We start from the raw sequence: 72,089 nt of genomic DNA, 5'->3' as shown, positions 1-72,089 counted from the left end.
AAGTAACTTCAAAGGCTGAAATACCTCCGGCGGTATCACTTGAAAGAGCACTGGTGACCTTGGGGGAGATATTTGGTCAAGAGAAGGCGGTGAAACCCAGTCCAATAAAGTCGGGAGAGAAGGAGGAGAAGCAGAGACAGACTGCAGGCTTGTTTGTCTGGCTTTGCGTGCGATGGAGGGAGGGAAGTAGGCAGTAGCTAGAGGGCCAGGATCAAGGGAGGTTTACTCTGGTGAGAGATTTGAGAGATCTGCTGAGGGTACAAGGGTGAAAGGGAAGGAATCGCAGGGGAGGGAGGATGAAAGGCCAGGAGGCTGGGAACCCAGAGCTGGGGAGCTCTGCCCAGGCCCTAAATCTCTCTGGGGTGTGGTGAGCCCTGGGGACAGGGAAGGCCACAGGAGCTGCCCAGGAATTTTACAGCAGATTAATGCTCTGGTCACGGGTTGAGCTGATGGCTTCCGAGGCCATTGTGAATCTGCTACTTTCCGCAATGATGGAAATGTTCTATATCTTTGCTGTTTGGTGTGGTAGGTGCAAGCCACATAAAGCTAGTGAGTGCTTGAAATGTGGCTAAAAGGACTTAGGAACTGAATTTTTAGTTTTATTGAATTTTTTTAACATCCAATTTTAATTGAGATATAGTTGACAAACAATATCCTGCCCATATTTAAAAGGTACAGTTTAATAATATTTGGTATGTGTATGACACCCATACCTGTGAGACAATCACCACAGTCGAGATAGTGAGCATCTCTCTCAGCTCAGGGTCTCCTCATGTGCCTTTGTAATCTTTTCCTCTCACCCTTTGCAGTTCTTTTTTAAAAAAATATTTCATTTATTTATTTGCCAGAGAGAGAGAGAGAGAGAGAGAGCATAAGGAGGTGGAGCGGCAGAGGGAGAGGGAGAAGCAGGCTCCTCACTGAGCAGGGAACCCAATGTGGGATTTGACCCCAGGACCCTGGGATCATGACCTGGGCAGAAGGCAGACGCTTAACCCACTGAGCCACCCAGACATGCCAGCTCCTTCAACCACCCCCCGCCGCCCCACCACCCCCCGCCGCCCCACCACCCGTGCTGTTTTATCCATCCCCAGGCAACTGCTGACCTGCTTTTAGTCAGTATAGATTAGTTTGAACTCTATATAAGTGGAATTATACAATATTTGTTTTTTGTCTACTTGCTCAGCATAATTATTCAGTGATTCATTCGTGTTATATCAATAGTTCATTCCTTTTTATCACTCAGTAGTATTCCTTTGTATGGATACACTACAATTTTTTTCATCCATTCATCTGTAGATGAACATTGGCTTCTTCAGTTTTGAGGCAATGAAAATCAATTTACTATGTACATCATTATACAAGTCTGTGTGTGGACATATGCTTTCATTTTTCTTACATACATATCTAGGAGTGGAGTGGCTAGAGCATATGGTAGGTATAACTTAACCATGTTATTTAATTAAGAATAATTAAAATTTAAATGACCAAAGGTAGCTAGTAGCTCCCACATTAGGCAGCACAGTTCTAGAAAGTATTTATTACTCCAGTGTTTCTGTACCAGGGAGAGACTTTCACTCCTTCTCTAGTATCAGAATTTATTCATTCACCATTCACTCAGTGAAGATCTACTGAGACCCACTTTGTGCCTCTCATTGTGCTAGACACTAAGGATGGGCTGGGGCAAGGTGGATGTGGACCCTGTCATTGAGGTGCTTACAGTCTAGTGGATTCTGTTTCGTTGGGCTCTGGGTGTGTGAAGTCCACTGAGGAGGAAGAGGAAGAATCCAGTGTGATTGCAAAGTAGAATAGTTCAAGTCTGTTTAGGCTGTTGGGATGACCCCAGGAGGGGTGTGGGATTAAGGTGAAGGGTGAAGCCTCTCCTCTCCTACAGATGGAGCCTGAAATCAGAAGCAAGTACAGGGATCATCATGTTTTTGGAGAATAGGGAGGTAGTTGGTGAATTTGGTGTTTTGGGTAATGGGGGGCGTTAGCTGCTTCAGGGAGGGAGAGGGAGACACATGCTGTGCTAGGACTAATTGTGCCTGTCCTAGGGACAGGCTGGGGGCCCTACAGGGAGTGATCAGCTCATGGGAACTCCCTAGAATCTGAGCCTTCACTGTCACTTTGACGCGATATAAACACATCTCTACTGATGTTTCCCGCTAGAGGAAAACTATTTTTAGGTCCTGAGTTAGTGGGTGTGGGTGTATTGCACCAAGAATCTTCCTAAGAATTTTTAAGTCATTCTGCGCATGACTCACAGTTTCTGCCTGTGGAGGCTTTGCCCAGAAGCAGCCGTGAGCCCAGGATTTCGGTGGAAGGCAGTGGGGCGCAGTAAGATGTCCTCCTTGAACTGATGGCATGATCTGTGCTGGGGTGGTTGTGACTGACTCATTTGGGGAGTAGATCCTGCATCTCCATTGTGTGATGAAGTTATGACTTTGGAGTTGTTTTTAGGGTGTCAGGAAAGCTTCTAGTGAGGCCAGAGAAGCTCAGGACACCAATGTAGGAATGGCAGCTGCAGCCACCATTCAGTGCGCCCCCAGCATGTGCCTGAGACCAGCTAACATTAAGACGCCCCTTTAATAAAAAAAAAAAAAAAAAAAAAGATCCCAAAGAGGTCAAGTAATCAACCTCAGTTCATACTGATGGAACCTGAATGTAAACTTGGGGTCACTTCTGCTCCATTGAGAAAAGGCTGATGGGTATGAAATGACCTGACATAAAATCTCAGATAACAGTTAGTTGCTTTCCATCCTTCAATGAATCCCTAGTGTGAGAGTCTACCTGAGTTATACTAAGTAGATATGTCCAGTAGGAACATTCGTGATTTCTCACGGAGTAGGGAGCCAGGGAAGGAGATGACAATTTATTGACCAGCAAGCATAGTGCTAGACATTTTATGGACACCATAACCGTTCACAGTGATTAAGTTCACAGGGCTGAATTTGAATCCCCACAGGCTGGATCCAAACCTCCTCCTTGCCATCACGCTATGCCACCTCTCAACTTCTCACCAACAAAGCACAGCAGAGAAGAGGCAGAGCATAGCCCCCTTGGGGTCCCTATTTGTAAAAAATGTTAGTAAGCTTCAGGCAGTTCCAGGAGAGTTGGGGTCAGAGTTAAGGTAACCTGTCCATCCAGTTGCACAATTTTTTTTAAAGATTTTATTTATTTATTTGTCAGAGAGAGAGCACACAAGCAGGCTGTGTGGCAGGCAGAGGCAGAGAGAGAAGCAGGCTCCCGCTGAGAAAGGAGCCCAATGCAGAACTCGATCCCAGGATCCTGGGATCATGACCCGTGCCGAAGGCAGAGGCTTAACTGACTGAGCCACCCAGGCATCCCCAGTTGCCCAATTCTTGAGGAAGCAGGCACATTCCTGCCGTGGTCCTCCTCACGTTCACCCCATCCACACAGCTGTGTATGCAGGCAGCCCCTGTGGGTGCTCTGAGAGCATCACGAAATTCTGCATGAGCTCATTCAGGAGGTCCATCCCAGCTCCCATCTTGCCGGAAAGTCTAAGAGTATGGATGCTGGACCAGCCTGCCTGGATTTGAATCCCAGCTCTGCCGCTTATTGGCTGACCTGGGGCAAGTTTCTTCAATTCTCCTTGTCTCAGTTTCCTCACCTGTAAGACCAGGGTAATAAAATAGGGTTGTTTGGTAGGATTCCCGAATACCCGAAAATCTCTTAGAGCAGTGCCTGGCATATACAGTGCTAACATTCAGTCAGTGTTTTATTATTATTATTAGTAGTAGTAGTAGTAGTATTCAGACGGCCAGACTGAGGCTCAACAAATGTCCAATGAGACACGCCTACCAGAGTTGAGGCCAGAATCTTTTTTTCCACCTCTTGCTCCAGTGTGCTCCTATATGCTCGGTGATAACGTTGTAAAGTGAGAATAAAGATTGATTTAAACTCCATCAAGACTTACAAAGGAGTGTGAGCTGTTCCCCAATTTCAAGATGAAAATAGCTGCTGTTCATCTTCTAAAAATAAAGCGTCTTTGTTAGAGGAACAAGCCGTCACCAGCAAGACGGGAACTGACAGGAACTGCTACTACCTCTGGGCTCCTGGAGATGAGCAGGTTCTGGGAATGATGATAACTGCTAGCTGTTAACAGCAATTTAGTTGCAGTTAATTGTGCAATTGTCTGTGGGTGTTTCAGGAGAGGGTCTAATTTCTCTTGTAATCTTAAAACGATACAGAAAATAATCAGAAATTCTTGAATAGCTGTACTGTAATTGTACATATTCTAAGTATAAAGAAACTAAGTCTTTGTTATTGAAAGATGGCCAGTCTGGAACATTTTTTTTTCAGAGGAGCCATTTTATGCTAGGGTTTCAGTTACGTTATGGGAAAGAGATTACAGCATTGATGATAGGGGTTCTTGGGGCTACTTAAGAAATGTCCATACAGAAATAGATATTTAGTAGATGTATACTTTCCAAATGTGGAACATTCACACAGGCCTCTTGCGTCTCCAACACTGGAAATTCAAAGAGAAGACCTAGGTCCCTCCCCCAAGGGGCTTGTGGGTTGATCAGACAGTGGTGGTTCCCACAGCGACCAAATGGGGGAGGTGGGCACAGAGGAGGGGCTCCTAATTCACATAGGGAGGGCAGGAAGGCTTTCTGGAGGAGATGATGCCCAAGGAGATGCCTTAAGGATGAGATGAGTTTTGTGAGGTAAAGAAGTTGGGGAAATGATCTTTCAGATAAAGAAGAGGCAAAGGAGCAGAGGCTAACAAATTTGCCTTGTTCTGGGAGCTGCAAGACCAGCACTGCTCAGTTAGTCAAGTTAAAAAAAAAATATTGGCAGTGCTTTTTTTTTTTTTTTTTTTTTTAGATTTTATTTATTCATGAGAGACAGAGAGAGGCAGATGCAGGGAGCCCGATGTGGGACTCAATCCCAGGACCCTGGGATCATGAGACCTGCCAACTGAGCCTCCCCAGCTGCCCTAGGCAGTGCCTTTGTGAAGAGATTAACTTTTGATGATAATGATGTATTCTCAGCACTTCCACTAGGTAGCTCACTTAATCCTCATAAAAGTCACATGAGGTAGGGACAATTAATATTACTGTTTTGCAGACAGAAACACTGAGGCACAGAAAAGTTCAATAAGTTTTCCCAAAATCTCACTGTTAGGAAGGGAGGGTCAGGATAGAAATCTAAACAGCCTGCTCTGAGTCCATACCTCTGTGTGAGCTCAAAGGGAAAGCATCTCTTTGGTTTGGAGCTTCCTAGTTACTAACCCAGATATCTACTAGATCTTACCCACTCCCAACCCAGATGAGATCAGCTTTACCCCATAATTCCATGGCTTGTGGGAAGTTCACTGACTTCCTGGAAATTTCTGTGAATTACTGGAGGCTTGTGTTTTTGTTGTTTCCCAACATAGAATTTCTTTCTTTTTCTTTTTCTTTCTTTTTTTTTTTTAAAGATTTTATTTATTTATTTGACAGACCGAGATCACTAGGCAGAGAGGCAGGCAGAGAGAGAAAGGAAGGGAAGCAGGTTCCCTGCTGAGCAGAGAGCCCAATGCAGGGCTCGATCCCAGGACCCTGAGATCATGACCTGAGCCGAAGGCAGAGGCTTAACCCACCGAGCCACCCAGGCACCCCTCTTTTTTTTTTTTTTTTTAAGATTTTATTTATTTATTTGACAGACAGAGATCACAAGTAGGCAGAGAGGCAGGCAGAGAGAGGAGGAAGCAGGCTCCCCGCCCATCAGAGAGCCCGATGCGGGGCTCCATCCCAGGACCCTGAGATCATGACCTGAGCCGAAAGCAGAGGCTTTAACCCACTGAGCCACCCAGGCGCCCCCCAACATAGAATTTCTTAAGCTGTTTCTTGGTCATTTCAATCCTGTCTTGGTGACGGTCCATTGGTGGGCACAACCCCTTTTCCTTGATTTATCTACCTTTCCCTCTCCCCAAGCAATGTAAGCACTGACTTAAGATTTGGTGGATGGGGGCGCCTGGGTGGCTCAGTTGGTTGGGTGTCTGCCTTCTGCTCAGGTCATAATTGTGGGGTCCTGGGATCAAGTCCTGTGTTTGGCTCCCTGCTTGGTGGGGAGTCTGCTTCTCCCTCTCCTTCTGCAGTTCCTCCTGCTGTGTGTGCATCTGAGCTCTCTCTTTTTCAAATAAATAAATAAAATCTAAAAAAAAAAAAAGATTTGGGGATGGCTGTGACCAGTGAATCCCCATGTAATGTTGACTATAATGTGAAACAGCCCCCTCCTCCTCATAAACAAGACCAGGTGTGGACACAGAAGTGCACTGTCCTGGGAGCAGGAAGTGGTGGGCTATTGAGGGAAGGCCAGAAGGAGCCCAGCCCCTGTGGCTTGGGTCCCAACACTTCCCCATCATAGCTGTGAGGGTTGAGGAGTGAAGAGATGAAATGCTAGTGAGAACAATATGCTGAGACCTGATTTAGTACCATTCTAGTGCTTCAAAAAACAAGAACTCAGCTAAGAAACAGAGTAAAATTCTGGCTACTTTTTGGCCAAGCATGCATATAAATTGTAAAAAGTTGAGTATTCCTGAACTATTTTACTTACATTATTTTTATACATCTATTATCTAAAACTTGGTTGTGATTTTGACTACAGTAGTCTACACTGGATCCCTTTTGTATCACTTGTTTACTAATTATAACTAATTTTAAGAGTTGTCTGTGGCCTTCTATTTCTGCATTATGACTCTACCTACATGACTTTTGTCAAGGCACTTAACTTCTCCTGGTCTCAGTTTCTTCATTTGTAAGATGATTATAATATTCTTCAAAATACCATCATGAGAATTACCTAATGAAATGCACAGTACAGTGTCTGAAATCTCAAAAAAAATGCTAACACATATTTCCCCCATTAACCAAAAGTTGACTGTGGTTTGGTATGGCTGACACATGGCAGGGTAGGGTAGTAGTTGTGGAAAGGATGGAACTGTCAGTAGAGAAGTGAGCAGTCACCAAATCAGAAAGATTTTGTATATCATTACCAAGAGGGTGGATTTTATCCTACCAGCCAGAGTTTCTCAAGCTATCCCTAATGGGAGTTTGATCTTATATTTGTAGGAGTGAGGGTATGAGCTAAGATGCTCTCCAAAAACATAATATTGTTTCCTTTCCTGTTTAATTTGAAAAATCCTTAGGAATTTTGTATTCTAGTCCATAACATGTTCAGTAGGGAGGAGGTGGTCTTCAAAGATCAATTCCCAAAAAATATGTATCTTATAAAAAATTCCAACCAACTGAACCAACTTTTTGAGATGTCCCAATTTCAATATCATGGTATCTTAAAGATGAGAATGCTTCTCAAACCAGGTATGTATGTATGTATATATATATATATATATATACACACATATATATCTAAACTATATATATATATATATATAGCTAAAATATATAATACTTTGTCTTGGCACTTTAAAAAATATGCTGCACTTTGGAAAATATTCTTACACAAGAAAGCAAAGAGAGGATGAAATGGGCTTGTGTTCAGATAATGCTGAAACTCCACCCAAACTGTAAAGTGATTAAGAGCCTATTGGAACTAGGATTTGCTCATAGCCTTCTCAGGTGACTGTGATTTAATGCACGGAAGTCCAGGAAACTCTCATCTTCACCCCACTTCTTCATGCCCCGACTAGCATCATTGTCTAGAGGCAAATATCCCTGTAATAATTCACACTATCAGCCGGATTCCTCTGGGAAGGAAGTAGAGGAAAGGTAAGAGAGGAAGGTGGGGTAAGATCTGCAATCCTAGGGAAGTCAAGGGAACAGAGGTCTCACTTGCCCTAGGATAGTCCTTGCAGTCATGGGATCTCTAAAAATTTCCAGTAAAGAAAATATCTGGGGCACCACGGTGCTCAGTTGGTTGAGCATCTGCCTTTGGCTCAGGTCATGACTCCAGGGTCTTTTGGGATTGAGCTCCGCATAGGGCTTCCTGCTCACCAAGAAGCCTGCTTTTCCCTCTGCTTCTCCCTCTGCTTCTGTCTGCTGCTCCCCCTGCTTCTGCACTCTTCCTCTTTCTCTCTCTGTCAAATAAATAAAATCTTTTTTAAAAAATCCTACTTTCTTACCAAGAAATAGCTCGATATAGTTTGTAAAAAAACCAACCCCCACACACTTTTTCCATGACATTTTGTTAAAGTGAGGAGAAGTGTGAAAGCAACAACAACAACAAAACCCACACAACAAAACCCCGTAAACCAACATGCAGAAACTGGCAAGTAAAACATAGACAGTAGGAATCTGAAAGTCAAACCAGAATGAATTTTTGAGAAGTTCAGGAAAGGAAACATGGAAGCTATTTGGTAACTTACTAAGTATCATCTCCATATTTACTGGGTAATACCCATAGGCCAAACTTTATAGTTCATGTTCCGTAAAAAAGTCACATGAGAGCCTTAAATCAGAATGCTGCTTAAAAAGACTATTTCATAGCCTCCAGCAATAATAATAGGTCATAGTTGGAATGAATTATAAATGAACATTATTCTGATATAGTAAATAAAACTGAAAGTTTGGCATAAATAAAAGTTTGTAAGGCTTTTACCCCAGCTTAGAATTTATTTTAGCATCTGATGTGGACCAAAAAAATTGACACATTTTAGATAGCTCTAGCTAGATAAGTAATCAAATATCTAACATCTCCATAGTACAACTTATCTAAACTATATTTTATTACTATTTTCAAAAATAGATGTATCTTTCATCTATTTTCATATTTCATAAATATTTCAAAAATAGATGTATCTTTCCCTGACTGGAAAATTGAGAGGACATATTTTAAAAGCCCAATAACCAATTTTCATCTTTTCTTTTTCAAATATTTTATTTGAGAAAGAGCAACAGAGACAGCAACACTGAGCGCAAGTGGGGAGAAGAGGGAGAAACAGTCTCCCCACTGAGCAGGGACCCCAATGTGGGGCTCAATCCCAGGACCCCGGGATCATAACCTGTGCCAAAGACAGACACTTAACCAACTGAGCCAGCCAGGAACTCCCCAATTTTCATCTTATTTAGCAGATAAAATATTTTTTTTTCACTTGTGAGCTCCCAGTTGGCACAAACTACATAAGGTACTCGACATAAATACATTTTAAATTCCGTTTTTTGTCATAACTTAAGTGAAAATTTAAAAATCAAGTAAATAAAACTTTATATTGGAAAGTATTTTTTTAAAGATTGACTCATTTTTGAGAGAGCATGCAGGCATGCAGGATGAGGGCAGGGAAAAGGGCCAGAGAGAAAGGGAGAGAATCCCAAGCTGACTCCCCATGGAGCATGGAGCCAAATGCAGGGCTCAGTCTCACCACCTTGAACTCACAACCTGAGCTGATATCAAGAATTGGATGCTTAACCAACTGAGCCACCCAGGTGCCCCTTGAAAAGTATTCTTAAACGATCCTGGTGTTTGGGGTAGAAAACTGCTTTGCTAGTAAACATTTAGAGCATATGGCACAAAATGTTTGAAATCTTGCTACTCTTTTCCTCTTTCTGCCCCAAACTCCAAGGAGGATATAGAAAAGAAAAAAGGGGAGGGAAAGAACCTTTAGTGGCTCAGGTGACCTTCATATTAGCCAGTCTCAGAAACGTCCAAGCCAGATTGGAAAAGTTTGCTACACCCAAAAGTGATAGCCTTCAAAGAGAACAACAGTGTGTACACCAGGGGCGGACAGACTTCCTATAAATGGTCAGATAGCAAATATGTTATACGTGTCCCAACTCCTCAACTCTGCCATTGAAGAATGAAAGCAGCCACAGACAACACATGATCAAAGGAGCAGAGCTGTGTTTGAACCCCCTACACTGAAATGTAAAGTTCAACTTAATTTTCACATCATATTCTTCTTCTGACTTTTTTTTAGCCATTAAAAACTATAAACACCATTTTGAGCTCCTTGGGCTGCACAAATCAGGCTGCAGGCCAGACTTGGCCCATGAGGCACAGTGCTCAGACCGAGCCCTTGTCTACACTTCCGGAGGGTCAGCAGGTAGCGTGCCCAGACTTCACAAAGGCCCGCACCAACCTTACCGGAGCAGGAGCCTTGCTCTTCCCTTTCTGCCACTATTGCTGGGGCTGCAGGGATATAAAAAATGACAGATAGAAAAAGTTACAGATTCTTTTAATATCTTTTTCTCCTTATCGGGAAGGTTTTTTTCAGGTTTATTTCTTAAACGTCTAAGAGGGCATTACCATTGGAGTTGGTAAAACTAGTTAGGTTATAATCCACTTTCTAATGCTTTTAAAGATTATTATTGTTTTAAGGCCTACTACTACTTAATCAATGAAAAAAAAACAGAGATTTAAGGGGGATTGTATATTTTCATTTTTTAATAAACCACACGGCAAAACAATACTTTATTTAATAAATGTATAGGAAATTACAATTTGAAAATTGCAAATACAGTACATATACATATACTATACTTTGATCTTAAATTACGTGGGCAAACCCCAGCTTCAAAATCTTCCTAAAATCAATCATATGCAAAATACCTGGTTTCTGAAAGGGCAAATGGAAAAGTATATACAATTTCTTAAATTGTGATATGGCTTACTTAATAACATATATATTTTTTTAGAGAAGCAAAAGCTTTCCAAATATACAGTATCTTCCAGGTGCAAAGCTGACATACTACTGGTCATTTCAATTTTGTGTTGCAGTTACATCAGAATATACTTAATTACATTATTATAAATTGACACTGTCATAGATTTAATTGGGAAAGTCTCCATAAATGTTTTCCAGTCTTACAAAAATCAGAAAATGTTTGTTGGTCCTTACAATAGGATTAGAAGAACAGCGTAAACCCTTTGTAAGCGAGAAATCAATTACAGGATGGCCTGAATGCGCATATACAATTCAATACTGAGGAATTCCCCAACGACAATTTCTTCTAATTTGCATGTTCCTGCCAACATCACAAAAATACCCCGATTGGTGAGCTGTAAAATAAATATCATGCCCTGTCTGGCAAGATTCACAAGACAGATCTGTAGTTAGAAATAAAACTTAATCATTTGGAATTGAGACTCACCTCCCCTCAACACAGCACACGGCTAGATGTCACTATTCATTTGTGACTAATACCCAACTGGCTCATGAGCTGAGCTTGATTCAAAGACAAACTGAGCCAAATGAACTAGTCTTGTATCTATTAACATATTCTATAATTTTAAATTTATTATAGGTAGAGTCAACAGCAGAATTGCCTAAAACCTTATGCCAAAGGGGCTCAAATTCTGTAAGAACACACTATTCATTATGGTGAGCCAATTTATATAAATTCATAAAAAGAAAATTAATTTAGGGCACCCAGCGGGCTCAGTCAGTTAAGCAACTCACTCTTGATCTCAAGGTCATGAGTTAATCCCTGCACTGGGCTATTAAAAATTAAAAAAAAAAAGAAAAAAGAAAATAAATTTAGCCAATTGTGCTTGTTTCAGAAGCAAATGACTATATCTTCAAAAGTAATGAGAATGGTTGTTTGAGAAACAAGACCCGGAGTCGTCTTACTAGAAATGATCTTCACTCATGGTTATAGTATAGCCTATTTCTATCATACTTATTCTTTAAAGTTCAGTGTGCAGAGAAATCTAGATCAGGAACAAGCAGCTGTTAAAAAAAAGCATTCTTCCTCACCTAGAAATACATTTATAAGTGATACTTTGTTTCTGAAAGATGGTTTTCCTCGCATTAAAATGAAAGGGAAGCTCGTGTGTCTAATCCCGCCTGTGTCTAGTCTGGGAAAATTCTACTGAAAAGACAAACACTGTCAGTGAGGACACCTGGGTTCAAGAGACAGAACCAGAATACTGAGACTTTTAAGAGCAGGAAAATTCATTTTAGAAAATAGAAATAAAGTACCAAAATTTGTAACAAAAACAGTAAAACAGGAGCTCCTGTGATTTGGCAAACAATACCGATGGGAGCTGAGAGCTGCGAAAATCTGGGCTCACATTACACGAGGCACAGCTAATGGAAAGTGTATGTGCGAATTCCATTTGCTTGTGGTTCGGCATTTCAAAGCCCTCTGAAAGATACTTTATTCAACCCTCTTCCTCACATGAGATTTCTAAGGCAGCATGGTCGTTAATGAAAAATAGGTCTTTCCCTAAAATCAAAATGCTACCTCTGGCCAGAGTTGTGAAACACAGGTTTTATGTATACAAGTTAACTCTAATTATTTGGAAATGTTAATTAAAATAGATCACACTGAAGAACTGCCCAGTGCAAAATTAACCACACTAGGTGTTTATCCACAAATCCTCACCGCTTGTCACAGGACAGTGGAGAACTCTTCCTGTGAGGGCTTGCTGGGGGTATAACTCAGGATTGCAGCTCAACAGGTGAGGGACAGACACAAGGCTCCATATCAGAGGCAGACCATGGTCCCCTGGTCGTACCTGCTAAATTCACATCCTCCTTTGTGGGTTTTGTCAAATTATAAAAAGTGAAATCTATCAATTCTCAGTCCCACAGACCCAGTAAAGTACAAAATCTATAATCCTTGCTACAAAAGACAAAGACAGGAAACTTCATGTGTACCTCACTTTAAATAGAACACAGTCATTGAGATTTACATAAGTTTTCAGTGTTTCCTGCATTTTACACAAGGCTCCTTTTCAGTCCTCAAGTGGATTTTAGACTCTTTTATCAAGTAAATTTTCAAGGACAGGTCGATATGAAAAGTAAAATATACCTACTCAAGACAAAGGGTAGTTTACAAGAAACAAGCTCAGTAGACATAAGAAACAACTACAAATATGTGAAAATCCATTAGCATATAATGATTATTCTTTTCCTTTCTTGTGCTAGGTACCCTAAAGTCCATAAATGCCCAAATGTCCACTGAAGTGCTTCTCATTTATTCTTATTTGCCTTCCCTATTATGAGAATTTGTATTTAAACAGTTTATATACCACCCAAATTTTGAAAAATTCAAATCATTATTTTAAATGGATTCACAGTAAGAATCCCCTAAAGTTAATTTTAAATTGAATTCCATAAACACTTACTGGGTTTTATTAGATACAATTATCCCTCCTCAACCCTTTTTGGGGGGATACCATCAACTCATAATCCTCTCTTAGGTAAATTCAGGTTTTATCTTCGGTTTACTTATAGTGAGGTACTTGGTAGAAAGATGAAATCTGTTTCCTACCCTTCTTTGATATTGTAAGTCACTGGCATGTTTACGTCGGCTTTCAATTCACAACCTGTCTGTTCTACACTGTACGCTACTCTTGGGTCTCTGAGAACCCCAAGAGCCACAGCCATTCTTGGTTAAGAAACTGTCCCTGTGAAAATGGACTCCTAAAGTGCATAAAGATAATTTCAAAACCAACAGTTGCAAAATGGAACGTGAATATTCACAGCTGCCTCTTTAACACAACTGTTACCAATTAGGTTGCATTCCTTTGGAAAGTTTCATGTTTAACCTCCCCATACCACAGACTGAATGTCCACCCCTATTCCTGTGCTTTAAGAAAACACAAATACTAGGTCAAAAACCCTTGACTTTTTTCTTCTTTCGTCTTTTTTTTTTCTCAGAATAATGTCTTCTCCCTTTCTCTTTGGGCATTTCTGCTATGGTATTATTGGAAAATCTCAAAATTATATCTTAGGGTTTCTGGAGTCCCTGGAGAATCCCTAACTCATATAATCAAACAAAAATCTCTCTGGAGGAATGTGGTTAATACACATGTGAAAGATGGGCATTACAAACTGACCCTTAGTCCTCCAGAGTTTTACCCTGAAAGGGCACAAACTGACTGATAAGGAGGCCAGAAGCAAGGTACCAAGCAAACTTTCAGTTCTTGAAAGGACAGAGGATCACTGTTCACATTTTGCAGTCTCCTCCTAGTCTTAAGTAAAGATAATTCCATGAACAATAAAAGTGATTTCAGGAAGACTTAAATCTGACATTCCACACTCCATCCTTACTCCTGTATTTTGTTTTACATGATCATATCATAACTGGAGTTTAAGATGAACTTCTGCCATTCAGAATAGTACTGAAAATATTTCCTAAATAATCCTCATGACAGTGATCACAATATGTAAAGATTTAGTTCTGATCAAGATTGCAAATAACCCAAAATGTTAACTTTGAGATGCAAAACCCCATAACATCTGGCAAAAACTGTTTATAAAGTATAACTATAATAATGACATTAAGTTATTTGTGAAATAAAACATTTCTGAAACATGGGAATACATGCTTATTCCACTCTCTGGAAAACGTCTAGTACTTTCTGAAATATGCTGAGAAATAATTTCTGTAAAAAGAGAGCTGGGTGTCAAATTCCAGAAGCTGGATGTCAAGATTACATAATAAAAAAAATTCAGTTTTCCAGCACTGGCTTGATAAAAAATGGTCTTTAAAAAGGATTTTTAAATGCAAATACTGAATTCTTGATGCTTCCTTTAAGACATGTACTCTGTCATAATTAATGAAGTGTGGTCTTGGATTGTCTTCTTTGAGGTATCTGTAGAGTCACATCTTATTCTATAAATAGTGTTGGAAACATCTTCCTCTGAAAGTCAGGGTGAAGTCTCATTTTACCATTAAACAGAAACTAGCACTGTCCGGCTGGAGTGATTATTCTGAGAGACCCGTGCTTGATATGGACACAGCTGGCAGGGATTCCATTGTCTCATTCAGGTGTGCGCATTTATTGCTCTCAGGTCTGTGACTGCAGGATAAATAAGGCAGTAGTCCCGAAAACGTATAAAGTTAAGGACTGGAACTCTGACAATGGGCACAAGTTCTGTCCACTTCTTGCCTGTAACTCTGAAGCTGAATAGTACATTTATACATGCCAAATGTGTTCAATAATACATGCTTTGCTTTGGACTGTACTTCCTCCCATTTAGATGAACTTCCAGGAACTGCAATGTCAAGAAAATACCATTACTACTCATTGTACATAGTTACAATGACATAGGGGAATAACAAACTCAGCATACAGTGAACCTATTTTTAGTAGTTTGATTTCTCCCCTCTTGAAGCTACTCTGTTAGAGAAGTACACCAGTCTCCAAAGCCAGGATGCCTTTTCATATTTCAATCCCTCCAGTCCAGGTAGAGAAAGAATACTAGACATCAATTAAGAATTTTCCCTTTTTTAAAAAAATAAACCCATATGCACATTACTTTATCTTTTTTTTTTTTTTTAAGATTTTTTTATTTATTTACCTGACAGAGATCACAAGTAGGCAGAGAGGCAGGCAGAGAGAGAGGAGGAAGCAGGCTCCCTGCTGAGCAGAGAGCCCATGCGGGGCTCAATCCTAAGACCCTGGGATCATGACCTGAGCCTAAGGCAGAGGCTTTAACCCACTGAGCCACCCAGGCGCCCCTGCATATTACTTTAATAAATAAAAAGCATCAATCTGTGAAATGACTTTAAGAAATAAAAACAGGTTTTCTTATGTAGAAAAAGGATGGTAAATATTCTTCATGCCTTAATCTGAAGGCAAAAATCAATTTGTAACGTCTCATTTTAGGGGTGACTGGGTGGCTCAGTTGGTTAAGCATTTGACTTTGGCTCATGTCATGTTCCCAGGCTCCCTGCTCAGCAGTCTCCCTCTTCCTCTGCCCCTCTGTGCATTCTCTCTCTCTCTCTCTCTCTCAAATAAATAAAATCTTAAAAAAAAAAAAAAAAGTCTCATCTTAGAGATCAAAAATTATTGCTCTGCTGTTGTTACTGATCTGTCACTCACCTTTTGAAAAGCCTGGTCCCTCCCCTTAAAGCAAATATTTACAGCAGAAAAGTCCTCCTACTTAATTATAAGCACAGATGTTTAATACTAAAGTCCATCAACCCCAGCATTTACTGTCAGCAACATACTTAGCTGTATGTGTACTATGGCAGTCGGTTTTCCTGAAGTGAGAGACCAGATATTTAAATCTTCCACAGAATATACATCTTCTATTTTCATCAAGGCTTCTTTGATATAGTCTATGTTCAAATGGCTTGGTACACCTATTAGTTCAGAATATATCATTTATAAGTAAAGTTTATTTTGGGGAAGAAAGTTATACATTACTGATAGAACTTTTTGTTTTCCCCCAAAGAAACCAAATAGCTTTACCAAATTCACTTTAAATGGACACTTTAAAATATCTTAATACCTTAAGATAAACCATGCACACATAAAGCAAGATATGTATAAGAGGTTAATAATTTTTAGAATGTTCATTCTTGCTAAAAAGAAATATCAAATCTGAATACTTCCTTTAACAAATAAGCTGGGATACACAAAAAAAAGGGAAAAAAGGGAATATCCAATGATGATGAACCTGGTGTGGAGAATTTACACACTCAGTCATAGGATCAGTAAGTAGGGATGTTGAAAATATAACAAAGTAGTAAGTTAAATGGGAATTAAAGAATGAATAAACCACTAAACATAATTATACCAAGAATCAAGAGTTGTATTTCTGTCCTCACTCCACAGTTTATTAGCAGCATTACCTTAAGTAAGCAAGTTATATAACCCCTCTGAAGCTCAATTTCCTTGTTGGTAAGTGGGGATAATGTCCACCCTACCTACCTTTCTTGGCTATTGTAAGGATCAAATGGGTAACAGAGGGAAGAGTACATCAATTCTTATATGTTATATACACATGAAGTGGTTTAACCATAGCCTAATAAGCATCAGTAAAGAGAAAGGAAAAGACATGACTCTTACTCTAGAGTGCCCCCCACCCCCAATCTGATTAAGGGAGGTAAGAAACCCACACTGGGGATATGAAAGTGAGATCTTACCTTCTAGTATTATAACTATTGTGTCCCATATGATACGAAATGTTGTAAAAGCCACAAGTAATGAAAACACGTATGTACAGATGGGATCAGCAATCTTGTATTCTGGCTGAAAGGTAACAGACCAAAATTGTGTGATTAAATATAGACCAACGTAAAACAGACTGTAAAGCAAAACAAGCAATACTCTGTCCCCTGTTCTTTAGTCTTCTATACCAGAACTAAAGAATACCTTAATTTTTGAATACTGCAATTGAGAAACATCTTCACTCTTTCCTAGATTGTCTTAAAAAACAAATTTTTTTTTTTTGCCTTTTCTTCTAAGACCTATTTCCAGAAGTTTAATCATTTGTTCTATTGTTTTCCTCCGTGCCTTCTCTAAATCTTCCACCCAGAACCACACAATATCAGAGCTGGAAGGACTTTTAGCAGCCACATATCTGTCTAAGCCTCTCCACAAAGGAGGAGGGACTTGCTCAAGGTCAAAGCATTAACAGCAGAGCCAAGACTAGAACCCCAGTCTCTGGATTTCTAGTCCAGCGTATATTCCAGTACCTAGCAGTTCAGTGACATGGCTTAAAACTGAGATCTCCAGTGAAGGCAGTCCAGAAGCCAGCTATAGACCAGCTACTCTGTGAAATGATACTATTGTGTTTAGTGCTAGCAAAAGAGCTATACTGATGGCTCAATTAAGCCTACCTAAATGCAAAATGAGTAAGACTGGCTTTGGTATCCAGTATACTGATAAAACACAATTATGTTAATATTCTTAATATTGAAATTAAATATAATTTAAAATAGAAAAAGTAGCAATCATATTACCTTGAATCTTATGATGTATGCAGCTATTAATACACCAACACTCTGTACCAAATCCCCCAAGGCATGTACAAATGCGGCTCTCACTGCCAGGCTGTCCTGCCCATGGTTGTGTCTACACACAGAACCTGTGGTAGGAGAATTTGAAGGCAGGGAATGGGAATGGGAGTGGTGACCAGACTGGTTCAACAGAAAACCCATTCTGTCAAAAATAAAAGAAAACATTATTATTCTTCCTAGTATTGTTGATAAAAGGATTTGTTACAAATCAGACACTAATGAGGCAACATGGAACTCATTCATTTAATATATATATGAGCACCTATTATGTATTAGGTACTGTTCTAGGTATTGGCATCAAAACAGTGAATAAGGGGCACCTGGGTGGCTTGGTGGGTTAAGTCTCAGCCTTCGACTCAGGTCATGATCTCAGGGTCCTGGGACTGAGCCCCACATTGGGCTCTCTGCTCAGCAGGGAGCCTGCTTCCCGCCCCCACCCCCCGCCTGCCTCTCTGCCTACTTGTGATCTCTGTCAAATAAATAAACAAAATCTTAAAAAAATAAAAAAAACAGTGAGTAAGACAGACATATTCCTATCCCCATGGAGCTTATGTTCCAGTAGAGAAGGCAGAGAAGTAAACAGATAAATACATAATATTCTGCCAGGCAATGCAAATGTTTTGAAGGGAAGTAAAGCGCTATGAGGGGATGGAGAGCGCTGGGGGAGTGTAGTCTGTCAGCGGCCTGAGACTTGGATCTGAGCAGAGACTTGGATCAAGTCAGGAAGCAGCATGTGGTGGTGCTCTAGGCAGAAGGAATACCAGGGCAAAGGCTCTTAGATGAAAATGTGCTCTATGTGTTTCAAAAAAGCAGGACAGCCATTGTGGCTAGACTAAAGTGATTAAGAAGGGATGCCTGGGTGGCTCAGTCTGTTAAGCATATGCCTTTGCCTCAGGTCATGATCCCAGGGTCCTGGGACTGAGTCCCACATAGGGCTCCTTGCTCAGCAGGGAGCCTGCTCTCGCCTCTACCTGCTGTTCTCCCTGCTTGTGTGCACTCTCTTGCTCTCTCTGACAAATAAATAAATAAATTTTAAAAATAAATAAACTGAGCAAGAATGCTAAGGTATGAGTTAGAAAGGCACACAGGATTTTGTTTAAAAGGCTGTGGTAAGGATTGATTTTAATAGGAATGGAAGCCAGTAGGGCAGGGATTAGCAAACCACAGTCTGTAAACCATATGTGGCCCGCTGCCTGTTTTTGTAAATAAAGTTTTATTGGGACATAGCAGTGCTCATTTGTTTATGTATTAAATGTGCCTGCTTTTGTTCTCTAACAGTAGAGTTGAGCAGTTGTGACAGAAACTACATGGCTCTCAAAGCCTAAAATAGTTATTATCTGGCCCTTTACAGAAAAGTTTTCTGACTGCTGGTCCAAATAAGTATATAACTTAAAAATGTCATAGCTTTTAGGGAAAAAGTTTGTAGTTTAAAAAAGTCTTGTTGATTATAATAAAAGAAAAAAAACTTTGTCCCACTTAAATTCCAAATCATTTGTCAAACTTCAGTATAACTGAGCAAACTAATGAGGAATTTAGAATTCCATCAATGTTTTACTAATATTTATAAGAAAAATTAATATAACATATAATTTTAAGATACATAAAGATACCACTGCACATTAGTGAATGCATGTACAATAGTCTCTAAGTTCACAGAACTTAAAAATATTAATTTATTAAAAATTAATAAAATATTAATTGAAAACAATATACAGTATATGATACCATAATGGTACATACATATCATCATAAAATTGTCCAAACCCACAGAATGTACAACACCAAGAGAATGGACCCGAATGTAAACTAGGGATATTGTGGGGTAATGTGTTAATGCTGGTTCATCCACTGTAACAAATGTACCACTCTGAGGGAGGACGTTCATACTGGGGGAGGCTATGCATGTGTGAAGGCAGAAGGTATACAGGAAATCTCTGCACCTTCTGCTCAGTTTTGCTGTGAACCTAAAACTATTCTAAAAAATAAAGCTTTTATACTTTTCTTTAAAATAAAAGCTTACATTACATTAACAGCAACTCCAACCGCTGCAGTGATGAGCATTATATCTCCATTTATTTCATATTTCATATGGATAGTTCTTTGGACAGCTTCATACAGGAGGAATCCCATAAGTACATACACCAACAGCACACTAATCATAGCTGATAAAACCTCTGGAGGGAAAAATATAAACAACAAATATATCTGTAGCATGGTTATTACACTTCATACAAACTAAATATTGTACAATCTTTTATTTATATCTTTCCTCCAAAGAGATTAAAAACACTGTATTACTTCTTTCATGTTATTTTCTTTATTTAGAAAGTGTTGAGTAGTTTGCTCTGGATTCTCCACTAATTCATTCTCCCCACTCCACAACTTCCTCCTCATCTCTTTAGGGTCAAACTGTGTATATTTAACAGACCATATACATGGTAAAAAATGAAAAACTGAAAAAAAATTATTGGTAACATGCATGCTCACAGACTAATTTCCCAGTAAAAGAGTACACTTACAAATTAATAATAAAGTGAAGAACCCATAACAAAAATGGATAAAGGACACAAATACTAATATACAGAAAATCAACAGAAACAACCAATTTATCAAAATCAATCACAATACAAGAAATTCAGATAAGAATATGATTATTCTTTGTCCCTTACTAAATTGGTAAATATTAAAAAGTTTGTTAACAGCTATAGTTAGCAAGGATATAATGGTGAAAATGTCACATGGAACTATCTTTTCGGAGAGCAGTTAGTAAAATGAATCAAAAATTTAAATGCCTGTGTTCCTTGATTCTAGGAATCTATTCAATAGAACTCATGATATATATGCAAAGATATACCTATAAGGTTTTTCACTGTAAATTCACTATTATCAAAAAATATCTAGAGACAGCTTATATGTCCACCAAGGAGGAACTTAATGGATAAAATATGATATATCCATATAGTGAAATATCATAAAGCCATTTATGTCAAAAAAAAAAAAGAAAAAATCAGGCAAATTGAAAATCACAAGACAAGAAAGTGTTATATCTAGGAAGTGGGACTAGAGCTTCGGAACTTAGTTTTCATTTTATTCTTTTCAGTAATGTTTGAAATGTTTTAAGTTTTACCAGAAACACATATTACCTTTAGACTAAAGAAAAACAAGGCATGCAAGTATTCATGAATGCACTTTGACCGAGCAATTCTTCTTCTTGGAATGATACACACATTCATGCTAACTGAGCTGCATATGTACAAAATGAGGTATGTTATGAAGCTATTCATGAAGCACTGTATAAAATAGCAAACAATAAAAAAGTGATTAGTAGGGGCCCTATAACACGGAATACTATGCAGCTGTTAAAAAGAGGATATAGGGGCGCCTGGGTGGCTCAGTGGGTTAAGCCTCTGCCTTCGGCTCAGGTCATGATCTCAGGGTCCTGGGATCGAGTCCCGCATCAGGCTCTCTGCTCAGCAGGGAGCCTGCTTCCTCCTCTCTCTCTCTCTGCCTGCCTCTCTGCCTACTTGTGATCTCTGTCTGTCAAATAAATAAATAAAATCTTAAAAAAAAAAAAAAGAGGATATAGCTTTTTATGTTCTGATAAGGAGTAATTTCCAAAATATAGGGTTATGTGAAAAAAGCATGTTACTATATGTGAAAAGAAAAAGGAGCATATATATATATAGATATATATATTATATATATATGATATCTGTACATGCAATCTCTGAAAGGATATACAAAATGCTGATAAAAAACTGGTTATGAAAAAAAAACTGGTTATGAAGAAAATGGCTGACTGGGAGACAGGGATGACTGCACTCTATATGCTTTTATATCATACAAACTTTTACCATGTAAGTATATAGTAGAGATAATCTTATATCTTTTCAAGATAACACAATAGGACAATGAAAAATATTTACATTTTTAAATAATTAACATTATAATATAAAATATATATAATATATATAAAAATATATAATATATATAATATAAAACAACTGTTGACACTCAAAATAATAAAAGCAAGAAAATACTTTTAAAGAAAATTTTTCCTTTAGAGAAACCAGACAGTAATCTCGTTAAAGGTAAAACAATCTGGGAAACTGTTATCTGAGTCAAGTCATTGCTCAAAGGTTCCAGGCAGTTCAAATATATTGAGCTTTGATACATTTTCATTTTGATGCATAAATTACAACACAGAAAAATTATCTAGCAGTTATTAGCTGTTTCCTGAACACATCTCACTAATGTAGCTAAAACTCCAATAAAATCCTGTGCATTAGCAGAACAAACGCTGGCATAAGACAACATACAGCTCCTATTCCAAACCATGGTACACTATTTCTGACATACTAATCGTCCCATTTCAAAAGACGCATACGGCTAAAACTCAGGAAGGACACTCTGAAATACACAAAGCTGTGGAGAAACTACTACATCAAGTGCAGACTCTCAGCAGCTTGAGGACAGGACCAGTTCCATTCCACGTCACACTTACTGTGACATTCAGCAGAGTGGTTGTCATGTAGCACATACTGATGGATGGATTTGCTGAATGAGGTTAGGTAGGTTGAACAAGGGGAGATGATAAAGGCTATACAATTAAGAAGGGTAAGCTAAATGTGAGTGACAGGTTATTTACTAAATCCCAAAAAATAGTAAGTAAATTGGTTAGAAGAGAAGACTTAAGCCAAATACAAGACAGAAAATGCATGGAATTTCTCCTCCTAAGTTATAACTGCTGATGATAAAGAACACATATATTTAAAAAAATAAAATATTTTTAAACTGTGAAGTTCATGTACTAGTGGTAGCTTCATTTTACTCACAAGGTAAGAGAACTTTCTCTTTAAAATTGGTATTTAATAAATACCATTCTGGGGCACCTGGCTGGCTAGCATGCAACCCTTGATCTGGGGGTTGTGAGTTGAAGCCTTACGTTGGGAGTAGAATTTACTTAAAAAAAAAAAAACCAACAAAACCAATTCTTCTTCTCAAACTCTTCCCCTCTACCCTCCCAGAAAAGAGAACTTTAATCATGTGTCAAGGTTGAAGCTACCAATGAGGTCAGATAGTTTTTAAGATGACTTAATCAGGACAACCCGGGTGGCTCAGTGGGTTAAGCCTCTGCCTTCAGCTCAGGTCATGATCTCAGGGTCCTGGGATCGAGTCCCGCATCAAGTTCTCGGCTCAGTGGGGAGCCTGCTTCCCTCTCTCTCTCTCTCTCTCTCTCTGCCTTCCTCTCTGCCTACTTGTGATCTCTCTCTGTCAAAGAAATAAAATCTTGAAAAAAAAAAGATGACTTAATCAAATTATTAATATAAAATTATAAAGCAATACTCTTTACTTATAAAAATTCATGGCTATATAAGTTTATGCCATTAACTTTGTCTTTAAGTTGTGATTATTTATGAAAATCTAAAACCAATAATTAAAAATTCTTTCACAACTCCCTATAATTAAGTTGGTAATACTTTACAGTTTTCCTGGGATAGCCCCAATTTATTAATTATACCACTGTCCTGGCATAATTATTTAAAGAGCCCTACTTCACTCTCAAAAGTGTGCTGGTTTGGATGATAAATGATAACTTACACTAGTAGGTATGCCAGATAAAATGCTGGATATCTAGTTAAATTTGCATTTCAGATGAATAATTTTTTAGTATAAGTATGTCCCATGCAATATTTCAGACATATTGGGAGTCCTGCAAGAATGTGTGTGTGCCCTCCCAGGCCACACACCCAAATCTGGCAACTCCATACCCTAGTGATAATTTTCCTAAACACTTAAAATCACCTTTTAGTGAACTTTCATATAAAGCAAAACCAATGAAATAAAATTATCTTATTTCAAAATAAAGTAAAATGAAAGTCAGACTAAAGCATGAACAGAGATCCTCGGCAGGGAGGATTCCCACACTTAGAAGGCCCACTAGACACCTGCAGCCTGCAGTTTTCCACACCAGTTTTCACCCATGTGAGTAGCATAAAAGGGATCCCAATGTCTACCCACAATTAATAGTAATGGAATTCAGCTGATTCCTAGAAACTGCCAAAGTGACATATTAGGATGCTGATATCAATGATATCCCTTTTCCAGCAATTAATAAGGAATGTGACTCGTGTCTCAACCGCTTGGTGAAAAGCAAAGACATTCGGCTATTATTTTTTATTCTAATCACCTGTCAAAATGTCTTAGCCAGAATACTGATAAATGCAAAAACAGAAAAAATTTATGTATATTTTTAGGCCTGAGATATATAACTGAGAAGTAAAAGGCACAGATAATACTACATAGCTAAAAATCCTAGTAGTAGTAATATGATCATTTATTTTGATAAAAGCTCTTTCACTGTGAATAAATTAAACTGGTGAAATATCATGAATAGGACAAATTAGCATTTATAATTTTTTTCATAGGTTTTGTTTTAAGAGAAGAAGGAAGGGGGTGTGGTGTGGGGAGGGACAGAGCGAGAGAATCTTAAGAAGAATCTACACCCAGTGCAGAGCCTGATACGGGGCTTGATCTCACAACCCTGAGATCATGACCTGAGCTGAAGATCAAGAGTTGCATGCTTAACCAACTGAGCACCCAGGCACCCCTTTCAAAGTATTTTTTAACATGAAAGAATGTAGATAAACACAGGCAAGGTTTTTGCCTCCCAACATTTAAGAGAGGGAAGTTTTCCATCAACAACCAAATTCTGACTTGCTCCAGTCTTCTCATTCTTGCTCTGGCTTAGTCTCTGGTCACATAACATACAAAAAAGTTTTTCAACACAAAGGAGAACACGACAGCATGGATTTTTCATCTTTGAAAGAAGACCCAGAATTTTCACAAATGAAACCCTAGATTTCCATGGAAGTTATGACCCCAGTAACTTTAGATAAACTTGACTAAATGGAAATTTATCATAAATGAGAAACTCTTGAAAGAGATTTTTATGGAAATTCTAGAAAATCTATTATTATAGTAGTTCCAACATATTTTGCTACATTACACACAAATAATTAAGTCACTCCATCTGACTGAACTGGAGCACTGGAGGAGGGAGTAAGATGAGTGAATATGTGTTTTTTTATTATAATATCACTTAGGTCTTTTAATTCATCTGAAATATAAACACATGTTTATGGTCAATGATCTATTAAGACCAAAATATACCCTGATTTCACATACAGAGAATAGGCAGTTTTAGTTTAAATGACTCATAAATGGTAAGAAAAAAAATCAAATGGGGTGCCTGGGTGGCTCAGTGGCTTAAGCCTCTGCCTTCAGCTCGGGTCATGATTTCAGGGTCCTGGGATCGAGTCTCACATCCGGCTCTCTGCTTGGCAGGGAGCCTGCTTCCTCCTCTCTCTCTCTCTCTCTCTCTGCCTGCCTCTCTGCCTGCTTGTGATCTCTCTCTGTCAAATAAATAAAATCTTAAAAAAAAAAAAGAAAAAAATCAAATGGGAGAAAACACAGATGACTGTCAAGTTTTGATAGTACTAGAAAATATGAAAAATGTTTATTGCATATTTTAACACATCTATAAATTTCCAAAACTAGAAGTTTTCAAGGTTCATATGATAAACACTGAGTCCTTCTCTGTCCTCCTGTTACTCTCCATTATAGTACCTTATACTTTGCTTCCTAGCATTTACTCTAATTTGTAATTGTACTGCATTTGTGTACATATTTACTGCCTGTCTCCCCAACCTATAGTATTACTCCTTTAATCAACAGGTAACTATTGAGCACCTATTCAGTGAATGAGTATCACTTTGCTTCAATTACATAAACCACACTCAACCCAAGCATATTGTTTTTCATGAGTGCTGCCTAAATGTACTGGCCTATCATAAGTGTTAACTTTGCTAATGCTAGGATGCCAATAATGAGTATATTTCCTTTAAATTCCATAATGCTTGTCTTTCTGTTGTCTCAAAAAACTATAGCAAACATCTAAAAATAGGTTTCAGAGGTTTAAAAAAATGAATAGGGAAGGAGAGCGGAGACACATTCTCTCCTGTACTTCCTTTTATGTTATTTCTCTTTTCTACCTACTTCCAGTAAAAGATAGGAAGGAAAGAGAAGGAAAATCAGTGGGCTGTGCTGGATTTGCCTAGGATTTCTGAATTCATTTGTATTTCAACTCAGCCACAGACAATCCTACTGCACGCACTTAGGCTAAAGACATCACTTTTTAGTGGCCTACTGTTGCCACCGGAATACCAGGTGGCAGACTGCAAAGCAGACTCTGCAGTTTAGCCTGGTATACCAGTGGCAACAGTAGGTTGCCATGTTTGGATCCTTTCAGTTCCTATTCTAAATAATCTTTTCAATTTTTTTTAAAAGATTCTATTTATTTGACAGAGAGAGACTTAGCAAGAGAGGGAATACAAGCAGGGGGAGTGGGAGAGGGAAAGCAGATTCCCCACTGAGCAAGAAGCCCGATGCAGGGCTTGGTCCTAGGACCGTGGGATCATGAACCTGAGCCAAAGGCAGACGCCTAATGCCTGAGCCACCCAGGCGCCCCTCTAATGCCTTCTCACCGCTCCCTCTACCCCATACCCAAGATGCCCAGCACTCTCAAATTGACTCTTGACTATCCAACATGGAACACCTCACTCATGTCTTCCTTCTGTTTCAGCAAAAACTCCAGTTTCTAGGAGGTATCTATTCTTTTCCAGATGTTTAGTGATATGAATTCTCACTAAGATGTGAATCATTAATTGGCATAACCCTTGTCAGGAGTGGGAGGACGTTGTTAAAATGAATGACTAACCATGGCTGCATGTATGGGGAAAATAAATTTTTTAGCTGAATACTTTCTGTTCCTTTTGCAACAGGGAATGAAATAGCAAATGACACAGAATTAGCTTTATAACTGTATACCTACAGGAGTAGAACCATCATCTAGCCTTGTCTGCCAGGTCTTTGCTGAGTGGAACTACACTCTGCTTATTACAAAAGACTACTGCACTGTCACTTCCCTAACCTAGGCTGATGACTTGCATTACCAAAATGTAAATCCTGCTTTTTTATTTCAAATACAAACAACTCTTACTAAGTCCTTTTACATGATCTCTATCTTTATCTAATCCTTGAAGCTTCTTCAGCCCAAGAACTGGAAGAAAAGCCTTATAAATAAAAGTCAGTTAAGCTCATAATCTACAGAGAAGAATAAAAGTAGAAAGCAAGGGGATTGTACTGTTCTCTTTCGCATAGCAATTCCCCTTTGTCTGGGAAATAGTGCTGTTCCTCTTAAGGATCTGTGGGATTTCTGCTACAGTGTGTTTCATTAAGTTCTAGGTTTTATTAACTTCCAGGGCAAGAGGACATACCCACAGTCAAATAAATCGAGGCACTTAAAAATAGCTCAGATATGGTTTCTAGCCTGCTCTCTCTTTTCCCACAAAAGAGCTGCCACTTAATAAAGAAAAGAAGAACCCGAATGACTTGACACAATCTGGGAGTTCACGGAAGGAAAGGAATGTACTGCCGGACCGGAACAGGCTCTGGGGCAGCCATTTGGTCCTCCCTTTAAATCTAAAACCACCTTTCTCACCTTCACTAAATGATTTGTGTGAAAATAAATTTAGTCACATTTCCAAAAAAGTTACCAAAGGGGCACCTGGGTGGCTCAGTAGCTTAAGCGTCCAGCTCTGGATTTTGGCTCGGGTGGAGAGATTGAGCCCCATGTGGGGCTCCACATGCAGTGGGGAGTCTGCTTGAGATTCCCTCTCCTTCTGCACCTCCCCCCTTTATCTCTCTGGAATAAATAAGTATATCTTAAAAACATATACTACCAAAGACCTGAGTTAAAAAGCACTGCTCTAAAAACTGCTGCTTTATCATCAGGGTGAATCACCTTACTTTTCTCCCACTACCTAGCTGAGACGGTTATGCTCATAGAAGAATTCTGATTAGTGGGGAAGGAAGACATATAATTTTGGGGTGTGTAGCATCTGAGAGATGTGAAAAGTGTGGGCAGAGTGATATACTGGCAGGCAGAAGAGGGAAGGGAAACAAGATTGGAACTAACTTTTATTGGGAATTCATTCTGGGCCAGGTTTACCAGGTCAGGTACTTAGACCTTACCACGTTACGTATTCTTAACAATTCTGCAATGCAAGTATTATCATTCATATTTTACCAAAAAAAACCCCCAAAACCTTGTACTTAGATTAAGTCATCTCTAAAAGGTCATATAGCTAGTAAAACTGCAGATCTCAGATCTGAACCGAAGACAACTTATTCCCAAAACTTTAAAAGTGGAAAGTACCAAAATAAATAGGACTGTTCCTGACTGACATCTGGGGGAAACACTCTCCTGACTAATTTCTTACTTAGTCGAAGGGACCGAGAAGACTGGCTGTTCCACCCCATTATGTTATGAATCAAATAACTTTTTATAGTGTAGTTTGTGAATATGATCACAGTTTCAGAACTACAGATAAATGTTCTCAAGTCCCAGATATTTTAGTCCTCAAATTTCAAAAATATCCCTATTCCTAGTTTGGAAACTGGTTTAATTTACCCTAAACACAAGTGATTGGAGGTTCTTGAGCTATATTAAATGATCTGCTTCACAGTTTTCATGTCCTTATTTACTCAGAATAATAATATTATTATTTATTTACTCAGCCTGAATAAGCAACAATTCAGCTAATAATCTCATATCGTGCACTTATTACTGCCAGACATAAAAAGTTTATTTAATATTATCTGTTTCCATCCCTACTTCATTCATGGTCTAGAACAAGATAGGATTTCATGAAAATAGCTATAAAATGTGATAAATGCTATTAGGCATGTATAAACTGTTAGAAGCAAACAAAAAGGAAATAAATTTAAGGAATGGTACAACTAGTATCTATCATCCACAGACACACACTTCCAGGTGAAGAACTGGGTATACAGTATGCTGCCTTTTGCATAAGAGAGGGTGGCAGGGGACAGGAAAAGGTAAGTAGTACGGTATATATATGTATTCACTTATACTTTCAAAAGGAAATGCTGGAAGGATAGGCCAGAAACAAGTTAAAAATCATTACTAATAAGGAATGGGGTTAGAGGATGGGTTGGAGGGGACAGAATGAAAATAAAGCTTCTCTGAGTAAATCCTTTCTTTTAATAACTCATTTTTTATTTTTGCAACGTAAGTTTTACATATTTACAAAACAGATCAACAAAGAAAAAAATTAACTCCTGTCCTAACCTCCTCCCCACAACCCACAATGTCAAAATAAAATTCAACAACAGTAACATCAGAAGTTTCTTAGGGAGATTCTTTCTGCAGTGTTTTTTAGGACCTGAATCCCCAAGTCTTGGTATTAGAGGTTCACAGAGCTTGAAAAGAATACTCATGGAGCAGTATATTCTCTGGAACACAAGACAGCCCCTGCTGTGGTTTACAGCTTTATTCAATTCTACATATCCTTGCTGTCTCTCTAATCCTCCCCAAAGAGCAGAATAAGTGAAATAAGTTCTGTATCTGCAAAATCCTCATAAAATTTTGCAATACAAAGAAGAAAATGAAGATCCCATAAGGCCCTTCTAGTGTAAAGGTTTAAGTCCCTCCCTAGCTTTGGGAAATACTCACCTACCTATATTAGTAACTCTCTTCCTTTTTAAGATAATTTTTAAAAATTTAGATAAAATTCACCCACACAGAATTCACCAGTTTAATAATTTTAAAGTGCACCACCGATGAGTGGGTTTCAGTGCACAAGGTTACGCCACAATCACCTCTAATTCCAGAACATGCTCATCACACCAAAGGGAAGCCTATACGCAGTCACTCCCTTTTATTTTATTTTTTTTTTATATTTTCCTGAGGTTCTTAATAAGCACAATCTTTGGACCTCCTAAATTGTTCTTTTATAAAAATTTTAAACTTTTCCCCCTGTTTTTATCTTTTTGTTCTATATATCCTAAGACTTCGATTATATTTTCTAGTCTGTGTACTGAAATTTTTTTTTTAATTTTAGCAGTAACATTTCAAAGACCTTTTTCTTATATGCTTCTTTTTCAAAATATTTTACTGTCTTATTATTCTGAGTATATTAATAAGATGATTTAAAACATTTGCTTCTGCTTCTAAAGTCACCTCCCTTTCCTCTAGGACTAATTTTTCTGTTTTTCTTATTGCTAAAAGGTCGTTGGTTGTCCATTTACATTTAGGGCAGAAGGACAGGGAAACGGTTCTTTGCAAAAAGGAAATGCTGGAAGGATAAGCCATAAACTAATTAAAATGGTTACTAATAAGGGGTGCAAGGCAGGGCAGACTAAAACAAATGTATTACTTTGGAGGAGGGGAACCACACATTGCGGGTAGAGAACCCTGAATTCTAATATGAAAAATACTTATTTTGGAACATCAGCTTCCACACTACAAGCCTCAGCTGTCCCCAGACATTTTGTTCAAGATCTTTCAAGAACTATATGGTATTTTGCATGGGGGAAAATGCAGGCTACCTGAGTGGGGATAGGAAGGTAGGAACAGAGTGGACAAGTGTGAACAGTTTCCCACTTACAGTCATTCAATTAACTGTCCTTGTTTTCAGCCCCAGTTCTCACTATTGCTCATCTCTATCCCTGAGTCTTCTATGGAGAAGTGTGGGGCTGCCAGCTCCTGGCTCAGTGTGCACTGGGCTGTAGCTTCCTGGCTTGTTTCTTCCTTTACCCCCCTCCCATCTATCTTCTAACTTCCAGAAAGGTGTTTATTGGTGACTTGCTTCTTTCTGCTGTTTTTATTTGAATGAACTCTCAGAAGAGATAAGACAAATGCTGGTATCTAATCCATAATTGTAAACTTTGTACTTTTAAGGAAAAAGGAATATTTTACTTTCTACAGAAACTTGCAGAGATAAACAGGAACAGTCAGTCCTATTTTCTCTCTTTTCACAGTGCTTGTTGTGTATGAAGAAATGAAGTGACTAGATAAAGTATTTCTTTGATATTTAATAGGATTTTCATGATTATGTGTTCTTATTATATGTAGGACTTTCTATGTTCTGTTATTGAATGTTTCTTTGGTGGGGGGTAGAATTCTACTACTTTCATTAGTGGTCCAAGGGGTCTATAACCTAAAAGGTTAAGAGCTGCAGGACAAAATGAAACACACTCTTTTAAAGAGTGGTGGAAGGTAAAACCCCCATTCCTTGATGCTATGTTTGAGTGTTAGATCTTAAATTGAAGGTGTTTAAATCACAAGAAATTAAAGTTTGAAAGTAATCTTGAATTTGTTCAAAAAGCCCAACGCAATCAGGTAAGAAATGACTGTACAGTATGTTGGTAAGCAGCGGGTGCACTGTGAAGTGGGAAAAAATCACAGACACACCTCAGGGCATTAGCTCTCTGGTACAGCAAGCATCTGAGAGTGCTGAAGGTGGAGTGCCAGAGAATGTCCCAATCTGATGATCTGGATAGCTACTTGAGATAGAGCCTTTCAGGCACCATGGAGTTTTACATAGAAGGCCCAGTGACTAAATTTTAGAAGATCTAGATGCTGAGTTATTATGAGGCTAAAAAGTAACCAAGAAGGGGAGGAACTTACTGATATATTAGCCAAGAAGGTCAGTGTCTCTACAAAATTAAACTGCAAGTTGTTAATTCTGGATCTTTAAGACAGGTTTGACTAAAGCTACCTAAGTGTCAACTTCTGGATTCTAATCAAATGACATCTGAACATATAGCATTTCACATACTAGTTCAAGTAAATTGTTTCATACATATTTTTAAAATAAGTCAAAAAAAATCTAAAACACAGTAACAGAGAAAGAGGTATATGGATAACAATGTATGATTTTAACCTCTCAAATATTAATATTTATTCAAAATAGGAAAATAAAAACGTGTACATTGTTAAAGAAAAAAAATTAATGACACTTGTCAACACATGGTAAAGAAGACTTTATTCAAGAGGGGAAGCTATGAAGAAAGGTACAGGATCAGTGCAATAGAACTCTGCAGTGGGTGGGGAGAGACTGGGTTCAGCTCTGAATACTCTATGGGCAAGTCAGTGGATGGAAAATTACTAAGAGGAAACATAAGGGTTGAGGGGGATTCTGGCTAAACTGACCTAAGAGAATTTTCACTAGAGACAGGCCAGTGCAATGAGATATCACCTGTGAGATGACCTACCAGATACTGAGAGTGGGGGTTCTGTTCAACTCACTTAGCAGGGTTCTTGCTAAAACAGGATTATTTAAGGAAGTGCACAGATGGGCTCAGGAGGTTTAATTTCCTGACTAAACTTTGGTCAAGCAAAGAATCCTTATCAGCATTTACAGAATTATGATGATACAATGGCAGCAATGAAGCTTAGCCACACAGTATATGTGAAACATATAGTACTGCTTAAGATCTGGGCTATGTAGCTTTGGTTGGAATACCCAAAGTGTGGAGAAAGAAGCTAATACACATTAGCATAAACCCAGGTGGTTTTGCCTAGTTGAATAAACTATAAGGTAAACTTTTTTCTGTTAACATCTTCAGGAAATAGGGAACAACAGTTAGTGATTACTGTATTATTGGGTGTGTGTAAACTGTTTAGCTGACTAGACTGAATGTAGCCTGGAGTATATGTATCTGAATAAATCTTGTTTATCTATTTTCATCTGCTTTATTCAAATAGGTTATCACCAGAAAGACTTCAGTTACTCAGAGGCTAGTTACAGTTCATTGTGGTTTTACTATGAAATCTTATAAACCGAAAGAAACTCCCAATTACCTACCTAAGCGGTGGAATCCAAAAGTGAATCTTTTGGTTGGTGATTTTGAAGAGAGCCACAAAGCAAGCAAGGTCAGTATGATAGCACTTAGGTCAGTTAACATATGAAGCGCATCTGTCATGATTGCTAGGCTGTTTGCAATGTATCCACCTTGGGGTAAAGATGAGAGGGAAGAAGGAATAAGTTAAAATAACGAATAATTAGAATAATGTTTAAAATAATAAACATAAGCAAACCCAAAATATGTAACATCCTACAAAACATCAGCTTTTAACTAAATCTTTATCCTATTATAATTAAATCAAGATATCCTGAAATTTTATACCAAACATTAAATATGTGTGTATTTTTGTGGTGAAGATGTCCATTTCTATAAACAGATTCTCTGAAGAGTTGATGACCTTAAAAAAATTAAGAACTGGGGCACCTGGGTGGCTCAGCTGATTAACTGTCTGCCTTCAGCTCAGGACATGATCTCAGGGTCCTGGGATCAAGACCCATGTCGGGTTCCCTGCTCAGCGAGTAATCTGCTTCTCCCTCTCCCTCTGCTGCCTTCCCTGCTTGAGCTCATGCTCTCTCTCTCTCTCTCTCTCAAATAAATAAATAAAATCTTGAAAAAAAATTAAGGACCATTAAACTGGGCTCTAACACATAGAAATTTTGTTTTAGCACTGCAGCTTTTACTCAACCTACTAATCCTACTATTAGTGAAATTAATGACCATAATATCTAAATATTACAAGAAGGCTGAAGGTAGATACTTGTTTGTGAAGCTTTGACCACAAAATTAAACTGAAGAAATTTTTTAAATATACATGACGGGGTGGTTGGGTTATGGACATTGGGGAGGGTATGTACTATGGTGAGTGCTATAAAGTGTGTAAACCTGTTGATTCACAGACCTGTACCACTGGGGCTAATACATTATGTGTTAATAAAAAATTAAAAAATTATTTAAAAAATGTACATTAGTTCAAAATGAAGGATAAAGATTAACAGATTCCCTTGGGTACAGACAGCAGTGTCTCAGAGAGATTAAAGGTGGTATTTAGAATAAAATTTTTAATGTTGATTTTCCAGGCATTATATGTATATATAAAATATAAAATTCATTTTGTGTGTGTGTGTATATATGTGTGTATATATATATGTATGTCATTCTACTATTGGTTAACCAATTGTCCTAGCACCATTCATTGAATAAGCTTTTTATAACAAAACTTTATGTGTATCAGAATCCCGTGGTTAAACACACCAGATTGCTTGCCCCACTCCCAGAATTTCTTTCCTTTTTTTTTTTTTAAGATTTTATTTATTTGACAGAGAGAGCGATCACAAATAGGCAGAGAGAAGGGGGAAGCAGGCTCCCTGCTATGCAGAGAGCTCGATGCGGCGCTCGATCCGAGGACCCTGAGATCATGACCTGAGCTGAAGGCAGAGGCTTAACCCACTGAGCCACCCAGGTCCCCCACTCCCAGAATTTCTAATTCCAGAGGGCTGGATGAGGCCTGAGAATTTCCTTTTTTTTTTTTTTTTAAGGAGAATTTCCATTTTTAACATGTTCCCAAGGTGATGTGGATGCTTCTGGTCTTGGTAATTTTGAGCATCACTGTTACAATTAACTTCCTGACCAGGGTATTATGACACATAAGTGTGCTGAGCTATTGTTCCCCTCTTTAATGGCATGATGTGCAGAGGCAAGAGCAGCAGGAGACCAAGCTGGTGATCTTATAATCACATCCATTTACTCCAGTGTGCTCTATACAAATACCACTTTTTTTTTTTTTTTTAAATGTATTCCCTTGACATTAAAGAGCTGGAAATCACTGAGAAAAATGTAAGTTGGTGGCTAATAACATGGGGTTTTGGACTCTCTGAGACCCTCTTAGAAAGTTACTTAATACTTTTGAGCCTCAGTTTCCTTATCTATAAAATAAAGATAACACCTTAAAGCTATACTGTCCAGTAAGTTTCTGAGATGATGGAAATATTTTATCTGTGCTGTCCAGAAGAACCACTAGTCACAGTAGCTTTTCAGCATTTGAAATATGAATAAGGCAACTGAGGGATTTATTCAATTTTAGTTAACCTAAATTTAAAGAGCCATGTGTTGATAATCATAAGCAAAAAATAGCAGAGTAAGGACCTCTGAAAATCATCTCCTCTATGGAAGTAATGAGAACCTAGGAAAAATGGTCCAAATCAACTTTTTTAGAACTCTGGAAATTAACCAGAGGCTGTTATAGGTAGTATTCACTCAAGGAAAACAATTGAATCTTCATCAGAACAGTGAACATTCTGTAGCCTTGCACCCATCACCCTCTCTCCTGCTCTGTGGTTGACCTGAAAATCAACAAGCAACAACCATAGTGAAAACTAGCCTGGCAGCCACTGCAAGGTATAAAATGTGGTTAGAGCTCCTTACAAGCCCCATTCACAAAGAACTATCATTATTTGATCTGCCTGGTACTTCCCTGGAAAATCATACAAGTAAGGCTGTTTTGACGTGACTTGGGGATCTGCCTTAGGCAAACCCTAAGAAATGTTTGTCAAAAAACAATCAGAGGGAATCGTTTAACACTGCAGCTGCCTGAAGCAATAGATAACAATGTGCTCCCTGTATTCTGAAATTTCACAATGATGTACCTCAGTATGGCTTTATTTTCACCTAGTTTGCTGGGTTTTTGTTTACTCCTTACCTGGAAAGGTAAACCCTTCAGTTCTGGGGAAATTTCTTAAACTATATTGTCGACAATTTCTTTTCTCCTGTTTTCTCAATTTCCCAAATTCCTATTACCTGGAGTTTAGATTGATATGCTGATTTTCTTGTGTTTTTTCTCCTATTATCTATTTCTATTGTTTTGCTCTACTCTGAGAGATTACCTTATTTCATCTTACAACTTTTTTATGGAGTTCAAATTGTTTTTTGTTTTTATTGTTCAAAAGTTCTTTATTTTGAATTTCTTTTTTAAAACAGCTTATTCTTGTAGATACATATCTCTTATTTCTGTGGATACTAACTATGTAATTATTGTATCTGTTTAACTTGTTTCCTTATTTTAGTCTTCCTCTTCACCCACATTTCTAGGGGTACCAGGTGCAAACAATTCTGGGCCTACTTAGGATTCTGAAGTGCAGTAGTTCTCAGTATGGTCCCTGGTATCAGCATCCCTTGTGAACTTAGAAATCCAAATCCTCGGGCCCTATCCCAGACTTACTTAATTAGAAGCTCTCACCCAACAATGTGTGTTTTAATAAATTCTCTAGGTGTTTCTGATGAATTAGTGTAAACTGGGTTGATTCTTGGCATTCCCCAACTACTTGCTTAGGAGGGGGCTTTCTTGGGTCTATTAAGTCAGTTATTTCTTTTATCTATCTCCTTTCTAGTTTGCCAAATTTATGTTATTATTTCCTCTCCAGTTTTCCCCATCTATGCAGACATACATACACATACACAGACACAGATGTGGATGGATATATGGCTATAAACATATATACATTTAGAAATCCCTTTATTGTAGTTTGAGAGGCTTCAGGAAAAAGTACATTTAGATATAGGAGTTCATTTGCCATCATTATCAGGAAGTCTGTTTGCATTCATTCTTCAAGCTTTTTCACTCCCAATAAAAATGCAATTGTTAATCAATAACTATTACTAAATCCAAAGGATAGTCCAGTTCTCATCTCATTAGACCTATCAGCAGCTTTAACTTATTTATTTCCACTTGGAAATACTTTAATTTCTTAGATTCTGGAATACCTGTTTGTTTTTTGCCTGACTTCTAAAGTTGGAGTTCCTCAAAACAGACTCTTTAGATGTTTTTTTCCATTCCGATAGCACTACACACTGTATCTCTTAACTTGACCTTTCTTTTGAACTATAGACTCATATCTAAAGCTCACAAGACATGTTTACTGGCTATTTTATGTACATGTGATAATGAACATGTCGAAAACAACCCTTGAGCCCTTGCCTAAATCCTGCTTTGTATTTTCTCCCTGCCTAATAAATGATATGCATTTCCATACACTCAGTTTCTTAGGTGAGAAACTTCAGAATCAACCCCCACATCTAAGCCAATAGTCAATTTTGTTAATGTTACCTCTAGAATATTTCTCAGTCAGTACATTTTTCTCCATCCACATCAGTCCAAGCCATGATTTCTTGTCTAGACCTCTGCAATAGTTTACTTGCCTCCATTCTTGCACCCTCCAATCCCTCTCCACAAAAGGCCCAGAATAATCTTTTAAAAAGGTAAATCCCATCATATCACTCTCCACTTAAAAGCCTTCATTGGCTATTCATTGTACTTAGACTTAAAAACTATACTCATAATATGGTCTATCAGAATTGGCTGATCTGGTTGTCTGAGCTCTTTCCCTCTTACTTATTATTATATTCCAGTGAAACTTAACTTCTTTTTAGGTCCTTTTAAAGAACTGAAGATTTTTAGGACCTTTGCACATGCTGTTCTCTTCACTTGGAAAACTCCTCCACTCCTCTACTTGAGTAACTCTTACCTTTTGGTTTAATTGCACCTGGCTCACACATAAACTATGTCCCACTAGTTACTCTATCTTATAGTACCTTGTTCTTTTGTTTCATAACACTTAAGGCCATATGGATTTTAAATGTATTTGTCTATATGCTTAACATCTGTGCCCTCCATTAAACTAAGTGCTTCAGGCAGTAGATTTCATAATAGTTTTGTCTGCAATTATATAGCCCAAATACTTTAAATATAGTGCCTGGCATAGAGCAAGTACACAAAAAATACTTGCTGAATGAAAGGAAGAAAAGAATGGACCTGTCTGAAGTCTCAAAACAAGTTAGTGGCAAAGCCAAGATTCAAAATCAAGTCTTCCCTTTCAGATCTTTAAATTATTTCATTTTTAAAATTACTCCATACTTTCTACATAAGATGCCTTTTTTCTAAGTGCTTTTGATACACTTTAATATATGCTCTACTATATACAATTTAATTCTATGTAACATCCTGAATATTTATTAATGCTTATCCTATTAGCATTTTGTTTAAAAGATTTTATTTATTTATTTGACACAGAGAGAGAGAGAGAGAGAGAGAGAGACAGGGAAGGCAGGAACACAAGCAGGGGGAGCAGGAGAGGGAGAAGCAGGCCTTCAGCTGAGCAGGGAGCCCAGTGGGATGTGATATGGGGGCTGGATCTCAGGACCCTGGAATCATGACCTGAGGTGAAAGCAGAGGCTTAAAGACTTAAAGCACTTCTGTATTATTTAACAAAAGATTTTTATCTTTGAAAATAAAATCAATATTTTAAATAAAATACTTAGTGTGGCTTTCACAAAACAACATTTACCAAATAAGAGATTTCAAAAATGGTATGTCAGGATAATTTTATCTTAATAATTTTTTCTTAGGTAAAATAAATTAATTTTAAGGGGGAAAATTGTGATTAATATGATTTTTAACTTCAAATACAAAATATTAACTTCAAGAATTACCAAGTCTGGGGCACCTGGGTGACTCAGTCAGCCATTGTGGGATGGAGATGCCAAGGGTAGGGCTCCCTGCTCACCAGGGAGTCTGCTTCTCTTCCTCTCCCTCTGCTCCCTCCTACTTCATGTATGTGCACATGCTTTCTTTCTCTCAAATAAATAAATAAATCTTAAAAAAAAAAAAAGAATCACTAAGTCTGACTGACTCAATATTCTAGCTGTGTGAATTTGAGCAAGGCATTGAATCTTAGTCTGTAGAGGCTATGTCTTACCTGACCACAATTTCATGCCTGCCTTTTACTTTCTTTATAGCTTAAGCATTTAGAATTCTCTATCACAATAAAAATTAATTCAACAAAAGTTTATTGACGGTCTATTCTGTTCCTTGGAATGTAGCTTTTATTTTAGTGGAAGAAGACAGATATCAAACAAGTGAATATACAAACAAGATGATTTCAAGATGCTGAGGGCTTTTAAAGTTGGGGAGAGAATAGGGGAGATGAGATACTTCAGTCCGTCAGAAAAGGTCTCTCAGAGGTATCTTTTGGGGTAAGATATGAATGTCAAGAAACCAGCCAAGAGAATATTTGGGAAAAGGCACTCCAGGTTAAGCAGTGTTTTTCAAACTGCAGGCCCTGATCTACTTGTGGAACACAAAATCAATTAAGTGGGTTGGGGCCGTACCGAAAAAATACTAGAATGCATCACAAGAAATCAGACTTTTGTCTTAGTTATACATATATTTGCCCATGTATGTATGTGTGTGTACATCCATCCATACATATGTATGTATGCATGCCTACCCGGGTCACAATGTTTAGTGTAGTTTTTACTATAATTAGGTCAAGAAAATTTGAAAGCCACTGAGGTGGAGGAACCAGCCAGTTTGAAGGCCTCATGGACTGGAGAGCTTTGTGAGTCATAGGGAGAAAGAAAGCCAGCATGGCGGAAGTGCGCACTGGGGAGGAGAGGTATAAAATGAGGTAGGAAATGTATATAATTTTCCTACATATAACCTCTGGCCAGTATCTTATTCTGGACTGCCACCTCTGTTCTCTAATGGTTCATCATTAAGAAACAACAAGGCAGAATTATCTCCCTGCTTTAATGTCACTTTGTAAACTGTTATTAAAAGAAGTTAGCAGTTACACTAATATGACTGTGAAATTAACCTCTAAGAATGTATTTAGAGTGACAATGTATTACTTGAATAATTAAAAAGTGAAAAGTTCATGAACCCTGGGGGAGCCCTCTGGTTCTTTTCAGATTCTTACTATAATGAAAAACTTTTAAAGTCAGTTAGTAGTATTTAATTTTGCAAATCTTTTGGATGTAAATGCAAAAAGAAATAGTATGAAGAGACCACTTAAGTCAAATGTAGAGAAAAAAGTAAGCAGCTGGAGACTGTGGATGTGGCTCTTCCACTAACCAGCTAAGTGTCCTCCCAACTTATTTAACTTTCTGGGCCCTCAGATTCCTTATGTGTGAAAAAGAAGGAAGAGCAGATGTTCAGTAAGGTCACTTCACACTGTAAAATTTTATGGTTCTACGCTTAGATCATTTACTGTTTTAAACGATGCAAAAACTAACCTGGTTGTTTTATCAGAACTTTTTAAAGAAGAAGTTACATGATAAACAGTGAAGCTAATGTCCTTAACTTTACAGTCGGTGTCACAGTGTTTGGAGAACCAGATGAAAAAGTCCAAGTTATCTCTGAAAGTTTCTGTCTTACTTAGGTTGACCTGCACTTTGGAACTGTGTGGATTCCTCCTATCACGGGATCAGTATCTCGATAAATAACAAACTTCCCGAAAAGAAAGTTTAAACCTCAAATCATGTGTAACTAAAGCTGGACAACAACCCTCGGGACAAGGTAAATGAAAAGTGAGTTGGCAACACAACTCACCTACAAGTTCTCCAATCATGAAAAGCAAGTAAAGAACGGCAGCAATGGTCAATCTGGTTTTCACCTTTCTCTGCTTCAGTAACTCTCGCTGTCTGCTGCAGTTGTCACAGGGGTCCACCTTCAGACTCAGCTGACTGTTGGTCAAAGGTAAGTCCTGGTCCAGTAAGGAATCGTCGTCGGCCTGCAGGGCCGGGTGCGCCCCGTTAACAGGCCTTTCTGGGATTTCAGAACCATCGTCGGCCACCACAACTCGGAGTTTGTTAAACCGAGGAAGCCCCTCGTCCCCCACCTCGTCCGAGAAGTCGAAGGCGCTGGTGTCATTTAGAAACAGCGGCGCGTCGTCCTTCCGTAGCAGAGATTTGAGGCGCTTCCACGCGCCGAATCCGGCCATGGCAGAGGCTGAGCGGCCGCCGCACGGAACGGCTCGGTGCAGGCGGCCGGCCGGCGGCTCCCGCGGCCCCTACTTCACCGGAGCGCCAGTTCCCGATGGCACTGCCGCGCGTCCCTCCCCATGCTGTGGAAAACGAAACACGTTATAAATTAAAGGCGCCCCAACACTGCCCCCAAGTTCCGAAGCCCCGGGCGGCGGGGGCGCAGTCTGGCCGGGAGGCTCCGGGGCTCCGCGAGGGGGCGGCGCGTCTACCTGGGGCGCTGCCGCGGGGCCGCCGCTCATCTCCCCGCCCCCGGCCGGCTCGGCGGGGCCGACTCGCACAGCTCGGGTCGGGGCCGCGCGGGGAGCGGCGCAGTCCTCGTGCCGGCCGCGCCCGCAGCTCCAGGCCGGCTACCCGGGTCTGACAGGTTCGGGGCCGGGTGCCGGGGGCCACCGCCTCTCCCCGCCCTGCGCGAGGCCGCGCGCGTGCGCCGGAGCGGCCGCAGGCGAGGAGCGCGAAGGAGGGGTCGGCAGGAGCACACGCAGGCCCGCTGCGCAGGGCTGCGGCGCCCGCGAGGGGAGGGGCAGGGGCGCGCGCGCCGCAGCCCCCGCCCGTCCCTCCAGTCCCGGCAGCGGAGCCCCGCGCGCCTGCTTCTGCCCGAGGGGCACTCACAGGGATGCCCCTGTCTCCCGCGCAGCCTTGCCACCTCCCCAGGCGGAGAAGCAGGAGCGGATGAAGGGGGGCCTGCGGACCAAGTGGGTAGATTCGAATGGTCCCGCCCGCCCGGGGCTGGGCGTTGCTGCCGGAGCTCGCTCGCTCCACCCGAGGAGGGCCTCTGGAATCTTGGGTCAGGACCTCGGTTGCGGATCCGCAGCAGAAAACGATTTTAGCGCATTCTTGACAAGTGAGAAACCAACCGGCTTTCTCTCCTCGAGTTGCTGCTTCTCTGGCAAGTTGGCAAAATTTGCTGCACCGTCAAGTCAACTTCGAGAGGGCAAGGCCCTCTCAAGGTCGTCAGCAATTCCAACTCCTTTGTATTTACGATTGCTTTTCATCAGATATGTGTTGTCCTGTGTGTGTTCGCTGCCATGTTCCTTTCCCCTCCATTTATAACATGGACTAAACCCAAGCACAAAATCTAGTAGGGGTTTCCGTGTTGGCCTTTGGTTCTATTAACAACAACAAATTTAGAAGAACTGAGTTCTGAGTAGTAGTTGCTCATTTAGATCTAAGCTGTAATGGTGAAATGGAATGGCAATAAGCCTCCCCACTCCTCTTCTCCCTTGAAGTCTTAAGAGATTCTTAATCCAGATTCCTTGGATAGTTTTAGGGGCTTCTGGAGGCCTTAAACTCATGTGCAAAATATTGTGGCTTATATGTATTTTCTTGAATTAAGTCCCTTAGCTTTTATCATATTCTCAAAAGGGTTTAAGACTCAAATTTTAAGATTTAAAACAGCAACACTGTCGGGGGAACTCATAGAGGAAGTCCCTAGCTAACACTTGGAGTTGAATTGTAGTTACCCTGTGTTAATAGATGTTGTATTTTGACAGTAGTCTACATGGATTACCAAGTTTCAGGTTACAGAATACACAATAAAAAGTCACATGGAGCATCCTTTTCCTCTGAAGATTCAGACGGTACTGTAGAATCTTGCATCCCACGGGTGCCAGAGCATCAAATGTTTTTGGACTCCCCAGCAATCCTTCAGTCTTGAATGCGCCCCATACTCCTACAGAGCTGCAGCCATGGGAGTCAGATCAGGAAACCTGGATGAGAGATGCCATGGTTCCCAAGACCAAGGAGGGCAGCCTTGCCTAGGATATTCAATAACCAGAGAGCTCAGGTCATTATCAGCTGAAGGGACAGTGCTTACTAAGCCTTGCTTTCCTAACCCCAAATATCTTAATCCATCCAACTCAGGAGTAAATTATTTTTATTTTTCATTTCAGTTTGTTTCATTGGCTGAAATTCTGCTAATGAGAAATACACATAAAGCAAATATGTCAGGAATGTGATTGCTCTTTATTATAAATTGTTCAAATAAAATTCCATTCAAGGAAAGGGGATAGACGTTTTCAAGAAAAGTTGAGGCAGAACATGGATTGTTTTGGATACTTACGGCAAGCTTTGTTGGGAAGGGCTGCAGTTCTGCCTCCCAATTTATTTTTACTATTTTATATCACTGGATGTCTAAACAAAGTGATAGGAGATAAAAAACTGGATAGTGGTTTTAATGTATATCCACAAATTCTGATACTCGTCCGATCCAGAAATAGAGCTTAATCTCCCTCCCACCAAATGTGAGCTTCTCTTAATGAATACCATGTGGCCTAGAATGAATAGAATATGACAATAGTGACAATGTATGACTTAAAAGACTAGGTCATAAAAGGCACTGCAGCTACCTGCTTGTTCTCTCTTGGATCAGCTGTGCTGAGGAAGTCAGGGTTACCATGTCACAGGGAACTCAGCAGCCCCAAAGAAAAGCCCAGGTGATAAGAAATGGAGAGCTCCTGCCAAGAGCCATGTGAATGAGCCACATTGGAAGTAGATCCACCAGCCCCAGTTAAACCTTCAGATTGTAGCCCAGGAGATGTTGACTGAAACCCCAGAGAGATCCTGAACAGAACCAGCCAACTAAGCTGCTCCCAGATGACCCACAGAGACTGTGAGATATTATTTATTGTTTTAATATAGTAAGTTTAGGGATAATTTGTTACAGAGCAATAGAAAACTAATACACTCAATCTCAACTTGCCTCTGTACCAGGAAAGACACTTTTTATTTTATCCCATGGGCCCTTGTTCCTAGGCTTGGCCTTGAGCTAGTGGCATGATTTCTAGCATTGAACTTTAAAATGGGCTGAATAGACTTCTGTGAATAGTCTTGGCATGTAACCACCATTTGCAACCTTATTTCTATGTATTCAAAGTTTATGACAATAGACAAATGAACTTTTGAAACATAATCATTTATAATCTGGTCCTGCCTACAATTCAGCTATTGCTCAGCATGCCATTCTTTTATGAGACTTCATAGTTCTTTCCAGTACGGAGAACTTTTCTGCATGAGCAAATAGATAAAGTTGCTAACCATTTGTCCCGTCTCTTAACCAGGTAACTCATAATACACAAATTGTTTAGGTAATAGTAGATGTCTGACGTTTAAAAGACACTTACCTCTGGCAGTCAACTAGAGTAGCCCCACAATATCCCATGTCAAAACCTGTTTTCTGGCCCAGACATTTTTCAGAACAAATGACAAGGCTGAAAATAATACCATATCTAACATTTACTTGAGGCTTTTTTATGTGCCAAGCACCTCTGCAAGAGACCTGATTTATATCGGCTCATTTAATCCTTAGACCATCACTATGAGGAAGTTAATGATTCAAAGCACGGGTCTTGAAGTCTGACTGCATGTGTGTGCGTGCTGGTTTCACCTTTTGGTCCTATAATCTCTGGCAAACCATTTAAGCAATTTGTGCTTCAATTTTTTTTACCTATAAAAGGGGCTTGATGAGAGTACCCACTTCCCAGGGCTATGGTAAGGATTCAGTGAGATCATGCACGTAAAGCATGTAAAACAGCATATACAGAAATGCCTGGGTGGCTCAGTCAGTTTGCTTTCAGCTCAGGTCATGATCCCAGGGTCCTGGGATGGAGTCCTGCATCTGGCTCCCTGCTCAGCAGGGAACCTGCTTCTCCCTCTCCCTCTGCCTGCCGCTCTCCCTGCTTGTGCTCACTCGCTCTCTCACTCTCTCTCTCTCTGACAAATAAATAAATAAAATATTTTTTTAAAAAACAACATAACATATATGGTTCCTGGCACATAGTAAGTGATCCATCAATGCCAACTATTAATATTTTTAAAGTAGAGGGACACCTGGGTGGCTCAGTTGAGTAAGTATCTGCCTTTGGCTCAAGTCATGATCCCAGAGAACCTGCTTCTTCCCCCTCCTCCCCACTCATGCTCTCAACCATTAGCCTACATTATCCTCTCAGTCTGTTTCCACACACAAATGGAATGATCTACGGAAATGTACTTAGACTCCTTGAAGTACTCTAGAAGAAATTCCCATTCCACACACCAAAGATTTGCCATCACCTCCAGACTTCAGCATCACCCTGTAAAATCCTTCTTGGAAAGGAAGGGGGAGGGAGTGGAAAAGTTTTCAAAAATGGAAATATGAGAGGGTGGTGCCTGGGTGGCTCAGTCAGTTAAGGATCTGCCTTCTGCTCAGGTCATGATCCCAGAGTCCCAGGATCAAGCTCTGTGTTGGTTGGGGGGTGGGGGTGGGGGAAAAAAAAAATCTCTGCTCAGCGGGGAGCCTGCCTCTCTCTACCCCTCCTTCCTGCTCTGCTCGCGCGCGCGCGCGCGCGCGCTCTCTCTCTCTCTCTCTCTCTCTCCTTCTCAAATTAAATCTTTAAAAAAAATTTTTTTTAATGAAAATATGGGAAAAGTTGCCACTTAACTGACAGGCTCAAATGTTGCATATTCTTCTTCCTGAGAACTCCTTTCGCCATTGGAATAGGTGCTTGTAGGAGATTCTCAAAGGATGTTTTTGGAATGTGACTCCTCATCTTTTTCAGGAGGGGATGAAAGCTGTAAGCCTCATATGGACAAGGGTTGGTGATGTGACATACAACTACAGGGAGTCTAATAATCTCTTCTTTTTGTGGATTGCTCTGGTAACAGAGAAGCTGGAGATTCTGTTTAACCCCTCTTCCAAGGGGAGGGGAAGAACACAGAGTAGTTAAGAGAATTGTCCAAGGAGAGGGAAGTTTCCTTCTTGGACAAACGTAAAGGAGAGGGCCAAGTCAATGTATCCCACCAGGCAAACCAACATGTGAGCCAAAACCTACGCTAAACAAGTTCATTGTTTTCACACCTTTGTTTTTATCTTCCCTTAGTTTTGGAAGTAAATGCACCTGTGAATTTCTCTGACCGTGTCTGGCTAAAACTAGAGGGAATAGATGCTGGGACAGGTTGAAGACATAAGCACACCAGCCCTGGAGCCTGGAGGTGGCCGCGAAGCTCCCGGAGCTTGATGGTGTGAGGGTGGAAGGCTGACTTTGGATGTGCTTTGGGAATCCTTCCTCAGACAAGAGAAGCTTCTTCGGCTTCTCTAATTTTGCCATCCTTTCACTATGATCCCTCGCAGCATACTGTTTCAGGACTCACTTTCTGTCTGCAAAGTGGAAAATAGTACTTGTCCTACCTATTTCCTAGAACACTGTAAGAATCCAGTGAGATTTTGCATGTGAAAACATTCCCTTACTTTACCTACTTTACAGCTCTTAAAGGCCAGGCCATCTGAACCAAAATGCAAAACGTGGGTACAGACAAATGCTGATTGTTAAGAAGCCTCCACTGGTATCTGTCCCTTCCTAGGAGAGTGAAACTCCAGAAACTCCTTGGTTTGTGAAGGGCATATTATGACTGTTAGATCTCTGGATCACAACCACACGCATTACTGTTACTATTACTTCATTTGTATCCTAAGTTGTTTTTGTGTCCAGGGCACCTAACATTGTGCTCAGAGCAGAAGCCTTGTAAATTCATGTGGATTTATATGCAAAAATGTTTTAATCATAGAGAGTTCATTCATAACTTTAAATCCACTCAAACATTCTTATTTCTTGAAGCTGGTCTATAGTTTCTAAGAAATTCTTAGTGGTGAGCTTAGTCTGTCTCATACTGATCGGGAGATGATTAATACACTAATACTCAGTTTATATTTATACAAGACTTATTTCAAAGAACACTATAATGTTTATGAATTAAAACTAAGACAGAGAAGCAACTGCAGACAAGTGACTCTTCTGTGGCCTCTAACAACTGGTGGCTTTAAACAATGAAGGCCATTGTGTAAGAGCTCCCTCCTAGGGTTATTGTGAGGATTAATTAGATTAAAATCTGCAAAGTGTTTTGAGTTTTTCCCAGAACTCCTTTATAAATAAAGATGGCATTATTATTTTTTTTAAGTATCCTTATATGGGTCCTCCCAGAATCAAATGTAGCAAATTCACCCGCTATTTAACTCCCTGTATTCCTTGAAGCAAAAAACCCCATGACTAAGCCAACCTAGATGATCCTCTAATGGTTTTAAACGGACTGTGGGAGCACACATGGATGAGCAGATTTTAGTACCCTAATCCCAAAGATTTTGGTGTATGATTTACATGATACAATAATGCCTCCTAATCATGATGCCACATGGTAATTAGATATAAATTACTATAATTATCACAGCTGTTTAATACTGACCCACAAAGTTTTACCCTCCTTTTTGTGATTTATATTTTACTAACTCACATTCTGCTCACTTACAGATGGGGTTTAAGGCAGCCTTCCCTTTAGTAGGTCTTCCTCACCTCCAAACTCTGGAAATGATGAGGGTTTTTCCTACTAGGTACTGTCTAATCTTTCTTGTATGCACAGAAACACATAGACACCGATGAAAGACAGGAGTCTTAACGACCAACTCTCTAGCAGCTGATGATGTCGTTTTGGAACGGAGGTAAGGTCTAGAGCCGACTGCCAAGAAGGAATTTTTTTTTCCAAGAAATTATTCTTGAGACATCTTTGGTGCAAAAGAAGTGATTTTATTGGGATGCCTGGTGCCTCAGTTGGTTAAGCGTCTGCCTTTGGCTGGGGTCATGATCTCAGGGGTCGGGGATCAAGGCCCCCCCCACCCCAGATCTGGCTGCCTGCTCAGATTTTGCAGTTTCAGAGCTTATTTCTCCCTCTCCCTCTGCAGCTCCCCCTGCTTGTGCTCTCTCTCACATACAGTCCTTCTCTCAAATAAATAAAATGAAAATTTTAAAAAGTGATTAAAAAAAAAAAAAAGATTTCATCGGAGAGACAGAGAGACAGAGAGCATGCGCAGGACAGTGAGGGACGGAGGGAGAAGCTGACTCCCCACTGAGCAGGGAGCCGGATGCAGAACTCAATCCTCTGGGATCATTACCTGAGCCAAAGGCCATCCCTTAGCCAACCAAGCCACCCATGGACCCTAGAAGTGATTTTATTAAAGCACGGGGACGGAAACCTTGGCAGAAAGAGGGAGGGGCTGCTGCCGCTGCTGCCTGGTACCCTGGGATTGTGATTATATATTTTGGGATTGGGAGAGGTAAAAGTGAGGAGGTGTCCAAAAGGACTTTCATATGCTAAAGAAGACTGAAGGGATACCGGAAGCCTTGCTATTGTCACATTAAGGTTGTTTTCCCCGTCTAGCAAGGCGTTAACAGTTGGGAGGCTCCTGGAGGAACGGTGTACTCTCCCTTCCTCAAGTATTTGCCAATGGGCTGCAGGTTCTGAGGACATTTAATTGTACCTACATTTCCTTCTGCCTTTGTTTCCCCCATCTCTGAGGTTCCTTGGGAACCCCTTCTGCTGTGTCTCCAGATCTGTGCTCTTAATCCTGTTCCCACTGACTCACCCAGCCCCTGCTCTTCCCTTCCCTGACCCAGAAGGAGCTCTCTGAATATTGAGTGGTGGGTGTGGGGCCACCCAGTTGGGTGGAAGCTGGAGGTCTGGGCTGTGAAAGAATTCACCCATGGCAGAACAGAGGAGATAAAAGTTCATTGAATACAAATGGGCAGGACAGCAAAGGAGAGACTGTCTGCCCAGGGGGGCTGTGGTATGGGGCTGTAGTTAAGGGGGGGAAGGTGAGGAGGTGTGGGAACAGATAGAATTCTCCTTAAGTCAGCCAGGGTTTATGGCTGTTTGGAGGTGGGTCCCCTGATGGGCCTGTTTGCATTCAGCCTGGTGGTCCCTGTGGGCCCTTTTACCTGACTTAGGTTTCCACTGCTCAAGCCTGTTGCCTAAAAGTGGACTTTACAGTGGGCTTATGGTAGCAGAAACAGTGGAGCCGGCCCAGGTGGAGTCTGGGGAAGAGCAGGACAAGAAGCCCATTGTAAATGAGAAACCCATCTGGCAGGTGACCAACTGTCCCAGTTTACTTGAGATGGAAGGGATTCCCAAGACCTGCGACTTTTGGTGTACTGGGATGAGTGTACCTTGTGGCAAGAATAAATTCTGTAACTGTGATATTGCTGGGCAGGGAGAGCATCTTCCCTGGGAAGGATACCTTGTTCCTTTTGGGCTCAACGGCACACTGGGCTGGTTGTTCTCCAGAATTCTCTGGGTGTGATTCCCGTCACAGTGAAATGGAAGAGGTCAAAGGTGTCCAAGAGGGAGGCCAGCCACAGCCAGGTAGAGGCCCCAAGACACCAGGACCTGTTAGAGCCATGGAAGCCCCAAATCAGTTTGTAGCTTTGCAGGTATGGAAATGATGCCTGAGGATGAGGCTGGGGAAATCAGTGTATACCCAACTGCCCCCAGAGACTGACAAAATTACTGTGAGGTTGATTACTTAATTCTCCTGGGGCTACAACTCCCTTATTGCCCTGGATGTCCTCTTCACAAAACCAATGAATATGAGAAACTAAGTTACCTTACAGCTAGAACAAAGGTGACTGCGGATCTTAATGACATTATTTATAGGCCTCATGGCCTCTCCTGGCCTTTTGTGCTCCTGGTTCCCTGCTGGGATGTTCTTCTTCATTCTTGGTATCTGGCTAAATGCTGTCTAGCTTTCAAACCCCATAGATTCTGCCCAGTTTCCCTCCTCCTTTCCCTCCTCCCTCCTCCCTCCCCCCCTTCCCTTCTTTCTTTGTTTCCTTCCTGTCTGCCTTCCACAAATATTGAGTGTTTATCATATGCCAGTTACTAAAGTAGGCACTGGAACTATAGAATTAAATAGACAAAGTCTAGATGATAACCCATCCCAGATTAGTCCTGTATACACAGCACAAATTCTAATTCTTTATTATTAATTTTCCCCAGATTACATATAGACTGTTGATATCTGATGTGGTTTGGGGATAGAGGTAAGATTTGGTGGGGTGGGGTCCGGAGCCAATGACGGAGAAAGAACTCTTGAGATGTCTTTGGTGCAAAAGGTGATTTTATTAAAGCACAGGGGCAGAAAAAGCTGCTGCTTGGGGTTGTGAGGGGTGGCTGATTATGTACTTGGGAGTTGGAAGAGGTAATGAAAAAAGCAGATGTCCAACAGGACTTTCAAATGCTAAAGACGACCCACAGGATACTGGAGGCCTTGCCCTTGTCAAGTTAAGGTTGTTTTCCCTCTAGCAAGGCATTAACGTGAAGATAGCTGGAAGCTTTCTTGTTGGAACACTACACTGCCTGCTCCTAGGATCTGTCAGGGCCACAGTTTACAAAGACATTTAATTGTGTCTACATTTCCTTATTCATAGAGATGCTTTGTTCTTGTAAATTGCTAAGACTTTTGTAAGCAAAGGAAGACTCAACTCTTGTAGGATTGTGATCTCTATAAATTAACTATTTGTTTTTCCTTTCCCTAGCTTTAGGGAAGCCAGGTGTATCTGAGGAATGTCACATATATGGGGGTGGGAGCAGAGTTGTGGGGTGTCAGCTTCTGCTTTGTCCTTGGCTTGCCTCTATTCCCTCATCAATATCTATACGTAATTTCTAAGTGAAAGTGAAAAATAAAAAGCTTTCTTCTTAGTTGAATTTCAGTTTAGTCTTTCTGAAATCATTCCCCAGGCCCCCATCTGGTGAAGTCTTCAGATAACCAGCTCGAGCCATTGTGTTGATTTTTATCATCTAGGGCAGGAAGTTCACTTAATATTACTGTTGCTGCCTTTAGTCCTCCCAGTTGTGCTGACTTCTGAGTTGTGACCTCATAGCTCAGAGCCCTGTCTTCATTTTATAAATAGTTAGGATATTTTTATCCCAAAGTGCATTACTTTGCACTTGTTCCCACTAAAGCTCATTTGTCAGTTGTCTGACCACATGGTCAGATTTACAGGCTCTTCTGACTAGCCCAGGGATTGGCAAACTTCTTCTATAAAGGACCAGATAATAAATAATTTCAGCTTTGCAGCACACCTTGGTGCTGGTCACATTTGTTCAACTCTGCTCTTGTGAAAGCAGCCACAGATGATAACAAATGAATGAGTATGACTTTAATTATGGGTGCTGAAATGTGAATTTCATACGCTTTTCACATGTCATAAAATATTGGTTGTCTTTTCCTTTAAAAATAAAATCGTTTACAAATATAGAAACCATTCTTAGCTCTAGGTTTGTCCAGAAATAGGCACAGGCTGATACGGCTTGTGGGCTGTAGTTTGCTGACCCTGATCTAACCCATCACTAGATAGAAGTGTTGTTAGAGATTTTACTGCTCGCTGCCTCCTCCTGATCACATATACATATCTTAGAGAGCCCCTTGCTAGCAAAGATGCTTGAGGAGTCCGTCTCTTTACTTGGGTCCATCAATCTCTGCTTCCCAAGGTACTATTAAGGCAGCAACGTTTGGACATTCCAACTGTCTTCATACAGGTGGAATGTAGCTGGGGTCCCAGAACCCACTAGAGTGGTCTGTTTGGGGCTGCCCAAGTGTGCCAGTGGCTTTTGTTTAAATACCTTGGACTTTACATAATAGAAATCTGATTGCATGCCCACACTTCCCCACACCCTCAGTTCAGCCCCTCTGAGCTGTAGCCACACTGAAGTTGCATTGTTTGGGGGCTTGGACCATAGTTATGATAGGCAATAGTCTTAAATGGAATGCTTTTCTTCACCACTCCTTTACCTCATTAGTTCTAGATGAAGTCTAGAACCACTCTTCCCCATGGCACCCATCCCATCCCAAGTCTAGACACGTCCATGACGTGTCTTCATGTCTCACTTTGTAATTTTATCTTCATTAGTGGCACTATTTGACTAGTGGCTGCTTCCAACTCTCTTATTAAACTCTGCTTTATGAGACTTGGGTGGGGGGGGGTCTTATCTCCTGCACCTGACTCTGTGCCTGGCACATAGTAGGTGCTTAGTAAGCATCTGTAGAACAGAGGAACCAGAGCCACAGCAGACCTTAGCTTATTAGGCGGGCACTGTTCTTCATAACAGGCCCCTTCCCTTACTAGCAGAGAGAACTTGAATTACAAGATCTCCTTGAGCTTCAGTTTCCTTCTCTGTAAAATGGAAACAACAGTTACCATCAGTGGGTTGTGGTGATATAAATGAGATAATGTGACTGGCACCTGGCTTGCTTTGGTTACTATTAGATTAATGGGCCCCTTCCCCACTTCCGCTCATGGATGTCAACCCCACAGTTGTCTGATGCCTCTACGTCAGATCCCCTCAGCGCACAGGACTCCACCTTCCTGAGGACGACCGCACTGTTTCCTTTGAGAAATCCAGAATTAGAAATGTGACTACTATGGCCGCCATACATCAGAGGCCTTTCCAGCATCTGTCACTGGGGCCCTGTAGTTCCCTCCCCTGGCTGGAATCAGGAGGCTCCACCCATTGTTTTTGTTTCTGAGCTTAATTCCTCATTGCCTCACAAAACATTCCAGTTTTCCGGGACTTTTATTTCAGGCTTTCCTTTGGAAATCTGTCCAAGGTTTTCTTTTCTTTTTAAAAAGATTTTATTTATTTGACAGACAGAGATCACAAGCAGGCAGAGAGAGGAGAAAGCAGGCTCCCTGCTAAGCAGAGAACCCCATGTGAGGCTCGATTCCAGGACCCTGGGATCATGACCTGAGCCAAAGGCAGAGGCTTTAACCCACTGAGCTACCCAGGCGCCCCTGTCCAAGGTTTTCTTAAGGTGTTCAGATAGATAGTATTAAGCAGTTCTCTTTTACCTACATGTGATTTACTTCCTCGGAAATTAAGTAAATTAATTTAGTAAGTTTTCCCTTTAAAGATACCATTTTGTCTGGTGCGCCTGGGTGGCCCAGTCAGTTGTCTGCCTTCTGCTCAGATCATGATCCCAGGGTCTTGGGATGGAGCCCCGTGTTGGGCTCACTGTTCGGCAGGGAGTCTGCTTCTCCCTCTGCTCCTCCTCCCACTCGTTCTCTCTCTCTCTCTCTCTCAAATTTAAAAAAAAGAGAGATACCATTTTGCCATCCTTCTCTTAAGTTAATTTTAAGTATTTAGCTTGCCTATTTCACAAGTAAACCATAACTTCCTGGGTTCTCTCCAGAGATTTCTTAATGATAATAAATATTTTCATATAGTAAAAATTATAATATTTTTAGCCCAGTATGTATCAAGCACTGTGCTAAGACCCTTAATTAAATATGTTCTTTAATTTAACCTTATAACAACCTTGTATAGTAGATACGATTATCCACATTTTATACATGGGATAGATGAAATTTTTTAAATACTTTGTTCAAAGTCACACAACTAGAAGATGGTGGATCCAGTCAAGGCTTGCATTCAGGTTTGTCACAGCCCAGTGCCCATCATCTTTCCATTCTGACATTTTCTTCCCTTCTTATGCTTAGTGGTTGTTAGTGGTCCTGGGGGGGGGCATGTGTATCACATTCCCACTTTTCTAACCTCCTGGGGGGCAGCCGGCTATCATGACTGGTACCATTTTGGCAAATGATCCCTCAATGTCATAGTAAAGTTCTATCTGAACTCATGTAGGTTTTAAAGTTGTACCCTTTCACTTAAAACCATCTGTCTGTCCATCCATCCATCCATTCATCCACCCATCTATCCAACCAATATTTCTTAACAGGCTATCTTAGTCTGTTTGGGCTGCTATACCAAAATACCACAGGCTGGGTGGCATATCAACAGCAGAAATCTACTTCTCACAGTTCCAGAGACTTGGATGTCCAAGATCAAGGCATTAGCAGGGTCATGTTCTGGTGAGGACCCTCTTCCTGGGTCATAGCCAGTACATTTTCACTGTGTCCTCACAGAGTGGGAAAGGGGAGGGAGCTCTGTGGGATGTCCTTTGTAAGAACAAGAATCCTGTTCATGAAGGCCCCACCCTCATGACCTAATCACCTCCCAAAGGCTCCATCTTCTACCACCATCACACTGGGCATTAGGATTCCAACATGTGAATTTTGGGAGGACACAAACATTCAGATCATGGCAGAGGTTGTATACCAGACTCAGTGCTATGTGCTGAACATGTCTTAGGCTGAAGAAATGGGTCCCTCGTGTTTAAAATGTGTCCCTAGCAGGGCGCCTGGGTGGCTCAGTGGGTTAAGCCTCTGCCTTTGGCTCAGGTCATGATCTCAAGGTCCTGGGATCGAGCCCCGCATCGGGCTCTCTGCTCCGCGGAGAGCCCGTTTCCTCCTCTCTCTCTCTGCCTGCCTCTCTGCCTACTTGTGATCTCTAACTGTCAAATAAATAAATAAAATCTTAAAAAAAAAAAAACAAATAAAATGTGTCCCTAGCATTTAAAATTAAGACATGGGGGAGTTAATGGAAGAGGCACTTGGGGAGGAGGGTGTGGAGATAGGAAAGGTGGAAAGAAAGGATAAGAAAGAGAAGTCACTGACTTGGGGGCCCACAGGTCAGGAGGAGGCCATTGGATATAATGAGGAAGTCAAGAGAAGATGAACGAGAGAGATTCTTATACACCAACTTAGAAGTGGTGAGCCGCCTCATGACATGAGCCCCTGACATGACATACTGTCTCTGTTGGTGTGCCTTATGGTTTTCAGTTCCCTTTCCAACAGCCAGTACTTTCCTAGCTTTCTGATGTTCCTGTTTATTTTTTCCTGCGCCGGCAGAGAGGACACCTTTGCACTGTGTTCTCTGTAGCATCCCCATTTATCTTGAAAGCCTACCAGAATTGCTGCAGTGACTGGCTGTTTTACTGTATGGAAGGGGTTCACTTCATTTTCCCCTTAGTTGTGTGTGTGTGTGTGTGTGTGTGTGTGTATGCATAATGGGTGCATGTGTACACAAAAGAGAAGTAAGGGGACCTGGACTGTTGTAGTTCAGTCCTTACAGTCCAGTTCAAACAGAAGGATCCTAGTGACCTGGATCACGGTGGCATTCACCTCAGTGGTTAGTTCACTGTGCATCAGAGTCAGAAGCTTGATTTTGTTGGCACCCTAAGAAAATAGTCATTTCCCATTAACTTGGCTCACAGAAACTAATAAATACAAAACAGACTATTGAGGGTATATGGGAAAGTGTACGTATGTTCTAGAGATCCATACTGAAGTGAGTGGGGATGCAATGACCTGGGTCTATTATTTGCTTTAAACTATTTTAGTTTTTCAAAATGCAAGAAAGTGAAGCAAGTGTGGGAAAATCTTGATAATGATTGAATCTGGGTAATGGGTATTTTATACTATTTGTATGTTATATACTCATTACTATATCTCTACTTCTGTGTGTTTGGAATTTTTCTTAATATAAAAATTAAACATATAGGGGCACCTGGGTGGCTCAGTGGGTTAGAGCCTCTGCCTTCGGCTCAGGTCATGATCCCAGGGTCCTGGGATCGAGCCCTGCACTGGGCTCTCTGCTCAGCCGGGAGCCTGCTTCCCCCTCTCTCTCTGCCTGCCTCTTTGCCTACTTGTGATCTCTGTCTGTCAAATAAGTAAATAAATAAATAAATAAATAAATAAATCTTTAAAAAATTAAACATATAAAGAAAATGACGGTAATTTCCAGAAAGAAATTAAAAATCAGGTTACCTTGGTGTTCAAGTTACCTTACCAGGAATACAACGTGGAAAGCTAATTCAACCTAAGACTACTGGGTCACCCAAGACGGTGACCTATTCTTGTCTACAGCTAGGAGCTCATTCTCCCCTTCTGCTCTTCTACCTCAGGATCTAGTTCTAGGTTCTGTCTCAGAGACTAAGGCATCTGATTCTGACATCCACGGGCTTCTCCCGTCCTACTCCCTGTCCTGGGTCAGACACTTAAATCCTGCTCCAGACTGAGTAGGTTGGTGCCTCTGTTGTGACCGCCACTGGCAACAGGCATCTGGTTCTCCTACTTCCAGCTTCTTGTTTTGCTTTAGGACTTCTCATTCCTGGGATACATGAGAGACCCTGCTTACTCAAGTGCTGGTTCAGCTTCCACTCCTGCTGACACCCCCATTCTATCAGATCTTATAGGGGCTTGAAACCTGTGAAGCAGCAAGGCATGGCGCGCTGAGGATTCCTGACCTTGCTGCCTTATCTGTCGGCCCACTTTCTGCCTTGTTTGCCCGGCACCCACCCCCAGAAAGGACACAGATGGCTAAAGGGAAAGGTGCTGAGGATACCTCTGTGTTTTACAAATCGTGTTCAAGGGCATGATTTATTTAATTCAATCCTCATTCAGATCTGTGAGATAGTTATCATTCCTATTTGAAGAGATAGGAAACTAGGACACTGCAAGGTGAGGTCATGTGTTTATAGCCATAGAGTTAACTAGCAGTTCCCTGATGGGAACTTAGGTATTCCTGGCCCCTGGAGGAGTTTATCTGTATCTAAATCCAAGTTATTACTAAACTAGTATAATTCCCCAATTAAACTATTATTTGTAGTAACCAAGTTGTGTTACCACAAATGATGAGTCATTATTAGAGCAGGCTAAAGTTGTTCAATAGCGAAATGCCATATTTCCTTTTCATCTGTGTGTTACAAATTTATTTTTTTCTAAGATTTTGTTTATTTATTTGCCAGAGAGAGAGAGACAGACAAATGGACAGCACAAGCAGGCAGAGCAGCAGGCAGAGGGAGAAGCAGGCACCCCACTGAGAGGGGAGCCCAATGTAGGACTTGATCCCAGGACCTGAGCCAAAGGCAGATGTTTAACAGACTGAGCCACCCAGGGACCCCTGCATTTGCTAATTTAAACAAGACATTCCTAATTTTTCATTATGAGGAGTTGATAAATAATATCTATAGTTGGTAAGTCAAGCAAAAGGTGTGTAAATGTATCACATACAGTTTCAGTGGTAATTGAGAGTAGAACTTAAAACAGAAACTTGATGGAACCTGAGTAATGGGTGTGGCAGAGATGTGGTTGGTGGGGATGGGAGGAGGGAGACTTTTTATTTCTCATTTTAGACATGTCTATACCATTTGAATTTTTTTGGGTGGGGTGGATGTGAGTGGATTGGGGGCGGGGAGGGCAGAGGGAGAGGGAGAGAATCTTAAGCAGATTCTGTGCTGAGTATGGAGCCCAAGGTGGGGTTCGGTGTCACAGCCCTGAGATCATGACCTGAGCCAAAATTAGGAGTTGGATGATTAACCAACAGCCACCCAGGTGCCCCAATACAGTCTGAATTTTTAAAAATATGGGTAAGTTTTACTTCTATAAATTAAAAAAGTCATTTAAAAGTAGAAAAAAAGAAATGAAATAGAATGAAAAGTGTCCCCTCGATGAGTGATTTTTAAGTAGTTATAGGTAATACTTGGCAGCCAATAGGAAAAAAAAAAGAGGTTCACCTATACAGATCTTAAGTAGAAAAGGCAGATGGCAGCATGTTATGGTTAAGAAAATACCTAAGCATAAATATATTGTGTACAGGTGTATGTGCACATCAAACTAGGAGGACACATATCAAAGTGACCCCAAAGTGTAAGGATGAGGGGTGGGGAGGAGAGAAGGATTGTGATAGGATTACCTCTCTTCACTTCTGGTCACGGTTTGGTTTTTTTCAAGGGGCAAGTATTGAACATGAACATGAATGGACTATTTTGCACCTTCAAAGCTACAGTGGTTCTGACTACTCCCTCTTTTCCTTTTGTCAAAAGAGAGCCGAGTGTATTTGCACTGTGTTATATATGAGGGTCAGGATCTTACACTGACTTGTGGTGAGGAAATTCACTGTTCCTTAATATTGTTAGAAAAGGGGAAGTCTATGAATGGAATCATTCCACTCTCATGTGTTAACGTCACAACAGAGCTGACCAAGTCTGATTCATGTTTCTTTTTGTGTTGTTAGATTTCCTTCCTTTGCTTTTTTTTGACCAAGGTTGTGTGGGATTTAAATCTCCAAATTCAGTGTCTTGTGATTGTAACAAGGTATCCACCCCACACTTTGGAGTCCTGGACTTGGGGTTCTTGACTAAGCCTGATACTTGATTGAATCCTTTTGGCAAGGAGAAGCCAGGTTAAGACATGAGCAGTATGTCTGTGCAGTCCCAGAGGCAGCCTCCACAGAGGAGCAGAGGGAAATAGAAGATACAGTAACTAGTGTAGAGAAAGCTGAAGAAGCAACATTAAAAACAAGGTGTCCTCACCTGGGACAAAAGCATCGAGGTTCAGATTTCTTAAGGAAACAATTGTAAAAAGGGAAAAAATATCTTGATTCTGGGGATTATAACATGGTTAAAGCAAAAATGAATCAAGGTTTTGAGTTCAAGTCCCATACTGGGCATGGAGCCTACCACACACGCACACAACAACAACAACAACAACAATAAAAATGAAGAACAAACAGCTTCCCACTGTAGTTCTAGATAAGACAGAAGTCACTGGTGACCACATTCCCCACTCCATAGGACCTTCCTCAGCAGAAACCGTCCCTTGTGGCTAGCAAGTGGCTGGCTGATTAAAATAGCTGAACTGCATGAGTCTTCTAATTCCCATTATTTCTCCTTAATATGTTACTTCTCTGCTCTTTATTTCCTTTCACTCACTAAGTCATTTGAGAATGACAGCTTTGCAGGTAGCGGTAGTGTGTGCTGCTATTGTAAGGGAATATACATGTGCAGAATTTTGATTAGTTTTAACAGTGCACTGATAAAGAGAACATGTTAGAGCAACATAAAGTAATCTACTTGAAAATGATTGTATATATTACCTAACTCCTAGTGTAGGACTGATTGAACAAGTTAAAAACAAGTTTTAAAATTGTAATCTTTTGGCTTTCTTTAATTCATCTTAATTATAGCTTTGTATGTTACTCTTATTTAATATAACCTCTATTGTATTGATTTCTTCTGTATTTTCCTTTTGGATTTCACAAAACAGAAATTTAAGACAACCAGATGGAAGGAAGGTCACATTCTTCCAACAAAAATAGATGGGGCTCTGATAGATTTGTTTCTTTGTGCTTGAACTTGAATGGCCCTAAATGTGTTTCAACTTTAACATTAGAATTTTACTTGGGCAACATATGCTCATTCTGCTATAACTTACATGACTCTCGTGCTTAACTAAAGCTCCCTTTGAGGCCAGTATTCTTATTCCATTCCATAGTGTCAGAATATCTTTTGTTGAAGATGTGAAGGAAGTACGCATGTGCATTGACTGTTGAATTCAGTTTTGTGCCATTTTTGTAAATGCAGTAGTTTTGCACACAAAATAATCCTTTTGACGATTCTTTTCTTGTATTTTATTTTACTGTGGAAAGAACAGTTAACATAAGATTTACCCTCCTACCAAATTTTTAAGTGTTGATATATTATTGTTAACTGCAGGTACAATGTTGTAAAGTTGGCCTCTACAACTTACTAAGATTTTTTAAAATTAACTAATTAATTACTGAAAGATTGTATTTATTTATTTGACAGAGACAAAGCAAAAAATGGAACACAAGCAAGGGGGAATGGGAGAGGGAGAATTAGGCTTCCCACTGAGCAGGGAGCTCGATGTGGGGCTCGATCCCAGGACCCTGGGATCATGACCTGAACCAAAGGCAGACGCTTAACAACTTAGCCACTCAGGTGCCCCCATTTTGTTTATTTTCAGTAACTTAATTTCAAGGGTCTTGCTAACATTTAGAATTTTGAAAGATAAAGTTCACTGGTTTGTCAACGCTAAAGCTATACAGTATCTATATGTAAAACAAAAGAAAACCTTGAATTATACATTTGGGTCTTAAAAAGAGGGCTGTTAGAGATAGCATAGAGCCACTGGTGTGTATTCTCTGAGATCAGTCAAGTGCTTCTACCATTCATTAGATCATTCATTCAGTCATTTATGTAATCAATTTGTGCTAGATATTGGTAACCCAAAATAAATGAGACAGATTCACTTCTTTAAGCCATGATATGTATAATTATGAATTTACCTGGGTGACCATGGGCAAACTCTCTTTGGATACTCCATTTGTAAAATGAAGGCAACATCACTGTAATATTCACTACTAGGCTTCCAGTGGAACCTAAATGAGATTAACCATACCATGTAACATAGTGTCCATCGTATATTAAGTGCTCAATAAATATCAGTTTGCCCCCCCCCTTTTTTTTTAAGCTTACTCACCTATCTTGGTAGTTAAGTTGTTAAAGACAAAAATTTCCAAGGAGGGATCCTTAGTTTAACTCTTCCCCCATATAGCATGAGAACTTTCCTTGCTGTCATCTTCCTGAGGGCTTTCCATGCATTGGGGCTACTGATTGACAACATTCTCCACAAAAAGAATTTTGTTAACATTCATAGATAATCCATAATTTCTTTTAGGTAAATACCTAACAGTAGAATTTCTGGGTTATGGGATAGATATATGTATAAGTTGATAAGAAACTGCCAGTTTTCCAAAGAGCTTATACCATTTTATACCTCCATTAGGAGAGTATGAGAAGTTACTGCTAATCCTCACCAACATGTGGTATTGTCAGTTTTTTTCATTTAATTTTGATGAATTCTAATTTATTTCTTTTTCTTTTTCTTTCTTTTTTTTTTTTTTGCTTGTGTTTTTGGTGTGATAGCTAAGAAATTATTGCCTGGGGTGCCTGGGTGGCTTTGTTGGTTAAGCATCTGCCTTTGGCTCAGGTCATGATCCAGAGTCTTGGGATCCAGTCCCACACCAGGCTCCTTTCTCAGCGGGCAGCCTGCTTTTCCCTCTGCTTGCCTCTCCCCTTGCTTGTGCTCACTCACTCTCTTTCTCTCTGATTAAAAAAAAAAAAAAAAATTAAAAGAAACTATTGCCTAATCCAAAGTTACAAATATTTAGACTCCTTTTTCCTCCTAGGAGTTTTATAGCTTTAGCTTTTACATATAAATCTATAATCCACTTTGAGTTAATTTTTGTGTACTGTGTGAAGGAAAGGTTCAAACTGATTCTTTTGCATATGGATATCCAGATGTCCCAGAATCATTTGTTGAAAAGGCTATTCTCTTTTCATTGAATTGTCTTGGTCATTTTGTAGAAAAACAATTGACCACAAATGTATGGGTTTATTTCTGGACTCTCAGTTCTATTCCATTGATTTATATGCGTACCCTTGTGCATCATTTCATTGGAATAATTCATTGTAGTTCTAACTTGCACTTAATATGTATTTTCCTGATGGCTAATAATTGCCCTGAAAAGTTTCCCCTTGCTCATTCCAGTTGAACCCTTTCCTTATCCCCTAGAATTAACCATTGCTTTGATAAGTTTATATCATAGATCCATACTTCCTGTTCTAGAACTTTATGTAAAAGGAATCACATAATATATGTTGTTTAGCATAGGCTTCTTTCATTAAACATGATGTTTTTGATGTGCACCTGGGTGGTTCAGTCAGTTAAACGTCTGCCTTGGTCTCATCATGATCTCAGGGTCCTGGGATGGAGCCCCATATGATCGGGTCCCATATCTGCCTCCCTGCTCAGTAGGGAGTCTGTGGTTTCCTCTCCCTCTGCTGCTCCCCCTGCTTGTGCTCTCTTGCTTGCGTGCTCTCTCTCTCTCAAATGAATACAAGTTACATTTCTCATCCAATTGCGAATTCCTTTAATATTTGGTACAATTTTAAGTCAGTCCAGTTTGGGATATCTGACTTTTTGTTTATTCCTCTTTTTTGTCATGCCCATGTAGTTGCCTTTTTAAAGTCCCTTGACGATTGTACTATAGTCAAAGGTGATTTTCTTTCTTTCAAAGCTTATATACATTGCTATCTTTTTACTAACTTGCTTATTTAAGTTTATTTATCCAAACAACCTACTTGAGGTTATATTCTTGCTATTAAGTTATTCAAATATGTACCTAGTTTCTGGAAACTTGGCAAACTTCTGGAAACTTGGAATTATTCATGGTGTTTAGGGAAACACATTAGATATAGAAGGAACTCAATTCCCTCTCTCCTCTGTTTTCTTCCTCCCTTCCACCCTCCCTCCATCCCTCCCTTTTTTCCTTTCCTTCTTTTTCAGAAACATTTGACTTTGCAGATGAATCTGGAAGCATTAGCTGCAAAGGTATGCACGAACCTCTCTTGTTACACGAAAGATTAGAAATGCGCAAAGTAGCAAAAGTGAGGAATAAGTGAGGAATAACTTCTATGCAGTCTGCAGAGACTGTCTTCCATTAGAAGGTCAGTGCTCCCTCTCCACCCCTATTGCTGCCAATAATTAAAGCTGCCACGGAAGAGTGAGTTCGCGGCGCAGTGTCCCTACCCTTCTTATCTTTCTTCACTTTGAACTCAGTGTCCTCTGGCTCCTGTCTTTTTTGGCCTTTTATTTTCCCTGAATATACCCTGCCTTGGGTAGAATTATCAGCTACTATGTCAGCCCTCCCTTTGCTGTTCCTCCTCTTCCTTCCTTGCCTCTCCTAGCCCCCAGACCCCAGTCAGAAAAACAACCAATAGGCGATACCTATTAAGACCTTTATTGCACAGAATTAGCTTTCAGGACTGTGGTAGCTGACAGGGAACACTGGTAGGGCAAGACTGAGACTCCTGCCAGCAACTAAAATGTACAGAGAAATTTCTTCCTCTTCAGAGAAACCTCAGTTCTTCTCTTAAAACCCTTTAACTGACTGAATCAAGCCCACTCAGATCATCTAGAATAATCTCTCTTATTTACCTGAAATCTACTGATTATGGATTTAATTCATATCTACAAAGCGCCTTCACTGTAACGCCTAAATTAGTGTTTGATTGTGTAACTGGGGAAACCATTGTCTAACCAAGTCACCGTATAAAACTGACCACCACACCCTATTGCTTTTAAATACTGGTTTAATTGGTAACTAAAATGTTAACTGATGGAACTTGCCAGGGCTATTTTCATTTTATGAAGAAATCTTCAAGAACCATAGGAGTAAAACAATAATAAAATAAAAATAGCTAAGTATCTGTGAAGTGAAGTTGGTCAGTCAAAAGGCCAGGACTGCCCACAGGTACACTCACTGCTTCTCAATGTCGCACACCTGCCCTTCCATTTCCTGGTGTATGAACTATTTCAGATCTTTTCTTTTATCTCCACATTTTTCTCCACCTCCTCACCCACAGACCGACCCCAAGCCTCTCCCCAGCACCTCGGAGTTTCCTTCCATGAACATATCTTGATATCTACACCTCACATACCTACATTTGGGCTTCCCCTATACCCACAGCTCTGTGCACATATTTATAGACCATACTTTTCTCTCATGTTTAATCTGTCCCCTATACAGTTATAGGAGCTTTATAAAGGTTTAAGAGTCCTATAAATTATAGGAGTCTTTGTAATTTGAAGACCCAATTATTCATTCATTCATCCATCGTATTTATCTGGGGCATTGGCAGGTAACACATCTAAAAGAAACAGACTCAATCCCTAGGCCGAAGGACATTGGCCTCTAGTGCAGAGGACAGAATGAAACAATCCCAGAACAGAGGAAAGAGCAGTTATTCTGACTGAGAGATTCTGGGAAAACCTCATGGGGCCTTTCAGCTGGGATTTGAAGATTTTTGATGGATGGAGGAAGTATATTTCAGGGTGAGTGAGCTATATGAGAAAAGGCAAGGAGGCCTTAAGGTGCAGTAATGATTCAGAGCACGCTTGTGGGTTGGAGAATCACATTGGGAGCACAAGGTTATTACTTTTAGCTAAGTGAGGCGGAAGCCTACTGATAATTAGGAGAAGATAATAAGGCTTAGGACAGACTTAGAAGAGGTAATTGAAAAAGTAGAAGAAGGTCAGAGAATATAATATCTCCAAAAAATCAAAGATAAAAGATATAGATTATGTTGTTTCTCTAGGGAGAGACTTAATGACTTACAACCCAGGGTCCAGGCTTCTGATAGTCTACTCCTTTCCAGATCCTTTGGCTAGAGAGAGAACAGGCTTTTCTTGGGGGCATTTCCTTTTTTTCTTTTCTATGCCCATTGGCACAGGTTCCTCCAGCACTCAGTCTATGGTATTTTTTAAAAGATTTTAATCAACTTATCAAGACATAATTTTAAGATTTTAATTAATTTACTTAATTTTTAAAGATTTTTAAAATTTATTTATTTGAGAGAAAGAGAGAAGCAGACTCCCCACTAAGCAGGGAACCCAATATGGGGCTTGATCTCATAACCTTGAGCTCATAACCTGAGCAGAAATCAAGAGTTGGGTGCTTAATCAACTGAGCCACCAGGTGCCCCTATTGAGGTATAATTGACATGCAATATAGTATACTCATTTTCATACAGTTCTATGGATTTTGGAAAATTATATACTGATGTATCATCACAAACAAGATATAGAATTTTTCATCATCAAAATTTTTTTGTTTAATATGTTAATATGACCCAAATAATGTATAGATTCAATGTGACATCTATCAAAATTTCAACATTCTTTAAAAAGAGTTACTTATTTGAGAGAGAGAGAGAGAGAGAGAGCGTGTACACGCATGCCAGAAGGGGGAGGAGCAGAGGGTGAGGGAGAATCTCCTGTGAACCTCCCAACCAGCGGACTGACTTGGGGGCTCGATCTCACAACTCTGAGATCATGACCTCAGCCAAAATCAAGAGTCAGATGCTCAACTCACTGAGCCACCCAGGTGGCCCAACATTTCAACATTTTTTGCAGGTAGAGAAAAATCTATCCTAAAATTCATACGGAACCCCAACGACATTAATTAGGCAAAACAATCCTGCAGAAGAATAAATTTGGAGGTCTCACAATTCCCAATTTCAAAATTTACTACAAAGCTATAGTGATCTAAACTAGATTCTGGCATAAAGACAGACATATGTAATAATGGAATAGGATAGAGTAGGGAGCCCATAAATAAGCCCTTGTATATATGGCCAAATAACTTTCAAGGACATCAAGATCATACAATGGAGAAAGGGCAGTCTTTTTAACAAGCAGTACTGGGAAAACTGGATATCCAAATGCAAAAAAAAAAAAAAAAAAAAAAATTGGACCTTTATTTTATACCATATACAGAAATCAAGTCAATATGGATCAAAGACCTAAATGTAGGGGTGCCTGAGTGACTCAGTTGGTTAAGTGTCTGCCTTTATCTCAGGTCATGATCCTGGAGTCCTAGGAAAGAGTCTGCTTCTCCCTCTCCTTCTCCCTCTGCCCCTCCCTGCTTGTATTCTCTCTCTCTCTCTCTCTCTCTCTCAGTCTCTCTTTCTCGCTCATTCTCTCTCTCATATAAATAAATAATATATATTTTTAAAAAGACTTAACTGTAAGAGCTTAAACTATAAAACTCATAAATAAAAACATAGGGGGAAAACTTCATGATATTGGATTTATGAGTGATTTCTTGAATATGACACCAACAGCACAGGCAACAAAAGAAAGTAAGTTCTACTTTCTCAAAATTTAAAACTTTTGTGCATCAGAGCACACTATCAACAGAGTGAAAAAGCAACCCATGGTGCATAAACAATGAATTCTGGAACACTGAAAAGAAATAATAAATAAATAAATAAATAAATAAATAAATTTTTAAAAAGAAAAGAAAAAGCAACCCATGGAATGGGAGAAAATATTTACAAATTATATCTGATAAGGGATTGATACCCAGAATATATAAAGAACTCCTATGGCTCAAGAACAACCAGAAAAAACAAACTGATTAAAAATTGGATAAAGGACTTGGATACGCATTTCTCTGGAGATCTGCAAGTAGCTTATAAAGCAAATGAAAAGATGCTCAACATCATTGATCATTAGGTAAATTCAAACAAAAAACACAATGAAATACCACTTCACATACATTAGGAAGGCTTATTATCAAAAACCCAGGAAAGAGGGGCACCTGGGTGGCTCAGTGAGTGGGTTAAGCCTCCACCTTCAGCTCAGGTCATGATCTCAGGGTCCTGGGATTGAGCCCTCATCGCGCGCTCTGCTCAGCAGGGAACCTGCTTCCCCCTCTCTCTCTGCCTGCCTTTCTGCCTACTTGTGATCTCTCTCTCTGTGTCAAATAAATAAATAAAATCTTTAACAACAACAAAAACAGAAAGCAAGTGTTGGCAAGGATGTGGAGAAATTGGAACCCTTGTGCATTAGTGGTGAGAATGTAAAATGGAGCAGGACTTGTGGAAAATGTTATGGCAATTCCTCAAAATGTTAAACTTAAAATTACCATATGCTCCAGCTATTCCACTTCTGAGTATATACCCAAAAGAAGTGAAAGCAGGAACTTCAACAAATATTTGTACACCCATGATCATAGCAGCATTATTCACATAGCCAAAAGGTGGAAGCAAACTGAGTGCCCATCATCAGATGAGTAGATAAAAAAAATGTGGAATACACATGCAATGGGATATTATTTAGCCTTAAAAGTGAAGGAAATTCTGATATGTGCTACAACAATGACAGACTTTAAAGACATTATGCTAAGTGAAATAGGCCAATCACAAGTGGACAAATATTGTATGATTCTACATGTATAAGGTACATGGGGTAGTCAAATTCATAGAGACAGAAAGTAGAATGGTAGTTATTAAGGGCTGGGAGGGGGAGGGAGAGCTAGTTGCTTTTTTCTTTTTCTTTTTTTTTATAGGTTTTATTTGTTTATTTGACAGAGAGAGAGTACAAGCAGAGGAACAGCAGGGAGAGGGAGAAGCAAGCTTCCCACCGAGCAGAGAGCCCAGTGTGGGGCTCCATCCCAGGACTCTGGGCTCATGACTGCAGCCAAAGGCAGACGCTCAACCTACTGAGCCACCCAGGTGCCCTGAGAGTTAGTATTTAATGGGTATGGAATTTCAGTTGGGGAAGATGAAGATGGTGATGGTTGTAAAACCATGTGAACGTACTTAATGCACACTCACAAACAGCACCTGGGTATCTCAGTTGGTTAAGTGTCTGGCTCTTGATTTCGGCTCATGTGGTGATCTCAAGGCTGTGTGATCAAGCACTGCATCGGATTCCATGTTCAACATGGAATCTGCTTGAACCTCACCCTCTGCCCCTCCTCCCAGCTGTTTCTCTCAAATAAATAAATAAATAAATAAATAAAACCTTTAAAATAAAAAAAAAATAGTTCAAAGGGTAAATTTTATGTTATATGTATTTTGCCATAATTAAAAAAGAAAAATAAAAGCCAGAAGTTTCCTCATACCTCTGATTAGCCAGCCCCCTTCCCCTCAGGGCCATGCAACCACTTTTCTGCTTTCTATCACTATGGGTTAGTTCTGCCAGTTCTACAGCTTATTGTAAATGGGATCATAGAAAATGAACTCTTTTGTGTTCATATGCTTTTGTTCAGCATAATGAATTTAAGATTTTTCCTTGTGTGTACCAGTAATTTTATCCTTTCTCTGTTGCTAGGATTCCACTGTGTGAATAGACCAGTTTGTTTATTTGTTCTTTTCTGGTGGATATTTGGGTTAGTTCCAGCTTTGGGGTATGCCTCATTTTAAGAAATATGCATAACTTTTATAACAATTAGGGCTACCAGTTTTTTTAATTAATTAGCACGAGAGTGGGGGAGGAAGAAGAGAGATGGGGAAAGGGAAATGAATGAATTATGGAGGGGACATTTGACATCCCCTAGTTCCATTAATAAATCTAGCCTTTAAATTTGGTTAATACAGAGAATATAGTATAAGTAGGAGGGACAACAGTTTCCCCTAAGTCTTTTCTGTGAGTCTGTCTTCCCATTCTCTGTCTTCTTTTCCCCTTAAATAGAAGGGAAAACACAGCTTCTCTAGAAGTTTTGGACAAATAATAATTTGAGAGAAAAGCCTTAAGAGATGAGGTGTCTAGTTACTTGGAATTATTATTGGCTGTGTCAGTCCTGAGTTTGTTTCTTATTTCTGACACAAATCAGACATGTGAATCTCACTGTATGGCCAAAGTGACTTTGAAGAAGTTCTTACTGAGGGAGGAGAGGCCATCGAGAGGGAACTGGACCTCAGTCAGCTGGCAGCATCTAGTGATAATGCCAATAATTTGCTCTGGTTCTCTATCTTCCCCTCAGTCTCTTCCTTCTCTTTCCCACTCAGCAGCTATCTTGTGGGGCTCTCTAGGACATAGAAATGAGGCTAACACTCAAGCGGTGACAGAGTTATAGCTACAGGGAACCCTATGTCCCTGTGTGAGAGAGATAGAAATAGACTTTTTTTCTATATTGCCTGAGCCAATATTACCTTGGTCTTTGTTACAGCAATTGAATATGTACCCTAGCTAATATAAATCCTACCACAGGCAAGAGACGGAGCTAGACCATGAATGTCTAAAGATGACTGAAACTACTTGATCGAACAAATCCTGAGAGAGTTCACAAATTAGGGAGAAAGAAAGATATAAATTCACTAACCATAATACAGGGAAGACTATGGTAATTGCTTCATTGGAGGTATAAACAAAGCCTGGTGGAAGAGATTAATTCTGATAGTAGCATTAAGAAAGATTTCTTAAATAGAGAGATAGGCAATATGCGATTTGGACGATGAATTCTGGTAAATGGAGAAGGCTAAATAGAGCATCCCAGTCAGAAAGAAGAGTATGTGTATCTAGAAAATAACCAGTGGAAAAGGCAGGCTATCAGTGAGTGTAGAAGGACAAGAACCCAATTAGGTAGGGACCAGATTGTGATGGTGCTTGAATGTTGTATTAAAGAATTTTGTTATGGGTTGCCTGGCTGGCTCCATCAGGAGAGCATGTGATGCTTGATCTTGGGCTTGTGGGTTCAAGCCCCCATGTTGGGTGTAAAGATTACTTAAATAAGTGAACAAGTAAAAACTTTTAAAAAAGGAATTTTGTTTTGGATGTGTTGAATTTGAGGTGAGATGGAAGGAATGGCCAGCAGTGGATTCTTTCACTTCCTGACAGGTATTGTTTCTGAAAGTGCGCTCCAATAAGCCTCCTGCATACAAATTTGTCCCTCAGAATCTATTTCCTAGACAGTCCCATCCACAGCAGTGCCCAAGCTGTCCTAGCAACGAGGCCCACTGGCTGGCCAGCAAGGAGGATCCCATCAGTGGTGGTAGGTGGAGTTTGGATAGTGCCTGGCATGCCACAGCTGTGCAGTTATTAGAACTGTCACTATAGCGAAAAATTTCACCGATAACCCAGATTCACTGACAACTGGGATAGGGCTCCAGTGGAAGGGACATGAGGCATAATAACTCCGTTCTTTGAGATGTTTGAGAAAAGTAGTACTTACAAGGACTATGGAATTAAATGGTGTTTGCTGTCTGCTACTAAAGCATTGGAGGAAAAAAAACAAACAATGAAATACGGAGGGCAATTAACCTCCAATTCAAGGTGGAATGCGAAGCCTGAGGGCCTTCTTGGCAGCATATAAGCAGACTCTCAAATCCCACAGCCAGATGGAAGCAAAAGTTGAAGATTGAGCCCAGGACTTTATAAATAGGAGCAAAACTCCATAGAAGAGTGAATTCTCAGCCATGCCAAGTCTGTTACCCCAAGGTTAGGGTCATGAATGGGAAGGAGTGGGACCATGAAACTGGAGATGGGGTATCTCATCTGGATTGATGAACTTAAAAATCTGGAATCCTTGGATTCCCCTGGACCCTCTGGGCCTGAGGAAGGGACCCTTTCCTCCCTGTGAAAGGCCACTTACCATCCTCTACTTGAAGATGATGTATAGGCCATTACCTTATTAGACAACATGAACATCAATCCCTATCCTGCCTTCTAGCCATCAGACTAATTGCTGGGGTCAAGTAACAACATAGCCTCGCACATGCCATAGCTGCTCAGGGAGGAAATGGACCACATGCCAAGGAGCTGCAGCGTCTAGCCAGCATGTATTGGCAGGAGCTGGGAGAGTATACATGGGACTGGATTCGAAGGACATTCAGTTAATGGGGGTGAGATAAAAAGTTGGATAAAGAGGGGTGCCTGGGTGGCTCAGTGGGTTAAAGCCTCTGCCTTCAGCTCAGGTCATGATCTCAGGGTCCTGGGATTGAGCCCCGGCATCGGGCTCTCTGCTCAGCAGGGAGCCTGCTTCCCTTCCTCTCTCTCTGGCTGCCTCTGCCTACCTGTGATCTCTGTCTGTCAAATAAATAAATAAAATCTTAAAAAAAAAGTTGGATAAAGAAGAATTTATGGTTACGAGAGCATTCTCTCTAACAGGATTTAACACTCTGGGGAACAGTGTTAATTTGCTGCAGGAATGGTTTTTGAGGAAGCTTTGGAAAAGTGAAATAGAAAATTCAGACTGCTTTGGGAGACAGTAAAGGATTAAAAGTCTCAGAGATATGTGTACTCTAGAGTGGATGTATTAGATAAGTCTGAAAAAGCCATTTGCTGACTATGTTCTGCAGAAGAATCCATTTTCTAAAATGATAAAGAATGTGCTGGTAAAAATGGCACCAGAATCATTGAGAAACTCCGTGGTGACTATCTTCTGCAGGCTGGGGCTTCAGCAGTAAGCTCTGGCATCATAAGACTTTGCTATCTGATATCCATGGGGATGATGGGATCTGAAAGTAACAGAGGCCAAGTGGTAAGACTAAAATTATCAGAAGCAAAGTGGGTACAGTTATCATAAAGGAAAGGGCGGAGTGGCTCTCAGAGGAGTCTAACACGTAGTGAGTTATGAAGATGGTTAAGAGATATGTGTCTAGGGACACCTCGGTGGCTCGGTGGGTTAAAGCCTCTGTCTTCAGCTCAGGTCATGGTCCCAGGGTCCTGGGATGGAGCCCCGCATCAGGCTGTCTGCTCGCCAGGGAGCCTGCCTCCTCCGACTGCCTCTGCCTGCCTCTCTGCCTGCTTGTGATTTCTTTTTTTTTTTTTTTTTAAGATTTTATTTATTTGACAGAGAGAGATCACAAGTAGGCAGAGAGGCAAGCAGAGAGAGAGAGAGAGGAGGAAGCAGGCTCCCTGCCGAGCAGAGAGCCCGATATGGGACTCAATCCCAGGACCCTGAGATCATGACCTGAGCTGAAAGCAGAGGCTTAACCCACTGAGCTACCCAGGTGCCCCACTTGTGATTTCTGTCTGTCAAATAAATAAATAAAATCTTAAAAAAAAAAAAAAGAGAGATGTGTGTCTAGGGGCAAGATAAATGGACAACCAATAGGAGTTTTGAGTATTGCTCAATCTGTAAGGTAAGAAATAAAGAATAGATGATCAGGAGGCTGAGAGCAGCCACCCCCAAAAAGTCATGATTCTTTGCCCAGTTTCTGTATCAGAGTCCGTTTTCAGATGAGAGCTCAGTGGATGAAGTCAGTGGAAGTCCTTGCCAGGGAAGATTAATATGGTCTCAGGTACAGACTGTGGATAGTACGAAAAGCATTTTTTCCATCCTGGTAAGAAAAGAAAACAAGAATCAGTTTGCATTCCTGTGAGATGGACACAGCTATACACATTTATGTTGTTGTCCTAGGGCCATGTTAACTTTTCACCTTCTGACACAGTACAAAGGGACCCGGACCACCTGGAGATGCAGAATATCACGTGGTCTATTACATTTGTGGATGACTTCATTAGACTGGAGGAACCAGAAGGCACAAGTATGCTGGTGAACTTGGAAAGACACCTGTGCTCCGGTCAGTGAGAGATAAAACCTGTGAAGATGCAGAGGCCTACCATGGCAGTGAAGTTTTGTTGTGGTTGTTTTTTTGTTTGTTTGTTTGTTTTGTTTTGTTTTCTAAAGATTTTATTTATTTTTTTGACAGAGAGAGATCACAAGTAGGCAGAGAGGCAAGCAGAGAGAGAGAGAGGAGGAAGCAGGCTCCCTGGCGAGCAGAGAGCCGGTTGCAGGACTCGATCCCAGGAACCTGAGATCATGACCTGAGCTGAAGGCAGAGGCTCAACCCACTGAGCCACCCAGGCGCCCCCATCAGTGAAGTTTTTAGAGATTGGGTGGTGTAGGTATGTTGGGACATTCCCTTCTAAAGTAATTACCATGATTACATTAGGTAGAAGCTAGACATGAGTAGTGAAATGAATGCCCTGAGGGACAGCCCCAAGTTGTTGAAGGGGAATGATTGAGACAGGAACTGGAGGCAAGGATGGTGATTTAAAAACAAAAAACAGCAGCAACAACAACAAAACCAAAACTACACATGGGGCACCTGGCTGACTGTCAGTTGAGCCCAGACTCTTGGTTTCTGCTGGGGTCATGATCTCATGGGTCCTCAGATCAAGCCCCATCTCCCCTGACTCTGCACTCTGTGGGGAGTCGGCTTGAGATTCTCTCCCTCTGCCTCTTCCCTAGCACCCTCTGCTTCCACATGCATTCTCTCCCTCTCTCAAATAAGTAAGTCTTTAAAAAAAAAACACAAAACTACACATTATAAGCCCAGGAGCTCAACATCCTGACCTGTGGCTTTCAAGGCGTTAGGCCTGACGGATCAAGAGCCACAGGTGCAGAACAGTCCCTTTCCTCTTCTACTTTGCCCCAGGGTAACCCCTAGATTCTTTATAAAGAATTTGCATTGTAGGCCCAGCCTGCCCTCCCCCATCCCTTTGAGAAAAGCCGCCTTGACAGTTCTGGTACAAATCTTAAAGTAACAAAAACTCCTCCCTCCCAACCTGTGGGAGAAGTTTCCCAGATGATTGGAAACAGCCTCTATTAGAGACCACCCCACTATAAGTCACAGCTCCACCCTGCCCAGAGAGACCCCAAATTATCCAATTCCAAAACAACCTAGGGGCTGGTTCTCCTGCAAGGAACCTGTCAGCTCTCCCACCTTGAGCGTGTACTTGAGCTTTAATAAATTGCCTTGTGCTTGCTACTTTCCTTCTGACTGTCTTTATTCTGAGAGTGGATCCCCACGTAAATCATCTCATGGGGAATCTGGTGACTGAGAGCCCCCCTTACATAATGCAGACACTCACCACTGACAGTTGTACCTCCCACCACTAAGAAGGAAGTACAACACCTCATAGATTTCTTTGTATTCTGGAAACAGCATATTCCTCCTTCCAACCCATTTACTCAGTAGCATGGAAGGCTTCCTGGAGCCAATGGAATAAGCAGCACTGTTGCTTGGAACTTAAGATCTAGAAGACCCTGTGATGTTGGAAATATTAAAGGTGGGAAAAC

At 40.4% G+C, this 72,089-nt stretch overlaps 1 protein-coding gene and 1 long non-coding RNA gene across 3 annotated transcripts; one reads left to right on the top strand and one right to left on the bottom strand.

Annotated features, from left to right (window-relative positions):
* Positions 1-13,552: 13,552 nt before the first annotated feature.
* SLC30A4 (solute carrier family 30 member 4) lies at positions 13,553-40,591 on the bottom strand. Of its 2 annotated transcripts, XM_032856592.1 has the most exons (8): positions 40,424-40,580; positions 39,781-40,294; positions 32,399-32,545; positions 19,684-19,837; positions 17,607-17,805; positions 16,788-16,893; positions 15,867-16,001; positions 13,553-14,908 (listed from the first exon to the last, which is right to left on the bottom strand). In XM_032856592.1, exons 2-8 carry the CDS (start codon positions 40,169-40,171, stop codon positions 14,754-14,756), a joined length of 1,287 nt encoding a protein of 428 aa, XP_032712483.1. In that variant the 5' UTR covers positions 40,172-40,294; positions 40,424-40,580; the 3' UTR covers positions 13,553-14,753. The 2 variants fall into 2 exon arrangements, with proteins under 2 accessions (XP_032712483.1, XP_032712484.1); XM_032856593.1 differs by lacking the exons at positions 13,553-14,908; positions 15,867-16,001; positions 16,788-16,893; positions 17,607-17,805; positions 19,684-19,837 and adding an exon at positions 22,895-22,934 and having other exon boundaries at positions 40,424-40,591.
* LOC116867157 lies at positions 38,811-40,087 on the top strand. Its single transcript, XR_004382561.1, has 3 exons — positions 38,811-38,857; positions 39,540-39,927; positions 40,009-40,087. It is a non-coding gene; the product is annotated as an uncharacterized LOC116867157 (long non-coding RNA).
* Positions 40,592-72,089: the final 31,498 nt, after the last annotated feature.

The sequence above is a fragment of the Lontra canadensis genome, unplaced genomic scaffold, assembly GCF_010015895.1.
Source record: "Lontra canadensis isolate GAN:19392208 unplaced genomic scaffold, GSC_riverotter_1.0 scaffold12, whole genome shotgun sequence".
Taxonomy (NCBI): Eukaryota; Metazoa; Chordata; class Mammalia; order Carnivora; family Mustelidae; genus Lontra; species Lontra canadensis.
This window is presented reverse-complemented; position numbering and strand designations above follow the sequence as displayed.

Bases quoted from the DNA above. Each gene is read 5' to 3' on its own strand.
- SLC30A4 (XM_032856592.1), bottom strand. From the start codon at position 40,171: ATGGCCGGATTCGGCGCGTGGAAGCGCCTCAAATCTCTGCTACGGAAG. The intron at 19,838-32,398 runs GTAGGTAATTGG...TTTTCCCTCCAG, and splicing joins TTTTGGATTCCACCGCTTAG to AGGTTTTATCAGCTATGATT. The intron at 16,894-17,606 runs GTAATATGATTG...GTTACCTTTCAG, and splicing joins CATACATCATAAGATTCAAG to CCAGAATACAAGATTGCTGA.